At 39.0% G+C, this 72,089-nt stretch overlaps 3 protein-coding genes across 3 annotated transcripts; all 3 read right to left on the minus strand.

Annotated features, from left to right (window-relative positions):
- Positions 1–8,173: 8,173 nt before the first annotated feature.
- LOC145805487 (uncharacterized) lies at positions 8,174–19,336 on the minus strand. The gene is made up of 7 exons (XM_082900631.1): positions 19,100–19,336; positions 17,468–19,036; positions 17,234–17,359; positions 16,964–17,074; positions 16,704–16,874; positions 16,249–16,482; positions 8,174–8,716 (listed from the first exon to the last, which is right to left on the minus strand). The coding sequence occupies exons 1-7, from the start codon at positions 19,334–19,336 to the stop codon at positions 8,174–8,176; spliced, it is 2,991 nt and encodes a 996-aa protein (XP_082756757.1).
- Positions 19,337–26,441: 7,105 nt separating this feature from the next.
- On the minus strand, positions 26,442–32,561 carry LOC114281813 (uncharacterized). Its single transcript, XM_028224406.2, has 2 exons — positions 32,038–32,561; positions 26,442–28,092 (listed from the first exon to the last, which is right to left on the minus strand). The coding sequence occupies exons 1-2, from the start codon at positions 32,131–32,133 to the stop codon at positions 26,860–26,862; spliced, it is 1,329 nt and encodes a 442-aa protein (XP_028080207.1). The 5' UTR covers positions 32,134–32,561; the 3' UTR covers positions 26,442–26,859.
- A 7,476-nt stretch (positions 32,562–40,037) lies between these two features.
- LOC114281811 (puromycin-sensitive aminopeptidase) lies at positions 40,038–56,732 on the minus strand. Its single transcript, XM_082902536.1, has 33 exons — positions 56,455–56,732; positions 55,829–55,909; positions 55,650–55,694; positions 55,408–55,548; positions 55,200–55,275; positions 54,886–54,962; positions 54,379–54,492; positions 54,215–54,289; positions 54,003–54,110; positions 53,716–53,928; positions 53,519–53,580; positions 53,380–53,407; positions 53,204–53,290; positions 53,081–53,106; positions 52,891–52,954; positions 52,713–52,793; positions 52,243–52,290; positions 52,101–52,119; positions 51,912–51,916; positions 51,794–51,805; positions 51,638–51,694; positions 51,431–51,540; positions 51,257–51,337; positions 50,977–51,160; positions 50,183–50,331; positions 49,923–50,061; positions 49,668–49,814; positions 49,493–49,574; positions 49,193–49,368; positions 41,261–41,371; positions 40,601–40,717; positions 40,441–40,512; positions 40,038–40,325 (listed from the first exon to the last, which is right to left on the minus strand). Exons 1-33 carry the CDS (start codon positions 56,533–56,535, stop codon positions 40,245–40,247), a joined length of 2,949 nt encoding a protein of 982 aa, XP_082758662.1. The 5' UTR covers positions 56,536–56,732; the 3' UTR covers positions 40,038–40,244.
- Positions 56,733–72,089: the final 15,357 nt, after the last annotated feature.

Genomic DNA, 72,089 nt, shown 5'->3' on the forward strand with positions numbered 1-72,089 from the left:
TATTATTTTCCTTATATTTATATGTTTGTATCATGTCATGTGTCAATATCTATGTCATTTATCAATCCATGTTCGTGATTGTGTTTTTTAGATTGACAATTTATGAATTCCTCCTTTGATGTTGAGAATAAAACAAAAAATATACATTAAAAAGAATTGAATTATCTCCCGTTAGTTATTCCATTTGAACAATCCAAACGTTATGAAGCTAATTCATATATTATGAACAAAATATCTCATAAAAAGATCACATAGATATGTAGATGCCAAACTAATAACCTATCCACAACCAAATTTTAGTAAAATTAAACAATTTATCAAAATGAGTTGTGCTTCCAATGGAAACAATCAATAAAACACATCAATCACTTAGTGGTTTGCTTCCAAGAATCTATTTATTAAAATTAACAAATAACAAAAGATTTGTACATCTACACAGTTTTAAAATAATAATTTGACTCCAAACATTAAATTAAAATAATGAATCAGTCTGATATGAGGACATTTTCAGGTATTGGTAACACAATCTGACTCTAAACAACATCAAAAGAAAATATTAATGAATCTTACCATTTTTCTTACAAATTAATAAATCCTAAAATTTTTAGATATGCCACATTACTCCAACCTAGTAAAGGATGCAAATGAGTAGAAATATATGTAGTAATAAAGTCAATAAATATATACTTCTGAGAGGGTAATTTATAAATAAATTGGGTCGAGCTAAAGGCTTCTTTGGAAACTAGGTTGCACGTCGGACCGAGATATGAGCTGCTGTAGCTCGGTCTAAACACTGACGAGGCTTGGCCAGGAGTAGTTTGGGCCGAGGTGTTTTGGGCTTCACAAATTGGATCTCACCCTTGTTAACTCGGTCGGGGCTACTGTGGTTAGCTCGGTTTAAATAGCCAAACCGAAGTATAAGGGAGTAGGGACCGAGCTAAGCGTTGTATATGAAAGCACCAGATTGAGTATGTTAAAGGGCCTAGTGTTAGTTCAGTCATACTGTTATTCAACCGTAGTAAAACCATCTCACTTAGTTTAAGCAGTGAGAAGGGTGTTGAAGGATAAGCATTATCTTTCAGGAGTGTGATTCCTAGGAGTACTCTACATTGAGGAATAAGAGTCCTACTTGGATTGTGCCAGGCAAAAACTATAAAAGCCCATAACAGAACCTATGTACAAATATCACAACTTTGATTCTCGAACACACAGAGATTTTGTCTATTTGTCTATTTTGCTGACATAGGCATCAGAGAAGTATCCGGCACACACCCGCTGACTAGCTCACGTTTGTGTTTTCAGGAAGTAAAGCGACGACGTTTGGAGGAGCGCAAACTTGATCAACAGGATTATACGAGAAGATTATTTCGTGCTCGTACAATTGGCGCCGTCTGTGGGAAGTAGAGAAAGAACAAAACCTCTTGATCAAGTTCTCCTCTCTAGTGGAAAGCAATGACGCACGATGAAGACTTGTCGCAATCTGCTGTTGATGGGCAAACCCTGGAGGGGGGTGGGAGGCGCAAAGGTTTACCTTCCATCCCACCCATGGCGGATTTAGAACCCCAGCAACAGAACTCCCGGAGAGATGCGAGGGAAAGACGGGACACTAGCCCCCGTCGCTCTCAAAGTCCCGAAAGACAGAGGAGAATGTTGGACCCTCAAGTTCTGGAGGATCGCATTAAGGAACAAGATGAATTAATCAGGAAAATGGCGGCCGACATGGAGACAATGAAGCGCCAGATTATGGGAAAAGAGATGGCGACAGAAGAAAAACACAAAGGCAACACACCCTCTCGCCACTCAGAAGATCGTGACAGCCAGGTCGCACCATCACAAGCAGAAAGCAGGAGCCTTAAAACAGGCGACACTCAATCGAGGACTTCCAGGACTCGTTACTTCAGGTCTGAGAGAACGAGAACTGAGAGGTCGTGTACTGAGGGAAACAGCTATCGGCCCTCGCACACGCACCACATGACATCTAGGCACACGGAGTTGCCCAGATCATCTAACTTGCGAACAGTACTTGAAGAAAGGGCTCGATGGAAGAGGACACCAGGGCTTGCAACCCACGCAGAGTTTCAGCATTACAGCGATTGGCCCCTAGGACACATAGGAGTGTCGAGGTAGGAATGTCAATGCCGCACCTTGCTTACGAACCAGCGGACAAAGTATTAGCAAAGTTACAGAGCTCGCCGTTCGTTCCGGCAATAGAGAACGCACCACTACCTTCAGGCTTCCACCAGTCCAAATTCACTACTTATGAGGGGAAGACAGACCCCTACATGCACTTAAGCCACTTTCGCCAGGTTATGGCAGTATACCGGCGAAATGAGGCCCTGATGTGTATCCTGTTCCCATCTAGCCTTGGCGACCTAGGTCTAACCTGGTTCGAAAGGCTACTAGAAGGCAGCATCACCTCATGGGCACAATTGGCAGAGGCGTTCGTGAGCAGATTCAGAACAAATACCAAGACACTGGTAGAGATTGATCAGCTACTCTCCATTGACATAGGCGACAATAAGACATTAAGGTCTTACAACAGTCGATATTGGGAGACTTTTAAACAGATAGGGGATTGCCCTACAAATCTCGCCATCGCACAATACAAAAGGGGTCTACCGATCGGAAACAAATTGAAGGACTCAATTACTATGACGCCACCCCTCACGATGGAGGCCCTAATGAAGAGAGTGCACCAACATATTCGCGTGGAGGAAGATAGCGCCTGTGCTAAAGCAAAATCTGGCACAATAGCAATACCAGATAAAAAGACTACAGCAAAAGTCAACGCGGTAGAACAACCAAGCAGGAATGGGTGAGGCATGCGGCCCAACAGAGAGGACCCAGACAAAAGGCAGTTAAGAGTTCGCACTGCCATTACCATAGTGTTCAATAAACCTATCTACCGGATTCTCAGTGAGATACGCAATGGACCTTTCGTCCGGTGGCCAGCTAAGTTAGGAGAAGCACAAAAAGACTATGACGAGAGGTCCTGGTGTACCTTCCATGATGAAAAGGGGCACCGCACTGAAAATTACACGCCGTTGAGGCAACATCTGGAGGAGTTAGTGGCAGCTGGGCACCTGGACCAGTACATAGAAGGAGAGACACAGCCAGCCCCCCAGAACCACAACAGACCAAACGGGATGCCGGTCGACGCTCCACCTCAAGGCGTAATTAACGTTATACATGGGATATTCAAACCTGAGCGGGTATGTGAGCTCAGGGGGATGATCAAAAAGGCTGAGCACTTAAGGGAGGTCTTATGTGCATAACCTGCTATCAAAAAGGAGAGAATAGAGGCCACAAATGTCATATCTTTTTCAGACAAAGATTTAGCAAGGATATATTGCCCTCACAATGATGCACTGGTTGTCACTCTATGCGTCAAGAATTTTGACATCAAGCAGATTTTGATTGACCATGGAAGCTCATGTGAGATAATGTATTATCTTGCCTCCAAAGATGTCGCAGGTGCCAGGTCTTTGTCCTCCAGGTCTTTGTCCTAATCGGATTCAACTCAATGCCAGAATGGCCAGTAGGCAAGATAATCCTCCCAGTCAAGGCAGGAACCATGACAAAATAGGTGGCTTCCACTTACAACATAATCCTAGAGAGAACATGGTTGCATGCCATGCGCTCAGTGGCATTATCCTACCATCAGCCATTACGATTCCCCAACGAAACCGGCGTGATTGAAGAAATCTTAGGAGACCAAATCATGTCAAAGCAATGTTTCGTCACAGTAAATGGAAGTCGTGCTGCAAAAGGGTTTGTACAGATGGTGGAAGAACCAGAGAGCAATGAACTGTTCGCAGATGTTGGCAAGGCAGCCGAACTGAAGGCAGTGGAAGACTTGGTGGAGGTAAGGATAGATGAAAAGAACCCAGAAAAGTTCTTTTTGCTCGGCTCGTCGTTGTCCAACACTGAGAGAATAGAGGTCATGGAATTCTTAACCTCTAATATCAAAGTGTTTGCCTGGATACCAAACAACATGCCTGGCATTGACCCAAACTTCATCTGTCACCAACTCAATGTCCACCCAACTGCCAGACCAATTATATAACGCACTCACAGATCGGCACTCCACCACGCAGAGATAGTGGCGGAGGAAGTAGGAAACTTACTAGAGGCAGGAGCCATTAGGAAAGTGCACTATCGCAGGTGGATCTCCAATACTGTTGTAGTGCCAAAGAAGAACAAAAAATTGTGTAATTGTGTGGACTACAAAATAGTCAACAAGGCATGCCCAAAGGACAGTTTTTCCCTCCCACGGATAAACCAACTGGTAGACTTGACGGAAGGACACAATCGACTTAGCTTCCTTGATGCGTATAGAGGTTACCATTAGATCGCTATGTACGAACCAGACCAGGAGGTCACATCATTTACAATGCCTAGAGGATTATACTGTTACAAGGTCATGCCCTTTGGCCTAAAGAACACAGGGGCTACATTCCAACGAATGGTCACCAAAATGTTTGAACCATTGTTAGGCAGAACAATGGAGGCCTACATAAATGATATGGTGGTCAAAAGTAAGGATGAGAAGGACCATCTCAGCGACCTAGATGAAATTTTCCAAATTCTGAAAAAGAACAAGTTGCGTCTAAATGCGTCTAAGTGTGCATTCGGCGTAGGATCGGGCAAATTCCTAGGCTTTCTGGTAACCAACCGAGGTATAGAAGTAGACCCCTCTTAGATCAAAGCAATCCAGGATCTTGAGAGGCCCAACACAGTCAAAGAGGTACAGCATCTCACTGGCCTAGCAGCGGTGCTCAACCGATTCATAAGTCGATCGTCAAACAGATGTCAACCATTCTTCCAAGCATTAAAAGCCAAGTTTGAGTGGGATGAAGAATGCAACCGCGCCCTAGAAAGCTTGAAAGAGTACATGTCTTCTCCACCGTTGCTAGTAACCCCAATACTTGGAGAAGAGCTCTTTTTGTACTTAGCAGTTTCACAGCACGCACTCAACGCAGTGTTGATCAGAGCGGAAGGAATCCAATACCTGCCCATCTTTTATGTTAGCAAAACTTTGTTGGGCGCAGAAACCAGGTATCTACCATTGGAAAAACTGGCCTTAGCCTTGATGATGGCCTCAAGGAAGCTGTCGCATTACTTCCACGCTCACACCATAATCATCCTAACAGCTTTTCTCTTAAAAGCTTTGTTTGAGAAGGCGGACTTTTCTGGACGAATCTTGAAGTGGGCGATGGAATTGGGACAGTTTGATATCAAGTTTCAATCCATAACCGCAATAAAAGCCCAAGCTTTGGCAGACTTTGTGGTAGAGTTCACACTAGGAAGTCATCACATCTGCCCAGTTGACTTGACTGGTACAACCGAAATGGGGACGGAAAGTGCTGGAGGAAATGCGCAACCCCTGATACAGGATACCCAGCCACATTACAAACCACACAGGCTTGAGAATCAGAAGGAAGGAATAAACCATGCAATTCCCAGTGAGGACTCATCAAAAAGCAAAGACTTGAGGCAGTCTGACAATGAAGATACAACACTTGCAGCCAGCATGGACTTGGAGGAAAACACAAGTAACACTCATGATCCCAAAACATCGTCCGATCCATCTACTTGCTGGAAACTATTCGTTGGAGAAATGTGGAAACTCTTCGTGGATGGAGCATCCAACAGGCACGGTGCAGGACTTAGCATAGTCCTCATCTCACCAAATGGCCTAATAGTGGAACAAGCAGTCAACCTTGGCTTTCCAGCATCAAACAATGAGGCGGAGTATGAAGCGCTTTTAGCAGGCCTCAAATCAGCACTTTTCATGCATGCCACCAAGCTAATGGTTTACATTGACTCCCAGCTAGTAGTAAACCAGATTTCAAGCGACTATGAGACGAAAGATGAGAGGATGGCTAAGTACCAAGAGTTAGTCAGAAAAGAGATCATGAAATTCGAAGTAGTGCGGATAGAGCAGATCGGCCGAGAAGAAAACAGTAGTGCAGACGAACTAGTAGGCTTTGCTTCAATGGTAGATACATCCATCCTACATCCATTACTGATCGACTTCCTACAAAGACCAAACATTGAAGAGCCCGAAGTAGCTGAGGTGTGCTGTGTCGAACTAGGTCGTTCATGGATGGATCCCTTTATAGTATTCTTAAAAGACAGCATCTAACCCGAAGAGAAGAAAGAGGCAAACAAAATAAGAGCAAAGTCGCAGCGATTTTGACTCTCTCCATCAGTGGCCTTGTACAAGAAATCCTTCATAGGACCTTACCTGAAATGTGTTCATCCCAGTAAGGTCGAAGCATTCTTGTTCGAGATACACGAAGGCGTATGCGAAAGTCACCAAGGGGGAAGATCATTGGCTTACAGAGCAATTTCACAAGGATATTAGTGGCCATACATGTAAGTAGATTCAGAGAAGTATGTCAAGAGGTGCGAGAAATGTCAAAAATTTGCACACCAAATACATCTACCAGCCAAAGAGTTTCTACCATTAAATAGCCCATGGGCCTTCGCAATGTGGGGCTTGGACATAGTAGGACCACTTCCAACGGCACCCGACAATAGAAAGTTCTTTCTTGCAGCAACAGACTACTTCACAAAATGAGTAGAGGCAGAAGCACTCGCATCAATAAAGGAGAAAGATGTGAAGAAGTTCATCTGGCAGAATATCATCACTCGATTCAGCATACCTAAGGCTCTAATATCTGACAACGGCACTCAGTTCGATGGCAAAATTTTTAGAGGCTTTTGTGAGGAATACAAGATAGAATTTTATAACTCTACACCAGCATACCTCCAAGCAAATGGCCAGGCAGAAGCATCAAACAAAGTCGTCTTAGATGAATTGAAGAAAAGGTTAGAGAAAACAAAAGGCAAGTGGGCTGAGGAGCTTCCTCATGTTTTATGCGCTTATCGTACCACACCTCAGCAGTCAACTGGAAAAACGCCTTTTTCCTTAGCCTATGGTATGGAGGCAGTAATCCCACTAGAAGTCGGCCTCCCCACAATTAGAAATGAAAATTTTGACCCAGACTTAAACGGAGAAGCCATAGCCTTGGAACTCGACCTTCCAGAAGAAATAAGGGAAAAAGCTCTAGTTCACATTACCTCATACCAGCAGGAGTTATCCAGAAAATATAACAAAACGGTACATCTAAGGCAATTCAAGATTGGAGATTGGGTATTACGCAAAGTAATGGGCAACACTTTGGTACCCGGAGATGGCAAGTTGGGACCCAACTGGGAAGGACCATACAAAGTGGTTAGATTAGTAAGAAAATGGGCATATCACTTAGAAGATGGAGGCAGCAAGGCCATTCTCAGGCCATGGAACACTGTCAATCTCAAACTATTTTATTTTTAGCTTTTCTTTAAAGTACTTGTAATTTTTTTTTTATAAATAAAACAAGTAGTTTCTTTTTCAGCATAATTCTTTTCTACTGTAAAAGTTATTTTTAGTGAGCTAGGGGCAATGGAAGCAGAGTTGGCCGGAATAACCAACACTTGGCTCTAGGTTGGCAGGAATAACCAACATTGAGCTCTCTTCAACCGAGATCAAGATCAAGGCTGAAGAAGTTTGGCAAGAATAACCAAACACTTGGCTCTAGGTTGGCAGGAATAACCAACGTTGAGCTCTCTTCAGTCGAGATAAGGATCTAGGCTGAAGAGGTTGGCAGGAATAACCAACATTTATCTCTCTACAGCCAAGATAAGGATTTAGGCTGAAGAGGTTGGCAGGAATAACCAACATTTATCTTTCTTCAGCCGAGATAAGGATCTACGCTAAAGAGATTGGCAGGAATAACCAACATTTATCTCTCTTCAGCCGAGATAAGGATCTACGCTGAAGAGGTTGGCAGGAATAACCAACATTTATTTCTTTTCAGCCGAGATAAGGACCTAGGCTGAGGAGGTTGGCAAGGATAACCAACATTTATTATTCTCCAGCTGACATAAGGATCTAGGCTGAAGAGGTTGGCAGGATGATCATGTTAAACATATTACAAGGCTAATATACCAAGGTAAATATCTCGGCCATACAGGGATATAACCGAACAAACAGTTGAAGGAAAAAAAAAAAAAAAAAAGAGCAGATTTCATTCCATTTTCAAAAGTGCATTACAAATGGTGGGGCTTCAGCCCGGTTACAAATTCTTTCAAAAAGTTAGTGTCAAAAGAAGAAAATAAATGATCAAGCAAATAGATTGTCCAAATCTGCGTCCAAGTTAACCCGAGCTACACCACTCGATACCTCGGTTCCAGCAGGTAGGCCGGTCAAAGGCGCATCTTCAACCGTAATGGACACCGGTGGCTCCACCCGAGTGGACTGAGCAGTTTGGAGACCGAGATCATTGGTAGTAGCTAGGGCATTGTCTGGCTCTAGGGAGGCCTCATCCTCCCCTACTTGGAGCAATTTTTGTTGAATGGCATTGGCGTAGTCCGCCATAAAACTAGGAATGAAGTAGAGAGGAGGGTTCTGAAAGACCTCGGTCTCTTCACCATAACCGAGCTTGGACACAGCTGCCTTCCATCCACATTTGAAAAATATGTCTTTTGAAACTTCGCACTGCAGAATATAGGTGGCTTCTCCTTCCTTGTAGCCGCAGTCGTCAACATCGTCCGCACTCTTCTTTAGTTCAGCGATCTCTGCATCTTTCTCTTTATCGAGCTTGGCCAACTCACGCAGATATTTATATTTCTGCTCGGCCAGAGCTATCACGACCCAAGCCCGCCCCTATAGGTTTAGCATCGTAACCGGCCAGTAATCCTTGGACTACCGAAGGCCTCTGAACAGATTAACAAGATTAAAGGGCTAGCGGAAGCAAATACATAAATATAGTTGTCTAATGAGCTGTGCTGACTTATATGAACAGAATATTTAAAACTTTATATAAGTATGCAATAGTCATTCATACATTATACCCACACACATTAAAGTATCTTAAGTACAACCAACAAAACTACCAAGTCTTATATGTACAAAAACAACGGAACTTAAACACAGGACTCTTCGGGAACCTCCACGTGAGGCACAATGGTTGGCTGACAACAGAACACAGATTCGAACAAAAGCCTTCAGGCTCAAACTCCAGAATGCCCACCTACATATATATATATATATATATATATATATATACACACAGTGAGCTAAAGCCTAGTGAATAACATTAAGGTAAAGGGTTTAGTGAACGAAATCCGAAAATATCATAAGCAAAAAACAGAACAGAGCATAATCATTCTCATATCAGAACATAATAATGGTACATCTCATAGAACATAACACAGAACGTCTTCCGACTAGAGTAATCGGTTCCGGATATCGATTAAACACATATCACCACAATGAAGTGGCTAACGAGATCTCGTAATTACTTGTATGTCATGGACCCACATTTTCATGTCGTCCCCCATGACTTGGGACTATCTATGGATGCCATAATAGATTTCAAACTTGGAATATTCATTCACGAAAACAGATATCATTTCAGAAATCAGAACTTATCATATTTCATTTGGAACGTAATTCATATGAATGTATCTTTACAATAACGTTACTCACAATGGTTTCCTGCAATGGTCAATCAACCCTCGAGTCTTGACCTACAACCACAAAATACATAACACAAGCATATCTTATCATTACACATTCAATTGGCCAACACGGCTAGCTTTCTCACTTTAATTGCCCATTCATTCCATGCTACATGACTTGTTCATATTGCCCATATACTCGGATTTAACACATATTTTCTAATTCACTTACTTATGCTATTTCTTAGCTTATTAATCTTTAACGGCTCATAAATCATGCCTAAGAATACCCATAAAGAGATGGGAGTGAAGATATGTACTTACAACATCTTTTGAAAACATGCTGAAAATAAGTTGGTGGCTAGAGCCAGCTTTTCTTGGCTAGAGCCAGCAGAAGGCAAAAACAGAGCTCGCTCGAGCTAGGACTTCTTCGCTCAAGCCAGCTTCTGCAGAGTTCAAAATTCTGAGAGCTCGAAATGTTGGTTCGAGCCAACTGTAAATTTCTGGGCAATAAGCTTAACAAAAATGGCTTCCAAACCACCTTCAAACCTTGGGGTCTTGCATGATTTGATCAAACACACAAAAATAGCTTTAGAAAACTTCAATACAAGACCCTTGAAACATCTTCTATTCAAAAACTCAGCAATTCTTGAAAGATTTAAGTCAAAACTTCTTCATGCAACACATTTTCAACTCTTTCATGGTTTTTCATAACATGCAAATGGTGATCAATAACTTCATGAATTCTGAAACCATGGACATGATTAAAGCTCACATGCATGCAAAGACTTTAAAACTCAAACTCAACATGATAAAATCAAAGATGGTCTACCATGAATGTTTATGTAAGCCATCTACATGTTCTAAGACCCATTTCCTTACAAATATCATGAAATTAGCTCAAAGACATGCTGAAATCATGATGCAGAGAAGGTTAACTACAGAAAATAGGCTCAAGACTCTTACCTAGATTCTTGATTTCAAACAACAAGAGATGGTCTTCCTAGTTCCCTTCTTCTTCTTCTAACTTGAGCTCTCTCTCTCTCTCTCTCTCTCTCTCTCTCTACACAAGGACCACATGAGTAAAGGAACGGTACAATACTCCCTCAACTCTCATCACAATATACACAACACACACCTCACATTTGAATACACAACACGTGCACACACATGCATTAATCCAACACACTCACAAGAGTTTTAATCCTCTACATTCAATATCACCAAATGCCTTAGCACATCAACACTTAATCCCATCTTGGATCATTAATAGGATTAGATTAGGTACCAATCATGCATCATTTAAATCAAACACAAGTAGCCTTAATTAGTCAAGGTTAGCACAAAATTCAATTATTCAAAAATAGTTCCAATTAAGGCTTAATTTAATCACATGCGATTTTACTAAATTGAATCAGTTTTTAACAAAACTTTTCAGATGGTTTTAAAAATTCTAATTAGTCAACCCATGTACTCAATTTGGTTTCTAAAAGCATTTAGGCTAACAACTTCAGATTCAAAGTAGGAATCATGACAAATAATTTTCAAATTAGATAGATATGCACAAATCACTACAAAGCACATATCACAATTAACAATAACACATAATTCCATTCTAAACACTTAGTTAGCATTCTTAATTATGAATTAGTAGCTAATTACAGACCAGGGTTGTTACAAGAGCCTTCTGCTTATCTGCTTTAGCCGAGTTGACCAGCCTGGTGAGTCAGGCTATTTCAGTTTGCAGCCCGGCCGTTCTTTGTTTAGATTTTTCTAGTTCAGCCAACTTAGCGTTGGCTTCAACCACGGCCAACCATGTGGTCTTACGCAGCTCCAACACATGCTTATGAGCAACATGATTCTTCTACATGGCCTGCAAAAGGAGAAATAGCAATTATGGGTAAAACCGTGCAAACAGATGTACAAATTGGAAAGACAAGCGGAGATATTTACCAACACCATCGAGTTTGTGGCCGAGCGGATGGCCTTCAGCTCGGTCAGGTGATCATGATGCTCCATGTCGGCTGGCAAGCACATGCTCTTGGCAAGGTTGAAGACAAGCGAGTGGTTTTTTTCAGCGACCACTGAATCCGTGTTTGTTATGGCTCGGTTCTTATAGGTCACTCTTGGCGCCCAGGCTAGCCCGATCAAAACGCACTGGTTCTGGGCTCAGTCGTGTGGACTGTGGGAGCACGGTGTCATCTTCATCAACAAGATGTGGCTCGGCCGAGGAGGTGCGAGCACGCTTATTGGGCCGAGATGACGAGGCCCTAGTTGTTGGAAGCGCTACCACGGCCTCATGTGTTTGGCCAGCTTGTGGTACCTCGGTTTGGTTCTCGATAATTGGTTCAATTGTTTCGGTGGTGAGTGCTCTGACTGCTCTTTTCTTAACCATCTCTTGTTCCTCTATTAGTGAGATCAGCCTAATTTGAGGAAGAGGGAGACCAGGTTCAGGGGATGGTTCAAGAAGAAAGTCGGTTACCCTGGTCTTTCTCCTTTCGCTGTATCTGTAGGTCAGCTCAAAGTTAAGTAGCTCAGCCCAGCCTCGATCGCGGTACCAAAGCGCAGCGCGAAGTGCGTCTAAATTGGGATATTGGTACTACGACTTTAGCTGGTCCAAATCTGCATAAGGAAAAAGGCAACTGTTAGTACGGTGTAACACTTATAAACAGTAAAGAGTAAAGAACGCACAAGCTAAGTCGAGGTATTCATACTGGCTACTCCTTTATTTCAGTTAATACCGTATCCCGGTATTAGGGTTTCCTGGTCTTCGAAATTACCAGAAACCCAGAAAAAGTCATCATCATTCACGTCTTTGTCCGGTGTATTTTTAATTATTTTCTTTTGGCGCCTTCTTATTCTTAAGTAATATACCCAGTCGTCTTCATTTTGGCCAAGTGAGTATTGATGAAATAGCTCGGCTAAACCGAGGTTGAGGCCAAGCCGGCGATTTAGCTCGACAATGCCATTTATTATTCTGTAAGAATTGGTGCTAAGTTGGGTTGGGCATAGTCTAGTCTGCCTAAAGAATTCACATAATAGTGGCTGAACGGGGAATCAGAGTCCGGCCTCTATAATGGATATGACGGTGAAGGGAACGAAGCCCGGTTTTCCCCAGGGAGTTGTTTCTAGCTCGGCTAATGAAAGGTGGACGTCGTCAGGGATGTTGTAGTTCTGGCAGAATTCAGCAATGGCCCCTGGTGAGTTTACTAGGAACCGGTATTTGCCCATTTATAACTTAAAATTATGAATAACTTAGCTCGAAGTCCTAGCTCAGTATTGAGATGACGTAGAGTATCTCGGTTGAGCGTGAAAAGGTGTGTCTGGCCAACCTAGTCAGAGTCTGCAAAGTGAAGAAAAGAAGTGTTATGCCCAGATAACTGGACCGGAATAAGTGAAGAGTCAATTTGCAAGCAAAAAAGAAAATGGAAAAACCTAGCTCGGCCACATTTGGGGAACATAGTATTTTCAGTTCGGTCGAGCAAAAGGGCTCACTCAAGACCACTAGCCCGGTTAAAGGTCTGGCTCCAGTGCTAGTTCGATCATTGGGTATGGTTTTCAGTTCGGTCTAATACACACCTATGGAAAACAAGTTCCTATTCCGGTTGTGGTGTGATTCTGGATCAAAAGCGTCCAATTACAGATTGTTTACGAACCCAGTTAAGTGTGAGTATGGTCTAAAGAGGTTCTCATTCATGTGAAAACTATAGTAATGTGTTTCAAAAAACATGTGAATGTGTTTCTATACTATATATATTCACAAAGCAGGACGAAGAAAATGAAAGGATTAAGTTACTTACAACTTCGATCTGAAGGGACGAAAGTCAAAATTGAACGAGCGCCAGCAGGAACACAATCTTTGCAGGTGTTTTGAGCGTGAAAATGGAAGCTCAGAGGCACAAAGAGAAAGAGAAGATGAATAGTGGAATGTTTGATTTGGAAGAATAGGGTTTTTTGTATAAAGCGTGAATTTGGACGGGACTGTTCAAATTTTGCGAGATACGAAGGCGGCTATTGCAGCTGTATTCAACCAATGAGGGCTCGCCATGTGTCTAAAAGAATCATAAGTGATTCAGATGTGCAGCGACTGAAAAGACGTTTTTTGACCAGACAAATTGGTAGCCCGGTAACGATTTAGCTCGGTTGAATGCTAACTTTTAGCTCGGCAGGTAACAAGTAATCCCAAATCATGCTGGGCATATGGGATTAAAGGGCAATTGAGAGGGTAATTTATAAATAAATTGGGCCGAGCTAAAGGCTTCTTTGGAAACTGGGCCACACGTTGGACCGAGATATGAACAGTTGTAGCTCGGTCTAAACACTGACGAGGCTTGGCCAGGAGTAGTTTGGGCCGAGGTGTTTGAGCTTCACAAATTGGATCTCACCCTTGTTAGTTCGGTCGGGGCTGTTGCGGTTAGCTTGGTCTAAACAGCCAAACCGAAGTATAAGGGAGCAGCGACCGAGCTAAGCGTTGCATATGAAAGCACCAGATTGAGTATGTTAAAGGGCCTAGTGTTAGCTCAGTCATACTGTTATTCAACCATGGTAAAACTATCCCACTTGGTTTAAGCAGTGAGGAGGGTGTTGAAGGATAAGCATTATTTTTCAGGAGTGTGATTCCTAGGAGGACTCTACATTGAGGAATAAGAGTCTTACTAGGATTGTGCCAAGCAAAAACTATAAAAGCCCACAACAGAACCTATGTACAGGTATCACAACTTTGATTATCGAACACACAGAGGTTTTGTCTATTTGTCTATTTTGTTGACTTAGGCGGAGAGGTATCCAGTACACACCCGCCGACTAGCTCACGTTTGTGTTTTCAGGGAGTAAAGCGACGACGTTTGGAGGAGCGCAAACTTGATCAACAGGATTATACCAGAAGATTATTTCGTGCTCGTACAACTTCTATAATTAAAGTGGACAAATAAATAGAAAAGCAAAAATATATATATAAATATTTCATAAAGTCAAACTCCATACAACTAACAAATAATTTCATTAAAAATAATTCATCCACCAAGTGGTCAACCGCTAAAACGTCTCTGTGATATAACTAAGCTACCTTTTTTTGACAAAAGATAGATATGATAAAGAAATATTTCACTATATATAAGAAAATATCTAACCTTAAAAAATATTATGAGAATCGAATTATTAACCTTAAAAGATCTAAGAATTGACTTTCCAAGATTTTTTCATTTTTGGGAAAAGAAAAAAAAAAGGAAAAGATTAAAAAAAAATGTGGTTGAAGAGTAAGTACTTGTTTATGTGTATCATGTACAGACACTAAAAATTCTTAGCTCAAAAGATTGGTAGTACTTAATTTTTTTTTTCTTTTTTTTCTATAAATTGGTTTTGTTTCCTCTTTTATCCCTATATTCAAACTGTCTGCCATTCAATTTAAGAAAAGTTATGATACACTGCTTTAGACATTGATAAATTGCAAATAATGTCTTACTCATTATGATCTTATGCGAGAAACTAAACACCAACAATTTAATTCTTTTAATTGTGTTTGGATTATGAACTCGAATATGGATTTGAAAAAGAAAATGAAAATGAAAAAAAAAAGTAAAAATTTAAATTATATTTCATTTATATTTTACTCACTTTTTTTCTTTCTTCTCTCCAAATCTCTACCTAAAACCATGATTCAATACCCTTAATAGATTCATACAAAAAAACTATTGTACTGAACTTTATAGCTAATCCACATAAATTGCATTTTCTTAAACAAAACCAAGAAAATCTAAAGTAGGGATGAGGTTTCCAATTAAAATTTTATTCAAGTCTAAGCCTATGAGGAAAAAAAAAAAACCAGACAAACAAACAAAAAAGAAGCTCATCATGCTGCAAGATTTTATCATAAGTTGAATTTTTTAATTTAGAAATTGTTGATCAGTCATACATGCAGATACTTTGATTAAGGCAAGAAAGTGATGTCCTCAACTTTGATTACGTTCACAAATTAAACTTGCAACTCAGTTATTGTTCAATCACTCGTCTTGGACAATGATGGATAAACAAAAATGATGATAGGTTATCTAACAAAGATATACATAACAAAGAAAAACGCAAGAATGATAATTCTTAAATTTTCTAAATTCATTTCATTTGGTTTCTAATGGGCAATAAATATATACTTCATAAAGTTAACAAATATATACTTATGCACCTAAAGTGGACAAATAGATAGAAAAGCATACAAAAAATATATATTTCATAAAGTCAAACTCCATACAACCAACAAATAATTTCATCAAAAATAATTCATCCACTGGGTGGTCAACCGCTAAAACGTCTCCAAGATATAACTAAACTAACCTTTTTTTGACAAAAGATAGATATGATAAAGAATATTTCAATGTACATAAGAAAATATCTAACCTCAAAGAAATATTATGAGAATTGAATTATTAACCTTAAAAGATCTTAAGAATTGACTTTACAAGATTTTTTCATTTTTGGGTGGGAAAAAAAAAAGGAGGATAAGGAAAAGATTAAAAAAAAATTAAAAAAAAAATTTGTGGTTGAACAGTAAATACTTGTTTTAGGTGTATCATGTACAGATACTAAAAATTCTTAATTTTTAGTTTTCCCTGGATGCATAGCAAACATAACACATTTTCTCAAGTCATAACAATTAGGCACACAAAGACGATTATGAAATTTCAGCACATTATTCTCGAATACAAACCCCGGCCTCAGTTTTGAATCAAGCTCTTCTACAACCTTTTTCAAGTATTCATCTTCAAGTTGCTTCTCTTTGATCTCTTCAATGATTGCAAGTTGAGCGCAAATAGCGGCTAGTATTCCGCCCTGTTCACGCATCACAATCTCAATCTCATTTTTTTCCAAGTCATATAACAATTCTTTCTGGCTAGTAAGCAAACATGACAGATTTCCCATTGACTTTCGGCTCAAGGCATCTGCTACAATATTAGCTTTCCCTGGGTGATACAAAATCTGTAGATCATAATCTTTGATTAGCTCCAACCATCTCATCTATCTCGTGTTCAATTCTTTTTGGGTGAAGAAATATTTCAAGCTTTTATGATTAGTATACACTTCAAAAGTTACCCCATACAAGTAGTGACGCCAGATTTTCAAGGCAAACACCACAGCTGCCAGTTCAAGATCATGGGTCGGGTAATTCTTTTCATGAGGACGAAGTTGTCGCGAAGTACCTTTTCATTTTGCATCAATACACAGCCCAGCCCTTTATACGAAGCACCACTGTAAATTTGAAACCCATCAGTACCATTAGGTAAAGTTAGGATCGGTGCAGTCACCAGTCTGGTTTTCAATTCTTGAAAGGCTGATTCACGCTGACCATTCCAATCAAATTGTACATTCTTCTGCGTTAATTATGTCAATGGCATTACAAGTTTTGAGAAGTCTTTCACAAATCTTCTATAATAACTAGCCAGTCTAGAAAACTTCTAACTTCTGTTACATTTGTCAGTCTAGGCCAATCCATAATAGCTTCGACTTTCTGAGGGTCGACAGAGACACTATCCTCGTTGATTACATGCCCCAAAAATGCTATGTTTTCAAGCTAGAATTCACATTTGGATAATTTAGCATACAATTTCTTTTCTCTCAGGATCTGCAAGGTAGTTCTCAGATGATTCTCATGTTCGTCCCTGTCTTTAGAATAAATCAAAATGTCATCAATAAACACAACGATAAATTCATCAAGATATTGTTTGAAAACCCTGTTCATTAGATCCATAAAAGCTGCAGGTGAATTTGTTACCCCAAATGGCATTACCAAGAATTCATAGTGTCCATATCTAGTCCTAAATGCAGTTTTCTCTACGTCTTCCGCTTTAACCTTTAACTGATGATAACCGGACCTAAGATCAATTTTAGAGAACACTTTGGCTCCTTGGAGTTGATCAAACAAATCATCTATTCGGGATAATGGATATTTGTTCTTAATGGTCACCTTGTTCAATTCTCGATAGTCAATACAAAGCCTCAAAGATCCGTCTTTCCTTTTGACAAATAGGATTGGAGCACCCCAAGGTAAGGTACTCGGGCGAATGAATTTCTTGTCTGAGAGTTCTTGAAGTTGGATTTTTAATTCCTTCAATTCAGAAGTCGACATCCTATATGGAGTCTTGGAGATGGGTTGTGTTCCAGGTATTACATCAATGGTAAATTCAATTTCTCTATCAATTAAATCCTCGGGTAGATCATCGGGAAACACATCAGGAAAACCACAAACCACAAGAATAGGTTTTACACTGGCACTATCTAGAGGCACAGTCAACACACTGCACAAATAGCCCCGACACCCCTTTCTTAGCAGCTTTTTAGCCTTCATAACCGAAATCAAGTATGGCAGAGGAACTACCCTATTTTCAGTGAACGTAAACTCAGGTATACTGGGTGGACGAAATATAACAGATTTGTTCACACAATCAATGGTGGCACAGTACTTAGTCAACCAGTCCATACCTAGAATACAGTCAAAATAATCGATGTTCAAGGGTAATAAATCAACATACAACGTCATTTCACCAATTATAAGATCACATGCCGGATAAACATAAGCACACATCATAGAATCCCCAGACGGTGTAGATACAGATAGCAAACAGTCCATAGGTTCTAATGGTCTAGTTAATTTCTGGGAAAATGCATGCGATACGAATGAATGTGTGGAACCAGAATCAATCAGCACATACGCATTCTGAGCACAGATAGAAATGATACCTGACACTACTGATTCATTATTTTGTACATCTCCAGGCACCAAGGCGAATACTCTCCCTTGTCTCAATATCTCATTTCCATTGTTGCCCCTGGCATTAGTTCTGATATTTGATTTGGCCACTGAAGTCGACCCAGCTGAACTCGCTGCAAGGTGACTAGCATTCCTGGATCCCACTGGACAGTCCTTTATCATATAGCCAACCTTGCCACACCGGTAACAAGCACCTAACGCACGATGGCACACTCCTCTGTATCTCTTGCCACAATTTGTATAGTTTGGCACGGACCCACTGCTTTGGCTAGAATTACTGGAAGATCCTTTGTTCTGTTTTTTTGAAAATGATCGACCCTTTCTGAAATTAAACCCGGCCCTCTTGCCTTTCCATTTAGTTGGTGGAATTTTAGGTTGTTTCCTTGCTGCCAGAATGGCCTTTGCCATTAGTGCTCTATCTAGAACATTCACATACGTGGGGAGGTTAAGAACTCCCATCCAATCCAGTATATCTAAATCCAGCCCACTCTCAAACTTACGAGCCTTCTTGTAGTCCATGTCCACCATATGAGGAGCAAACCTAGCTAACTCAGTAAACTTAGCCTCATACTCCGCTATAGACATTCTGCCTTGTTTGAGTTCCTGGAATTCTGAAACCCTCCGATCTCGGAAGCACGGGGGAAAGTACTTGTCATAGAAAATTGTATTAAATTGAGCCCATGTCATATTTTCATTGCCATTGCGAACTAGTAACCACCATCTCTGAGCTTCATCCTTCAGAGTATAAGTGGCCAATAAGGCTTTCTGAACCTCGGAACAGGGAAACACTTCAAATAATTTTTACATTTCCAGTAGCCAAGTTTCTGCCTTTAGTGGTTCAATGCCACCCAAGAAAGTTTGTGGCTTCATCTTCATAAATTTCTGAGCCATGTTAATTATGTCATTGTTGCCCGCTTCAACTTGAGCCGGCGAGGGTGGAGGTGGTAAAGGTCGTTGCCTTTGTTGTTGCATTACTACTTCAGTTAAAGCTGTAAGCATTTGTTCCATTCTATTCATTCGGGCATCTGAGGACCCAGCGGTATCATCACTTCTTGCATTGTCCATTTACTATAAGTAAACAGAATTTTGTAAACATAGGCAAATAGTCCTTGATACTTTATTTAAATTCACATGATCATAATTGAATTTATGTTTTCACCTTCAAACAAATACACTTAGGCATGTAGATGGAATGCCCCTACTTCTTACTAGGACATCCTAAGCTCAGATGGACTTGTGTGTGCGGTATAACTCGTGCTCTGATACCACTCTGTCACGACCCAAACCCGCCCCCATAGGTTTAGCATCACAAACGGCTAGTAATCCTTGGATTACCAAAGGCCTCTTGGTATAATAACATATAGCAGGGGCTGCGGAAGTAATTAATCAAGACATACATAGTCCAAAGAGCTGTGCAGACATACATGGAACCGATAACTTAAAACTTTATATAACAGTGATACAAACTTTACACATCACCTCCAGATACACATTACCAGACGTCTTGTGCAAACACAACATGGTATAAACATAGCTTAACATGATTACAAAAACATCCATGAAACTTGACTTCAATCGGAACTTCCTCGGGAGGCACAAAGGTTGGCTGACCAAAACTGAGACTTAGGCCATCAACTCTGGGCCTAGTCACGTGCCTGCTCACCTACATACATAATATAAATAGTGAGCTAAAGCCCAGTGAATAATAACAGAGTAAAGACTTTAATGAATGATGTCCATAACATATCTTAAACCTTATAGCAAAGAGAATCATAATCAGATAACGGAACAGAATCATAATCTTGTCCATAATCAATTCATGTGTGGTACATCCATTAGCACAAACATGTTTCTTGGGTCAAGCTTATTAAGTCCCATAAAGGAACCTCCGGTACCGGGTATCATATCTCATACATTGGCCGCGGTATTATTTCCCCCGGGCGAGGGCCTGGGCCACGGTACTAACCCCTAGGGCCTCATGACCATAAGCCACAGTATTATGTCCCCCGGGCGAGGGCCTCTGCTAAGGATACCACAATTACGTCTCAAAAAAAATTGGATAATCATTCATTCATACAAAACATAGCATTTCAGAAACTTATCATCTCATATCATCAGAAAATAATTAAAGTTAAACATAACTTTACGGAGTTATTACTCACAAATACTTGGTCGCCCCAATTAGATGGCAAAAATAGCTCTTCACTTATTCCGAGGCGCGTGACCTACACGAATACACATACAAATGTACACTTGAAACACACGCTCGAATTACACATAAGTTACTACGTTTGTTCTTAGTGTGTTTTTAGCCTTTAACTTCATTATGGAGTCTTAATCATGGCCTAGGAATGCCTAGGATGGAATGAGGATGCAAAGATGTACTTGAGTCACTTAGTCAAAATTTTGCTGAAATAGGGGTCTCGCTCGAGCGTGGCTTTCTTCGCTCGAGCGGACATGCCAAATGTGAGTGGTCGCTCGAGTGTAGACTTCTTCGCTCAAGTGGTTTGTAAAAATGTGAAAAGTTCTGGTTGCAAGAAATCTCCACTCGACACTCGCTCGATGCTCGTTCGAGCATAAGACACAGGTCTTCGCTCAAGCGCAAGTCTTGTCGCTCAAGCGTGCTTCTATACACTCAAATTTCTGAGAGCTTGCAATTTCCGCACGAGCCAGCCTTCTGTTGCTCGAGCGGAAGAATGAAAGAAAACATGGTCGCTCGAGCGTAGGATCCGTCGCTCGAGCGTGGAAGCAAAATTCTGGGTTTTCCAAATTTGCTCCCAAGCTTCAAAACATGAACTTAACACCTCAAAACTCATCCTCTTGGGCCAAAATTCTGGAAAATATTTTGAAACTCACGAAACATCATGGTTTAAGGATCATTTCATGAAATCAAGGCCCAAAAGTATGCCAATTGAACAAAATTCTAACATAAACTTTATGAATGTTTCAAGAACACAACATGCAAGAATTTTCTTGAACTCAACCTCTTCAAAACATGATCAAACTTGACAATTGGGTAGAAAACATGATGAATAACCAAAATGTAAATGAGATTAACACATGCATGAAAGAAGTCTTTGAAATCATGTTCAATTTGTAAGAAAATGCACATACATGCATGGATTGATCTACCTCTCTACTCCTTAAGCTTGATTCTTACATCTTATAGCTCAATTTACTGGAATTCATGTATGAATTAACTCAACTTCAAGGCTAAAGGCTTGGTTTCATACCTTAGATGTTCAATTGGGCTTTAGGTGCTAGAATCTTGAACTAGATGAACAAATCTTCAAGTTTTCTTCTTTTCTCCTAGCAATCCCCTCCTTGTGAATTCAATTCTTGAACTTAGGACCCAAATCCCTCAATTCTCTCTCATTCTCACGTTGAGCATCAAGTTGAGGAAGAATGAAATGAAAAGGTAAACTTAGTGAGGTCAAAATGGCCCTATAGATAGTAATTAATCAAAATTAATCAAATGACATTAATTTAATCGTTCCGAACCGAATTTTAATTAAACCTACCATAAAATTCTATAAATCCTAATCAGCATATAAATCAAGTCAATTTCTGAATCGGATGCCGATAGGGTCTTCAATTCGCAAACCGAAAGAAAACACAAACAGATTTTCCTACGTTGAACAGATATAGACATAATTCATGCAACACACACATGCAATTCAATCTAGAATTTCACCCTAATTACCAATTAAGCATAATTAACCACGGATTAACGTTAATCAGGGATCGGGGTTGTTACACATATGAAACAAAACAAAACAAAACAAAACAAAAAACAGAACCAAAAAAAAAAAAAAAAAGTAGCTCATCATACTGTAAGGTTTTATCATGAGTTGAATGTTTTAATTTAAAAATTGTTGATCAGTCACGCACGCAAATACTTTGATTAAAGCAAGAAAGTGATATCCTCAACTTTGATTATATTCACAAATTAAACTTGCAACTCAGTTATTGTTCAATCACTCGTCTTGGACAATGATGGATAAACAAAAATGATGACAAGTTATCTAACAAAAATATACATAACAAAGAAAAACGCAAGAACGATGATTCTTAAATTTTCTAAACTCATTTAGTTTGGTTTCTAATGGGCAATAAATTATAAATACCACCTCATTACACAGGTTATTTACTCAATGCTCTATCTAATCATCCCTTCAAGAAGATGGCAAACAGCCATATTTGCTCTTGTTTCCATTGGCCTTCTGGCCAAAGCAAAGGAGAAGAATAGTGTTATCTATCCAACAAACTTGTTTTTCCATGTTCATACAATTTTATATAATGCTCCAGCTAATAGATTGTAGGTTAAATTCGTAAAGTTTTATTTACTTCTTTTCACTACTCTATAAGTTCACCAACTAAGCAAACTCACGCGTAATTTACAAGGTGAGACATGATTTTTAGGGAAGCAGAGAAGAGAAGAGAAGAGAGAGAGAGAGAGAGAGAGAGAGAGAGAGATCTAAGAAATATATAACTGAAACTAAAGGAAGACAAAGATGAGGCAATTGAAACCATATAAATCCCCAAATATATTTTATATTTACCATAGGAAATGTCTTAACCATGAACAATAATAAATAAAGTCAATCCCCAAATATATCTTATATTTACCATAGGTCTTAATTGCACTGCCAAACATAATCAGACTCAAATCAAAATTAAGTGAATTCCTATAACAAAGCTAATTAATTATAAAACTTTACACATTTCAATCAAGCATCTTCTGAAAGGTAAATGAGATCCAACTCACGTTATGTAAGACTTGGAACACATCTTATTACTATTTTTTGTAATTATTCATGAAATAAACAATAGAAACCAATACGGTAGATACAAACCAAACTATATAAAAAAAATGTAGTGAAACTGTCCGATTTCCTAAGCTGATAAATAAAATAAAATAAAAGATTTCCTAGATTTCCTAAGATAGAAAAATTTTCAAACCCTTAGAAACACAAACACATATGAAGCCCATTATTGGCCAAAAATTGTCTGATTTCTTGATTAATCTCCAAAAACTGTTTGACCCAAAAATGTCTGATTTCTTGATTAATCCATTTGATGATATAAGAGAAAACAACAAAGAAAATCAATCAATTTATGAATGATTAAACAACAAAAAAAAATTCATAAATGATTTAAAAAACATGAAGAGAGTGAGAGTGGGGAGTTTCAGGTGGGGTTGGGAAGGGGTTTCGGGTGGGGTTAGGAAGATTGAGGGACTGAGACCTTGAGGGGAAGAGAGAGGTGTTGCCTAAAGGTGAACAATCTTGCTGCTACCCATGACAACCACCGAAGCAACAAAGAGCTGGTGAAATAACGAAGAACCACCGAAGCAGTGATGATGAATGGGTTTGAATACAACCACTGTAGCAATGAAATAGAGAGAAACAATGATGATGAAATGGGTTTGAAATTTTGGGCGATGAAGGGAGAGTAACACTGAAATGGGTTTGAAATGTTCTCAACTTTTAGGCTTATATCCAATGGTAAAAATAAAAAGACACAAAATCTCAAATTAATCTCAGCCTTTAAATCTATTGTCACCTAAGACACATGACTCATCAAGATTCAAAAGTAGAGATGTTTTGTTATATAGATATATGTGGAATTAGGTTTGCGAATTAATGGAATTGGGTTATGGCCTGGATATGATGTAATCTGGTTTGGGATATCTTTCGTCTTTTGTATTCGAAAACTTAGAACAATACTCCTAGCATCTCCTTCTATGTGGAACAAAATGTTCTATTTATATTTATATATATATATATATAGATTATGCTTCTCCTACGTTTGTGAGCTTTTGTTGGTTGGATCACTTTGTTGTCATCGATAATACCAGTGGATTTTGCTGACAGTGGCCTGTTTTTTTGCGGCATCGTTGCTGCCAACTTGGGTTTTTTGTTTTTGCTTTTAGTTTGCCATTGATTCCAATGTCCACCACTGATTCTGGTTGTGTTTTTCTTTTTGTGGTCAGCCCCAGGGCCGGCCCTGGGGTGAGGCGACTGAGGCAGTCGCCTCGAGCCCTTAATTTTAAACAAAATTTAGGGCCCCCAATTAGGAGAGTGTATCATGTCATGTTATTTCATAATTATTTTAATATTAGCTCAATTTAATTTATTTTTATGTTGTCGTGTGGTGTTATTTTGATTCATATTCGATTGATATTTAATGTGAAAACTTTCATTTTAAGTTAAAAATAACTTAGCAAGTGTATTAAGAGATTAAAATTTTTCTCATAAGTTGAATTTTATAAAATTTATTTCAACTAAATGAAATTATTCATACAATGTTTGATTTTAATTCAATTGCATTTTTCTAATTAAAAAAATCGTACCTTAGTACTATATATTTTTTATTAGATTGACTCTAAAATAGGTAACAAAAAAATATATATCTTAAATGAAAAAAAGATATTAGCCTTAATTATTATTTTACATACTTTTTTATTCAGTTAGATAGAGTTAAATAAAAGATTAAAAAAATGTCATGACATCCCTTAGTGAACATTCAAATATATAACTAATAACTCATGTTATTGAGTTGTGGCATACTTGGATTCATGTTGAAAATAGTCAACCTTAACTTGCTAATTCTATATATTGCTTGAGTTGTGTCGAAAATTCTCATCCTTACCTCCAATTAATTTTTGTTCTTATAGCATTGGTAAGCTAAAAAATAAAGATTCGATTCAACTAATTGAAGTTCAACTATTATATATATATATATATATATATATATTTGTTATCCAAATTTTGTTAAATTTGTTGGGGCAATCCCACATCGCCTGGAAAGGACACTTGCAACCAACTTATAAGCGTACTGGCCCCCTCCACCTTGTAAGAGGCCTTTTAAAGCCGTGAGGCCGACGGGTGTCGTTTTGCCACCTCGCCAGAGCGGACAATATCTTACTGGGGCACGAGAAGCTAGTCACGTCAATTTGGTGGCCCATGCAGGTCGTTCGGCAAACTCTTCCACTGTTCGCGGTCCAGTCCGCTAGGGGGTTATGTTGGGGCAATCCCACATCGCCTGGGTGGGACACTTGCAACCAACTTATAAGCGTACTGGCCCCCTCCACCTTGTAAGAGGCCTTTTAAAGCCGTGAGGCCGACAGGCGTCGTTTCACTACCTTGCCAGAGCGGACAATATCTTACTGGGGCGCGAGAAGCCAATCACGTCAAAATTGTAATGCAATAGAAATAAATTTTTATCTTTTTTGTTTTATCCAAATAATTTTTTTTTTTTTTTGGATAATTATATATGAAGGCCCAATTTAAAAAATTAGCCTTAGGCCCCTAATAAGTCAGGGCCGGCCCTGGTCACCCCCTTTTTCAGCGGTGTACCTTATCTTTCTAGCCCGATGCTGGTAAGCTTTCGATTTGCCCTTGATAATGGTTTGTTGGTGGTGGTGGTTGTTGATTTCTGGTGGCGTTTCTTTTATTTCGGCAGATCTGTGAACCTATAATCTGCCACTTTTTCAGAAGAAGAATATATATATACCTTCTACCTTTTGGGTTTGTGAAAAGGAAAGAAGAAGAAGAAGAAGAAGAAGATGAAGATGGGAGTATAACTGTCAATTGACATATTCAATTAACAGAAGTTAGTGTGTACTTCAATTCAGTAATCACATAGAGGTTATGTGGTGATTTCCAAATGTCAATGAAGTAATCCGCACCTGGCTCAAACCACAGGGGATAAAGTAAAGTTTGTCCAAGAAAAAATGGTCTAAAGATGGGTGAGATTTGTCTGATCTGGAGTTGCCGATTAGTGCCCAAAGTCATCCACCATAGCCGGAGACAGCCATGAGATTTAGTCACAAATTTATCAACAACAGGTGGCGTGTTTGCCCTAGAAATGAATCATCGTGAGGTTGAAGCAACCATTTAGTACAAGGACTAATAGGACAATGGATGACACAATTTCCTTTGGTCACAAGTGAAGCATCAATCTATTCTCATTGTCCTTCAAAATTTGACTTGTTTGCTGTAAATTCCAAAATAGATGCCAACATGTGTAGTAATCTGTATGGTGCATGCAGTTAATGATGGATTTAGAGGGGAAGCGGGTGATCGTCCCCCCTAAACTAAAACTAATCAAGTCTTATTTGTCTACTTCAAACAAACAAAACAAACAAACAAAAAAAAATCAATGATTGGTGAATTTTAACAATGGTATTATTCAATTTCATAAAGATCATCTAAAAACTAAAATCATCATCATCAATGTTATCATCAGCGGTATCATTGTCGCCTCTGTTCAAAATCTATAGTCTATATTACATACAAAAAACAAAAAAGAAGGGGACAAAGAAAGACAAATATTCAAGACCGTTGTTAGTTTATAAATCTACTATGGCATACTAATCCTAACAAAAACATTCCCGATCACTTTTTCCAGGTGACAAAGTGATCAGAAACAGCTTGCTTGTATTAGTCATTCCTGCAAAACATCTCCACAATTTTGCCTTAAAGCTTGTCAAGAAACATCATACCAGCTGGGGTTAAAACCATCAAAACCAATTCACTGGTTCATTTGGGCTGGCCCAGGAGGCAAGCACCAAAGGGTACCAGTTAGCTCACACCCGGCTGCATTACAGGAAAGAAGGACCAGTTATTAGAAGGCCCACCCTCCTCAAGTACCTTCTCGTTGGCCCACCAGTCGGGGCCAATAGGCTTATCGGAGTGTCCTCCATCTGTGTTGTCAAAATTGAATTCCTTAACAGAACCAAGAGTAATGGACCGATGTTTCTGAGGCTGCTGCCCATCCTCTCCATCTGCAGAAGCTTTCTCTGACGGGTCATCAGATATTGCATCAACGTGGCCCTCCTGACTATTGGCCACCTCAGTTGAATTTTCATTCTTTTCAGCAGCAATTTCTGCGTTCTCTAGAGATGGAGATACAAGCTTGGTCAAGGATGGCTCCTTTGATATGCATCTGCCAACACCTTCAGCTGTGATCTCAAAAGATACTCTATGATCAACTACAGCTTCACCATTTCGGCATCCATTGAATGAATTTGTGAGTGGTGCAATGTCAGAATTTTGACGATTCAGAAGAAACCTGTCACGAAATCTAGGTGCCACAGCATCAGGGGTCAACGAACCAGATCTTTGCCGTGATCCCCATTCATGAGCAGACAGCTTGTCAAGGTTCAAAAGATTGGGAGGATTCCCAATTCTGAACTGATGACCACCAGGAGTAAACTCGCAATCTGGAAAAGGAGATGAGGTGCCTGAACTGGAGATACCTGAATTGGGGGAGATCAAGTGGCCGACAGGGCTTCCGGGATAAAGTTGATAAGAATGAAATTCATATTGGGACAGAGGGAATCTCTGACCAGCTTCACCGTTTTGGTAATTGGGGTCAAGAAGCCGAGCAAATGGCACTTCAGGTGAGGAAGGTGTAGTCAATTGGACAGACTCAGGAGGAGGAGTAAAAGGAGCAGTGGATGGTTCAGTGGGAAAGGTGGAGAAGACTGGGGGTGAGACTAACTGAGTCTCGTGGGCATAAGGTCCAATAGCGAAGATAAAGGAAGGCCCAGGAGAGTACATGCTGGCAGATATAGAGGTGCCAGCTGGTGACTGTGTACAAGAAGGAGGCTCTGACTGAAGGAAAGATGCAGGGGAGGAGGGAGGTGCAACAAAAGGAGGTATTGTAGGTGCTTGGGTTGAATTTTCAGTTGTGGGAACGTCTGTTCCAGGAGCAGTTGTTTCAGGAACAAGAACAGCATGTCCAATCCGCTTGCTCTGTCTGTGAGATCCAAAACACCAGTATATGTTCCAGAAGCTTCCCCATCTTCTTTTCTGCATTGAAACAAAGATTCTCAGTCATGCCACTTTTATAATAGGAAGCACTGTTAGATATCTTCTGTATATAGTCAGAAATTAAAGACAGCTATTGCATTTCAAAAGTAATCCTAGTCGTCAGAGTGTATATGAAAGTATTTTTTTTATTTAAATTTTTTTTTTTTTGGCAAACTTAATTGATTACAAAAAACCAATTGGATTTTTTTTGAAGTTATATTCTTCTCTATATTTTAGAGTACTTAACATAGCAAAGTATTTGGAAGTTCTCTATATTTTAGAGTACTTCATCAACAGACTTGACTGATTAACCAACCATTAGTTCACCAAATGGCACGCTTACAAAAAAAAAACAAAAAAACTAGATATAGTTCAGCAAATGATAAGCAACCACGCCAGTAGATGGGTTGTCCCTTTATTTTTTGTTTCCTTCTTTCTTATAGTTATACCCTCACCAATTTTGAGAATTTACACAGATCATGATTTAGCTCCATCTTAGGACTAAGTTACATATATATGAAATTTCTATAAGACTAGATCAACATCTCTGAAACAATAGCAAACTGATGAGATGAGATGAGAGTGACAAATAGAATTTGGCCTGATTATTCAATCAAAATTGAGCTAGTGTAGTTCCCAACATCAAACCAAAATAAGACATGACGTGCATGGTCAAACATTACTGGAACAACACTAGTGTCAACCTGAAGTCATCAAGGAAAAAGAAAAGAAAAAAAGGACATATTTCCATAACTTTAAATAATCCCCCCTTACTTGAAAAATACATCTATGATTTATTGATCATTGTACATATCAACAAACATTTCAAAAACATTAAAATTGCCCCATCTACATCCAGTTCAGATGCAATTAAGGTTTCAGACAAATGGTATCACATTACTATTGATCAACATACCAAAAACCCTAAACAGACTGGCTTCACATTCTATAAGTCACTTTGTGAAATTTATGCATCTTGCTCCCTACCCATCCATGTGGAATTTGTACACGAGGAGGAACCCACTGTCCCAAAAATCCTCCCACCCACAAGGAAAAGGAAAAAATTTAAATTTAAAGAAAAAAAAGAACCACGGCAAGAAACTGATAACAAAATAGTGACTTAACCAAGGAAATAATACCATTATTAAGAAACCTGAAGAACATCTGCAACATATATGAAACTCTCAACTACGGGGACAATTAGTTCAGATTCTTTCATAAGCAAATGCAATGAAATATCATATGCACATAGTTTGTACATCTGCAGTGTCATGAACAATTCTATTAATTGGCACACACTGCTGACAAAATAGCATATCCACAATATAGGGATGCAATTGTCATTGTAACTCCTAATGGTAAGTTGAATGAAATGTTCATTATTGAAATAATACAAGTGGAGATTAGATTCATATCTAAAAGAAGTTAGAAAACTTGGGAAATTTGGGGGCAGCTTCTGCAGAGAATGCATGTTAATATCAGAGACAAGCTAGTTTGTGTATATACAAAGAAATGCAAGAGCCATAAAAAGTTACTGAAAATGGAAGAAATATAGTGCACTGCCATAAATAACAACATGCACCAGCCGGCCTATAACCAATATCACATTCTTTTGATTTAGGAAAATATGTGAGAACCAATGAACATCACATTGCAAGAAAGCAGCCCACTTTTAGATTAAAGGTGGACAAAAAAATGCCTGCAAAAGAAGGATGTTGACTCAGCATACACCATTGTAGTACATAGCATAGCACTTTATCCAGAATGCCTACAGGTTTATGTTCACCATGGGTTCCACAATATATTCCAGTCTATCTGTTGTTGCAGGCTACATATAAATCTACATATAAATCTACGTACACATATATTTATCAATTTTTTAAGTTCTTCAAAAAAGCAGTTTCCTTCGAAATGAAATATCCACGATGTACCTGTGCAAGGACGGATCCAAGATTGAGACTTTGGGGGGCTACTCTATAGTTTGAAAAATTGAGGGGCTACTCTATGTAATTTTGAAATTATCTAAAAAAATTTGGGGATGCAAACTCCTATAATTTTAAATTATTTTAAAATTTCTAGTATAATATATGATATTTTTCAAATTTTTGTGGGTACGGCCGCCCCCCAGCCCCCCCAAGTCCATCATTGTACCTGTGAATCTGTTACACCTTATTATAACTTCAAACCGTAACTCCATAAAATTTTTCAGATTTTATTCAAATTGAAATAATCAATATTCAAAACTAAGTCAGCCTTGATCATTAAAGGAAATGACTGAAATTTTCCACACTTCCCCAGAAAAATGATAACATGGATAAGGATGAGCTCACTTGAGAATCTCAAGTCAGCACGCCTAATTAGCTCACATCACATGTAATCCACCAAGCTGCACCAACTCAGCATATTCCAGATCTAGAGCCTTAGAACTAATGTCAGAAAGTTCTATATTAGTTTCTGTACTCTTCCTCTAGACTCTATGATCTCTATATAAGCACCATTAATTCAACTAGTTGCAACGAAGTGAATAATGAGAAAAAGTAAATTTCCTCTCTACACTTTCCTGTGTTATCACATTTCTGTTCACCAAAAACAAAAACAAAAACAAAACAAAACAAAAAAAAAAAAAAAGAAGAAGAAGAAGAAAAGAGGAAAAAACAACCAACCAAATAACTATAATCTATTAGTATACAAATTGATTAAAGAAAATAGCTAAATTCCTAATACCAATTTTAAAAAACAAAAAGAAAGAGTTAAGTTTGCCCAAATCACATCCGATAAATGATATGAAAAAAACATAGAAGGCCAAAAGTTAAACAACATAAATATATGACAAAATTGAATTCAACAGTGACGATTAATTCATAAATTGATCTTCATTTCAATTCTCCTCACAATACTACTCGATTTCTTGAAATATGCAATAAATGCTCCAAGTGCCTTTTCCTAATCCAAAGCATGTGACGGGGCCAAGCGATAGAAAAATTAACACAATAGCAAGTTAGCTCCAAAGTCTAGGCAATTCTTGACAAAGAAACCGTTATGTTCATCTTTGTCACTCTGACTGAAATCCATTCCTCTCCCTACTCATTCAGAACATATTAAATAGGGAAATTACCACCCAGTTGTATTTCCACAACATTATTACAAATTGATGGAAAAGTTTAAGAATTTAATTATTAATATTTGTAAGTTTCCCCATGATTTGTAATTATTTTTTAAAATATACACTGAATTGAAATTTCCCCTATTAAATAGGCAAAGACAGCAGAATTTCAAACTTAGCAACAGAATAAATGTTCAAACACTAACAAACTACCCAAAGAGACAACACCAAAAGGATAAGCTAGAAACAATCTGGCATTGGAGCTTGTCAGACACTTATGTCATGAGCAGCAATGTTTGTCATGGGAATATATTACAAATTTGTACCACAAAAATTAACAATTTTTTCATATAGAAATTTGGAATTTCAGCAAATTGTTACATCATCATGAAAAACTACAACAAAAAATCACTAAAAAGCTTCAATCTTCCATGTAATAACACAATGCAAAGAAACCACATGCAAAGAACTGCAACTTCAGATCCAAAACAAGCTAAATCCATATATACTTCCTAGAATCACAAGTCATCTTTCGAAGTCAAAAAAAACAACAAAAACAACAACAACAACAACAAAAACAAAAACAAAAAACAAAATCGCATCGAAAAAAACAATTAAAACTCATTAAAATGATATAATTTCCAAAAACTACATCAAACAAAGTGAAATGATCAGCGTAATATAGATAATCAACAGATCTCGAACCTAAAGGATCAGATTATACAGAGGTTGGAATTCGAAACTCGAGAGATTCATATCCAGTAGGGATAATCAAATCAAATCAAATCATCCAGCACAACAAGCAACGTAATTATAGTCAATATTCGAATCAAACTGTTTACCTGAACCGAAGCTTGAGGCACACGATTCTCAGCTGACGCGATCGCAGTCGCAGCGGCGGTTATCGTATCCAGAGCGTTGTTGTTCGCGCTTCTCATCTCTGTTTTTTTCTCTTTGCTCGATCAAACAATTAACCTTATTTCACTCAACAATTTTCTGTTTCATCGCCAATCAAATCTGTCCGAGAAAAGACTGCAACTTCCTCGCCAAAATTCAACTTAGAAAATCAAAATTTCGAGTCGGAAAATGAGATTGAAGATCGGAGAAAACAGAGCATGAATGAAGATGAAGAAAGTGAGAAACTGAAAAAATCAACCTCCGTGTTCCTCTCTGTCTCTCTCTCTCTCTCTCCGAGTATGTATGCTGTAATGTAACTATCGCTTTTGAGGTCAAACACGGCAAGGACTTGGTGGTATATAATTTTATGATCAGGAGTGCTACGGTGAAATTACTTGAATGCCCCTGTGATGAAATCAATGACTCTAGACTACAACACATTGACACAATCTCACGTGAAACACTTCACGATTGAGAATGATGATACATTCATAATCGTTTTAGGGCATGTTTGATTGGAGGGATTAAAGCATGGGATTGGGATTATTAATTCGTGGGCCCAATTATTCTATGTTTGTTTTGACACTTTGGTTTAGGATTATTAATCCAATGGATAATTAATCTAACAAATTTGTAAGATTATTAGTAATGGGGTAGGGGTGGGATAGTTAACACTACACTAATTTGATAGGATTATTAATACTTCACTAATAGTGAAGTGAATCAAACATGACCTTAGAGCATATTTAAGGGGATAGTTAAACAAAATTTGTTATGCATTTTAGCTAATATAAGTCTAATTTTGAGTTTTAATAGACTAGCTATTGAGTTAGCTACTTTAACATCCTATTTTTTTGGTGGCTACAATTGAAGAACCCTAGAGGCTCTCTAAACAATTATGTATGTATTTATTTTAGATTTTTATATATTTATGTATTGGATTTGGGATTTTATATTATATATATGTGTGTGTATAGTAATTTTATATGTTCTTTCAATTCTGTTTGATAAATTGCGGAATAACTTATTTTGTATTTTTTTTTCTTCCCATTCTTCAGGTTTTGTATGTTTGTATGGGCAAATTTATTATTATTGCAAATTTATATTAATAAAATATCAACAATTAATATTTTTTTATTTTAAAAATTAATTAAGTTAGTTTAAATGATTAGCTAAAATAAAAAGTGTGGTTGGAGAACACAATAGCTAAAGTAGTTAGGTAAAATAAATAGTGTATTTTTTTTTTTACTTTAACTAGTGAAAAGTAGTGAGTGTGGTTGGAGTTGCTCTTAAAGGCGCACACCAAATGGGTATAACCTTTGGCGCTTGGGTTTTCACTAGTTGGAGGGTGTTATTGAGATGTTGTGGGTTCATTACAAAAGTTTGATAATTTAAACAGTTTAATATATAGAGTTTATTGATCACTTTATTTTTTTAAATAATTATGTTGATCAAATATTAATAATCGCTTTATTATATCACATTTGTATCAACAATTTATTTTTAAAATTATATTTACAATTGACAAAAATGTGATCTGATCAAATAGGTATTAATATTTTATAAATGTGATTTTTTGCAAAGATAAAATTTTTTAAAGAATTCTATACATTAAACGGTTTAAATCATCAATTCGGCCTTTGTGGTAAGTCCACGAAGGCCTAACAGCTCTCTCTAATCTGATTATTGGACTGGAGAGAAACTGTAACGCCCCGACCCTTTACACGTCATCGATATTGTCCGCTTTGGGCCACGCCCGCACGGATTTGTTCTTCCCAGTGGGTCACCCATCTTAGAACTACTCCAGCCTAAGCACGCTTAACTGAGGAGTTCTAATAGGGATTTCACTACTTGGGAAAAGGCCTCGATGCTATATAAGGGTCCAAGTTTTTACTTTTATAGCCCAGGACCTCCCCCTCCATTCCCGATGTGGGACATCGGGGCCTTACAATCCACCCCCCATAAGGCTGCACGTCCCCGTGCAATAGCCTGCCAGCTCGCAAGCCCGCCCACATACACCGAGAGACGCCAGGGGCCCACACTCGGTACTCCGGAAAGTCGGCTCTGATACCATTTGTAACGCCCCGACCCTTTACACGTCGTCTATATTGTCTGCTTTGGGCCACGCCCGCACGGATTTGTTTTTCCCAGTGGGTCACCCATCTTAGAACTACTCTAGCCTAAGCACGCTTAACTGAGGAGTTCTAATAGGGATTTCACCACTTGGGAAAAGCCCTCGATGCTATATAAGGGTCCAAGTTTTTACTTTTATAGCCCAGGACCTCCCCCTCCATTCCCGATGTGAGACACCGGGGCCTTACAGAAACCTTTCCTAAACTTTAAGGGACACTTATCACTCAGCCATATTTACTAAACTTGTATACCTACAGGTCTTGACTAATAAATTTATTATTGTAAATTTATTTATAAAAATAAGAGAGACTGATAAATTTATCAATAAAACTTAATGAGTAATAAGTCCCAAAAATAAGACCTATTAGTAATTTGCCCTTACTTTAATTGGGGTGCAATATGGAATAATATTATATTTGTTATTTTATTAGTCAATATAAAATTGATATAATAGATCTTACCACTTATCTATGTTTGCAATATTGTGTTGACAATTAAATTGGCATATCAAATGATAGCTTTACTCCGTATGTATGTCATGAAATTCTTAGTTCAAAAAATATATATATATATATGAGATTCTTTGTTTTCAAATTTATCTATCACTCTTTCAAAATACTCATAATCTACAATAATTTCAAAACATAATTTAATAAATATGAACATTTAAGAAAAAAAAATAGAGAGATTTTGAAAATAAAGAATCACTGGCCTATATGTATTGATGTAGGACTTCATATTAATGTTTGATAGTTATAGATCATTGTGGAAGGTAAAATTCTTCTCTACTGGAAAAGCGAGATCATGTGTTCCTTTCTTTACTATGTTAAGAGAAACCAAAACATCAGTGATCACTCCCAACCAGGATTAGTGGAGAGGACCCTCCGACGATCAAGTCAAAATATTGTTTAGCCATAAGTATTTATATTTAAAGAGGATTCTTGGATTACCTCTGGTCTATCATCTTTGCTTCATCTGCTTCGCCTTTTACAATTTTCCTGACTTGAATCCCATCCGTTGGATCAATGTTCGATTCGAGGATTCTGTCCATTCCTTGCTTTGGTCAGGCAAATGGTGAAATTACCTTTGCCTTTGATCGTTGGATCATCTTCTTATGGACAATTTAGATTATGTCAAATGCTAGTGGCCAACTTGGCAAGAATTGTGTTCATTGGATTAGGTTGATCAAATGTACTAACCATCTAGTAAGCCCAACCTATACTCATGTATTTGTTGTCTTGATGTTTCCATCATTAGATAAAGATGAATCTGATGTCCCCTCTTACATTCTGCGAATCTCCTTCTAGAAAGAGATATGTACTCATCATTGCTTCTCATGCTCCTAGCTACGCATCATTGTACTACCAGCTGTCTCTAATGGGCTCCTTAAAAAATCATCTGGGTCTTCCCTTCTTTTGAATTGCTTTGCCTAATTTCTTCGGACTTGGGCCAATATTTTATTCCGCCACAACCATAATCACATAATAAAATTCAATTAATGGTTCATGTTAACGTAAATTGTCATTATGATGTGAAAATTCTCAACAAAAAGAAAATTTCAGACATTTTTTTAAATAATTGAGTAAATTACATTCACCTTTCTTGAAATTTGGAGAAAATACAATAAATACCATAATTTTGATATAATTACAATGATCTCTATCTTAGTAAGGTTAAAGAAATCAAAACTAATATAAATTGCATGAAAACGCAAGGTAAAATATATATTTCAATGTAAAAGAGATTATAATATCATTTTTTCATTTATGAAATTAATGAATTTTTTATAAAAATAGGCCAAGTTATATGAATTAAAATCTTTAAAAAAATTCACTATAATTATATTAAACTTATAAAGCTTATTATATATATTTTTTTTAATTTCAAAAAAAGTATATAATTTATCTTAAAGAATTTTACATACTTTTAAATGTTGTCACATATTTAATGACTCCTCATAACTCCCATTCATTACCTAGGGGACATATTTCAAATATAATATTTTCATTGACAACCATAAAAATGGAATTTCCAACCCCTCTCATTCCTTACAATTATCATAAACTTTGATTGCAGCTGAGAAGTAGGTTAATATTTGGACAAGATTATATTATTTTATTGAAGAGGGGGACATTGTATTTATTTTGTGGTTTTTTCATAGGGGTAGTTTTGTCATATCAATGGGACCAAAACTAATTTGTCCACGCACAAAAGTTTTAATTATTGTTTTAATAAAGAAAGCTTTTCGTATTGTCAATCGTGTGCACGTGTGGCCAGCCACTTCTCGATGGCTTTCGTGCGCACCCCTGCGTAAGGTTGGCCCCACCCTGAAAATTCTCCCCCTTTACCCGCCACTTAGAACTAACTTGCACGGTTGGTTCATCTCTCCTAATCACTCCTTACCCCTCTTTTCTTCTCTCTCAAAATAAAAATATAAATAAGATTTTTTTTTTTTTAACAAGTATGCTAAACACTGGTTAATAAATTCAAAATAATTTTATTTTTTATTTAAAATATGTATCATAAAAAAATGTAAAATAATTTAAAATTGTTGTCCTTAACCACTTGATAAAAATAGAAAAACTATGTTTGGCTTAGATTATTACTAATTTCAATCTTAAAAACACATTCATTTTACATTATTGATTTAAATTACAAAATATATTACATATCACCCAAACTTTACCATTAACAAAAAAATTAATATTTTTAACATTTATCAAACATGTTATGTCGGCAACTATTTTTAAAAAAAAATAAAACAAAAAAATAGTAAGAAAACATTTGTCAAAAGCAATAGCAACTCTCAATTACCTTCACTTAAATTCTAACAAAATCATAATAATCATTTTATCTTTATTATATTTTATTTATTGTCATCATCATTAGTAGTTAACTTGTGCTATATTTGTGAAAAAATAATATTTGTTCATTAAAAAAAAAATTGATATTCACACTCCCATATTTTGACTATTTTGCATCTCATAACTAGAAAATTATAAGTTTAGTTGTATAAAATTTTTATAAAATATAAAAAATAAAAATTTTAATGCACACAAAAAATTAATATCATATTTTTTTATTATTTTATAAAATTTATAAAATTAGATGATTTAATTATTAGCTAATAGATGTTTTAAAATTTATTTATTCTAAAAACTAACAAATTTAGTTGTTGGCCAACATAAAACAAACAATATAGTATGCATTTCACTTCCATGTTTGGCATGACTCCTCTCTCTTTAAAAGAGTCTTTTTTAAACTAACTTTTCTATCTCTACCTCTTTTAAACTAACCTTGTTTTGGCATATCTTTCACTAGGATTCACATTCACATTGGGGCTAATGAAGATTTACTTTATACTTCAATTCCATGTACCAAAAGGCTAAAGTCATTACTTTCTTTTTATCTGTCCCTCACTCTTAAGGATAAAAGCCTTTTAAACTAACCTTTTTTTTTTTACTTGCCACTTTTTCAATGCATAAAAGGACCAGCATTTGGGCTTAAAGAATATTTACTTTATACCTCAATTCTATGCATGAAAAGGCTGTAATTCTTTACAACTTTAGTTTGTCCGGGTCCACCACAACTTGCCACAAGTGGATTTTTCATACATTCACCCCCCTAGGCTGATGGGGCAGCCCTACTTTGGCCATGGTCTCTTGCACAACACATCATATGTCCTTGTGGGATTGGGAGTCCTTGTGGGATTGGGGATCCTGTTGTGCTCCGTTGTGAAGTGTCGTCTCGAGTCTCTTTCGGTAATTCAAATCATTAATATTGTAGATTTCATCGAATAGATCAACCATGCAAATAATCTAACTTGAGTGGATATCTACAGTCCTATAATACAAATACATTTATTTTTATAAGAATTAACAGTTAACATAACTTTTATAAATTTTTAAAAACAATTAAGATCAAATCATGAGATTCGTATATCCGATTAAGTTGATTTTTTACATACATAATATTCTTGACAAATCTTATAATATAACGTTTCAAATCATCAAAAGACAGTTGGGATGATCTTCCATAAAAGGGTAAAGTGGCTATTATGCCTTGAAGGCATAGCAACACTTCAAGTCCGTCCTTGTAGGGGTGGTTATTGTTTTTAGAGTGATCCTTGTGAGGGTGGTTGATTGGATAATTGATAGCAAAAGGTAATATATTACCTAAAAAAATAATAATAGGAATTAAAGAAACATAACTTAATGCACACACTTATATAGAAACATGGGATTAAGATTGAAAGAACTTCAAAACTTAGCTTAAAATTTAGAGCTAGAGTTGACTTATGCTTCATTTATTAATTATATATTTTAGTCAAAAAATTCCTATAAATTGTCACGTAACTCTCTTTACTTTTCTACACATTTTTTCTTACAAAGTCAAAAAAATATTAAAATAACATGTTTCCAAACGAGGCCTTAGTGTTCAATGAAATATTCCTTCACTAAAATCATCAAACCACAACCATAACTTTTAGTATTTTGACATAAGAATTGACATAATTCTCTATGATAACAAGAAATTATCTAGTAATCGAGCTTATCACGGAGTTATGTACTCACTTAATAATATGAAGTCACATGACTATTTTACCTCAAAATTAAGAGACAAAAGAGCGCAATATATCCGTTATATATCGAAACCACTAAATAATTTCTCTCATCTAGATAAGAAAATTAAAAAAAAAAAATCGTTGTATTTTTCATTATCATGTTTGAATGATTAAAAAACAAAGCATGCAATATAAGAATATAAGTAATTCCTTTGTATTTCAATGGACAATCTCGGTATTATGAAAATTATACAATCAATCTATTTGTCTTCCACAGAATCTCACTTCTGATCTAATTTATAAACTAAACATGAAGTGAAAAAAAAACACTCACTCTCTTCATTTGTTATTTTTTTTCACCAAATCACTCTATTCAAACTGAATGTTAGTGTTGACCTAGTGTTCAATGAAATATTCCTTCACCAAATCATCAACAGCATAAACCATAGACTTTTGGATTCAAATGGTTAACACTTTTATTTATTTATTTAAAAACACTCATAATGATAAGATTTTTGGCATAATTCTCCCACAATAAGTTTACAGTCCTATTTGCATCTATTGGTATATGTAAGGACGTGAAAATTTATTTGATAAATTCACCTTACCACGCAGTTACATGCCTACTCAATAATAAGGTCAAGTTTGGAATGTCCCAAATAATTCATCTTTTTATCTTTTTTCATCACATCATCTCTCTATTTTTCTGCACATCTTTTCGTAAAAAGATAAAAAATACACTTATTCAGATCATTCCAAACAACCCCTAAGTCACATGATCATCTTACATAGAAAAAAAAATAGAGATAAAATGATCATTTGTCTTTCTATTATTAAAATCTATGGAGTGCCTCCAAATAAGTGAGAAATACAAAACCCTTTTAGAGAATGGCTCCCCTCTATTTTGTGGACCTCATCCCGGGTCCACAATAATAATTCGAAAGGCTTCCTTGTATTTCATGGGCCTCATCTTAGGCCCACAATGATAATCCGACCTATTTAAATAAGCTAAACCAAACATCCTCAAAGTAGTTCATCCATACATCAACCGAAACGCATAGAATAGAGGATTGTGCGGAATGAAATATTGTGTAAAATGTCAATTCTCTATTGGGTTATGTTAAAGGTTGTGTAAAATAGTTACATAATATTATATTATATGCATCCAAACATGAAAATTATATAAAAATATTTTGGAAAACCTTTTATGTCTAAACAAACAGAGCCTAAAAAGGAAAAACAAGCAACTGCGTGAAGTGCACTGAAATTTTGAATGGTCATCATCTTACAAAAGAAGCACTCCAATTTGTTGATTCCAAAACATATATTTATTAAATCTCACAAGAAATGTTATAATATGGTTTAGTATCTCTCTGTGACTACTAGTTGAAGCGAAAACACACAAGCTTCGATTCTTGCCCTCTTGTATAATAAACAGGTAAAAACCACCCTTTTCTAAGCAGCCAAGCTTTTCGAGGCAATTTCAAACACATTTTCTGAAAGTCCATTGGCCGACATGATCATCTCCAACTGCGCCTGTAAAAAAAAGTCATGAAACGTTTTTCAATTTTTTACAATGCCAAAAATTAAGAATATGTACCGTGTTAAAACCCTTTTTACCAATATAAGCCAAAAACATCTATGGCTTTACCTTAGCAAGGCTTTGTCGGGTTTCATCATATCGCTTCCATCTAGAGAAGGCTGACACCATCCGGGAGGCCACCTGTAATCCAGGAAGACATTTAGTTTGTTGCCACGACACAAGTAATAATCATACAAGCCAATGATTCAAGAGACTTCTCTAATCAGACCTGAGGATTCAGTTTGTCCAACTGGACCACGATTTCACCCAAGAATTTGTACCCTGAGCCATCCTTAGCATGGAAATTTACAGGGGACCCACAAAACCCACCAATAAGCGAATATACCTGAAACACAAAAAGAAATGAAAAACAAATATATCACTTAAATGAATTTGGATGAAACATCTGTGTTGAAACCTGCATCCACCGGATATGATAACAAGCATAAGTGTGACGTGTCTAACACACCTACCTAATTTAAACTCTTGGATCTTGTAATTTTTTACGATGTTTGAAGAAAAAGAAACTCGCATTTGCTAGTAAATAAACAAATTTAGCCTCTCACATGAATGAAAGACATAAATTTTCCATATTTTTTAAAATTCTATTTAATTTTAAATACATTTCTACATAATTTACAACATTTATCCAAGGATATTATACAAAATGAAGTATATATGTGGTCATGATGTGTCCCCGTACCAATATCCAACTTTTGAATACATATCCCAATATTTTAGAATTTAGGTTTTTCAAGGTCCGATGCCCGGACATGCACCCAGACCCGATAGTCATATCCGAGTCCATGTAACATAACTTAAAACAACTGGTGTGAGCAAAAATGCGTGTGTTTGTGTCTGTCTACATGTGTGTGTAGAGGTCACCTACCTTGTTTGGATTACGCAGGTCAAATGCGGGATGGTTTAGGAGGTTCCTGACATTCTCAACATTCCCAGGAATGTCTGACATGGCTTGAAGAGCAAACCATTTATTCACAACCTGGTGAAAAGGAAAACAATATTATGTCAAAAGAATTGCAAAATCTTTCCTTGTTGCCACCCATTCTATCTCTGCATACGAGTATCCCAAAGAAACCACAAAAATTGGGAAAACACTTTTTACCATAATGCAAACCTCAATAAGGACAGTTATTAAGTCATATTAAAAAGTTGCATACGTATTCATTGGGGGTGTTTGGCAAGAAAAAAAATAGTCTAGTTTAGGCTAAAATTCACAAAAAGACAAAATAGGCTAAAATAGCTAATAAGACAAAATATCACATCAAACCCACAAATCATTTCACTTTTTCTCTCACAAACATCACATCCAATCACAAAAAAATCCAATCATCTTCCCAAACACAAAAATTTTAGCCTGCTAAAATAGCCAAAAACTAAAATAGCCTACTAAAATAGCAACTTCCCAAACGAAGCCAATATATGCGCTCAGAGAGATTTAATAGTTTAAATGGTTAATACATGTTAAAGACAGTTGTTGGTTAACAAAAGTTGCTAAAAGCAATATTAGACTGTTGATAAGCTCGAAATGTTAATTCACACTACAATACAAAAGCTAGTAGACATTATTTATCTTCTATGCCAAAATGGCTTTTAGGAGCACAACATTTAGTGCAAACTATACATTCAAATATAAAAATTAGATCAGATAAGCATTGCTTTTCAAACTTCAACTTGAGGTTAAACAATTTCAAACTATATGACCTCCAAGGGATTTGTAAGGAAAGAAGCATACAAAATAGTGTAAATTCAACTAGGTACGTATCATACCACAAATGGTTCTTCGAATCAACCAATATTTTTTTTTTGTTGATAAATAAGCAAACTTTATTAAGAAAGCATCAAGACAATGCAAAGAATACAAGAAATCCCAAGCCGCTAGAAGCAACAAACCAAACTGCTGGAAACATCAAGGCAAAGAAACAAAACAAAACAATTATGGAAACAAGTCCTCTGCAAAATCAACAAAAGACAAAGCATCCGAATCCACTGCCAATGAAATCCAACTTTGTAACACTATGAACAGACGCCTCTCCAACCAGGCCACCGGTCGCATCTCCTCCAAAAAAACCCTCCTATTACGCTCCAACCAAACTAGCCACATAAGACAGTGAACAGTCATAATCCATGTCTTAAGCCTGCTCTTCCCAACCCTCCCCCCACACCAGCATTGCAACACCGCCCTGACTGTTCCTGGTTGAACCCAAGCCAAACCGAAAATAGCAACTATAAACATCCAAAGGCATGAAGCAAACGGACAACAAATTAGCAAATGGTCCATCGTCTTCGCAGCTCCACAACACATACAACACCAATTCACCAAAATATGCCCACGACGAATCAAGTTATCAATCGTCAAAATACGGCCTAACACTATTGTCCACACAAAGAAAGCGACTTTGGACGGACAACCCACCACCCAAACAATTCGTCCATGGAAATGGCACCCCAGCCCCACCCGTAAGCGCATGATAAAAAAAAGATACAGAAAATACCCCTTTGGACTACGAGCACTCCCACCTAAGAGTATCCTCGCCCCACCCTTCCAAACCTAAGCCCATACAAAAAGCCCAGCAAATCCAACAGTTGAACCACCTCCCAATCTTGCACTTCCCGACGTAACCCAACTTGCCACACTACCATATGGCCTTGCACTTGAGCATATGAAGCCATTGTCGCCTCCCGATCTATCACAACACGAAAAATCAACGGGAACATCACCTCCAATGGAAGCTCACCACACCATCTGTCCCTCCAAAACCTAACCCAGGCCTGCACCCGCACCCGCACCCGCACCCACACCTGAAAACTTACTCTCGACCAAAACTCCCCCCGTCCCAAGCAAATACCTTTCCACAAACCATGACCATACGACTGGCTAACCTCCTCCGTACTCCAATCCCCCCAACCCAACCCATATTTAGCCCCTACCACTTTCCTCCACAACCTCTCCCTCTCTACCCCAAACCACCATAACCACTTCCCCAAAAGAGCCAAATTAAAAGAAACCATCGCCTTAGGCAAGCAAATCTGCTCCCAGGCTACAAGATGATAATGGAAAGACGCAGACCCTCCACCTTATAAGAAATCCCTCTATAACTACTCTAGCCTCTTTGCAACCAACACAGGAATGATGTGAACTAACATGAAATAAGTCAGGATACTGGAGAGGATACTCTTTATCAGAGTGAGTCGCCCCCCTTTTGACAAATATTGCCGCTTCCAACCTGCTAGCCGACGTTGCACCCTATCCACCACCCCGTCCCACACACATTTGGCCTTAAAAGAAGCACCCAAAGGTAACCCCAAATACGTTGTGAGCAGAGCCACCATCTTGCACCCCAAAATAGCAGCCAATGTAGAAAGATGACCCACTTCACCAACCAGAATCATCTCAGACTTTCCCAGATTCACCCGGAGCCCCGAAACCGCCTCAAAACAAAGAAGAACACACCTCAAATAACCAACCTGACCACCCTCCGTTCCGCAAAAAAATAAGAGCATCACCCGCATAAAACAAATGAGCCACCACTAAATTGGTCTGCAGATCCATGCCCACCTCGAAACCGGTCAACAGACCCCTCTAAACGGCATTAGATAACAATCTCCCTAAGGCCTCCATAATCAAAATAAACAACAATGAAGACAAAGGATCCCCCTGCCGCAAACCCCTATGAATCTAGAAAAATCCTGCTGGCGTCCCGTTAACTAGAATAGACATCCTAACTGTCGAAATACAAAACTGAATCCACTGCCTCCACAACATCCCAAACCCCATCCGCTCCAACATATACAACAAAAATCGTCAATTCACATTATCATACGCCTTTTCAATGTCTAACTTGCAAATAATGCCAGGTTGCACTTGCCGAATCTGCAAGTCAACACACTCATTAGTTACCAACACAGCATCCAAAATCTGACGCCCACCCACAACGGCATTCTGGGATTCTGACACCAACCCCTCCAAGACACCTCACAATATGTTAGCCAGAACTTTCACCAGAAGCTTGTACACACTCCTCAACAGGCTAATAGGATGAAAATCCCAAATATCCTCTGCCCCGCCTTTCTTCAGAATCAAAGCTATAAAAATGGCATTAAGACTCCGTTCGAATTGCCCTCTCTGATAAAACTAAGCAAACAAAGCTAATACATCTGCCTTCACCACATCCCAACACTGCTAGAAGAAAAGCATAGTAAAACCATCCGGTCCTGACGCCTTGTCCCCAGGCATTTTTTGCAAAGCCCTTGAAACCTCCTCCTCTAAAAATGGCCTCTCCAACATGTGCCCATCCGCCTCCGAAATAGCAGCAAACTAAACACCATCCAACCCAGCCCTCCAACAGTCATCTTTCCCTCGAAACAGGTGCTGATAGAAGCTTACAACGCCTTCCCTTACCTCCTTTTCTGAGGATAACAACACACCGTTAACCCGAATCTTCCCAATCTGATTCACCCGACGATGAGCATTCGCCATACGGTGAAAAAAATTAGTATTCCGATCCCCATCTTTCAACCACAAACATCTCGACCTCTGACGATAACTAACCTCCTGTATATGAGCCACCTGGCCAAATTGTTTTCACACCCCCTCACGGGCCGCCAAGTCCTCAGCAAACAAGTTCCCTTCAACCTCCTCATCATCCCATCCCTACAATGCCGTCAAAAGATTAGACTTCTGAGTTTCCAACTGACCAAACACCTCTTTATTCCACCGACGCAAGTCTGCCTTTAGAAGCTTTAATTTTTGAGCCAGCCTATTACTTAGATCTCTCACCACATCATAACCTACCCACCACAACTGAACTATATCCACAAACCCTACTGACTGCAACAACATATTTTCAAACCGAAATGGCACTGGACCACTCCGAATCCCACCACTATCCAACAGCACCGGCCTGTGATCTGAAACAAGACGCTCCAATCTTCGCTGAATCACACGAGGAAAATGCTCCTCCCAATTGCTAGAAATTAGAAAGCAATCCAGACGTGAAAACACCCGACCTCCAGACCAAGTAAAGCTACCCCCCTACATTGGCAAATCAATCAACTCCAAGTCATCAATTAATAAGGAGAAATCCCGCATAGGACCCGCTACTGGACCCAAACCCAACTTCTCCTCCGCACAACGCACCACATTGAAATCCCCCCTTACACACCACAGCACCACCCATCAAAAAGCAATACTCAGTAATTCTTCCCAAAAGAAAGCCCAATCTGACCCTCTCACCAGCCAATACACGCCTGTAAACACCCATCGGAAGTTATCCCCAATACAGCAAAAAAGACAAGACAACGAGAAACCACCCATCTCCTCCTCTTTGTCAACCACCCGCCGATCCCAGCATACTAGAATTCCCCCGGCCACCCCAACAGCTGGTAAGAATGTCCAATCCACAAACCCCCCCCCCCCCAACCTCCCTAGCCACCTCTCCATCAATATGCTCCATTTTAGTCTCCTGAAAACATACAACATCCACTTTCACCTTCCGCAACACTGCCCTGACCATCACCCTTTTTCCCCTATCATTTAGTCCACGCCAGTGTTTTAAAAAGCGCGCTTAGGTGCGCGCCTAAGCTCAAGGCGAGGCAAGGCGCAGCTTTGCCCCTCGGTCATGGTGAGGCGAGGCGACACAGGTGAAGCGCTGCCTAGGCGATGAGGCGAGTGCCTTATTACGAAGCGCAAGGCGAGCGCCTTGTGCGCCTCGGCTTTCTTCCACTCCCAGGTTCTGCTCTCTTCTCCTCTTCTCTGATTCTTCTCCTCTCTCTGCTTCTTCTCCTCTGCTTCATTTCTGCTTCGTCTTCTCTTCCCTTCTTTCTGTCTTCTTCTTGCTCCTGCTTCACGATCGCTCTCTCTCTCTTCTGCTTCGTTTCTGTTTCACGATTGCAAGCTCTCTCTCTCTCGCCTTCTCTGTCACGATCGCGATCGCGATTTCTCTCTTCTGTTTCGTTTCTCGTTCATGATCACTCTCTCTCTCTCTCGCGATCTATCTCTCCCTATATCTTCTGTATTCATATATATATATATATATATATATAATATTATATAATACCGATTATATAATACATAATATATAATATACAATATACTTATAATATATAAAATATAATTGATTATAATATATAAAATATGATTGATTTATATATATAATATTATACCATACCTATTATATAATATATAATATACTTATAGATAATATGTAAAATAATAATTAAATAAATTAATTATATATATATTAAAAATTAATATTTTGCTTAATAGATAATAATAGATAATAAATAAATAATAGATAATAATATACATATTAAATAAATAAATTTAAAAAATTAATAGATAATAAATAGATAATAATATACATATTAATAGATAATAAATAAATTAAATAATATATATATATTAAAAAATTAATTATTATTTTTTTCTTATTAAAAAAATTAATAATATACATATTAAATATTTGTTTATATTGGAAATTATGCTTTATTAATATTTTGCTTAACTTCTATAACTTGCGCCTCGCTTTGGTGAGGCGCGCGCCTCGGGGCTTAGGCTCTAGGTGACCTTGGCGCCTCAATGCACCTAGGGCTTTTTAAAACACTGGTCCACGCACATTCCAAGATAAGATTTTTAACCGCATGGCAACAATGAATGAGTAACACGATCCTTCCTGACGACCCGACCACCTTCTTGTGCCCGCCGATCATAATTGACAGTACACTGTAAGTTTTGTAGCTCTCTAGCACCCTTGGCCTTTTGCCCAACAACCTATAACTGCTTCCCCACAGGAGCAATCCCCCTCCACGAAGCTTCAATGGCCAAAAACAGCCTCATAGCTTCATCTTCATGGCCAACAAAGGAGACCCCAAGTAGAGAACTTACCTTCTTAATTTGCGATAACACCCAATCCGACACCTCTCCCGGACCAGGAAGTTCATCGCCAGCAAACCCAGCTGCCATGGGCTCCGTATCAATAGCAGTCGCACCAACCTCAAATTCCCCAATCTCCATCGCCAATGGGTGCAGAACCAGAGGTAAATTTTCATCCTCCTCAGCCCAACGATCTGTTGAACCAACAGAGTCCATCCTAATTTCATAATCGACCGCGCACCCCAACCACTGTCCCTCCTGATCACAAATATCAGGCCAAAAAACCATCAACTGAGAAAGAATCGGAGGAGACCTAGCCTAGTCCTTACCCGCTGTCAGACTGGCCACGGATTGACCAGCGCACTCGCCGTCCATGATTCACACCTACCTTATCCGACCAAATCTCACCCGAAGAATCTCCCGCCGTCGAAGCATCTACCACCACCACCACTGGTCCAGTTTCCGACCAAATTGGAAGCTTGTAATGCCATGAACCCCATCGGATTAAAATCTGCGACGGAATCCCTCCGACCAGGCCACGGACCTTCATCCAAACACACCCCAACAGGTCCAACGACTCATCCATCGTCAGAAAACCACCACATCTATCCCCGATCTGTCGATACACCCTAGTGCTACGAAGATGAATCGGAAATCCCAAAATCTGTATCCAGTTGCTGCAAACCAAAGCAAGTTTCCTACCATCAATACAAAGCGAATCCGGCAACCACCGAGAGTCAGATCTTGACCATCAATCGTCCACCGCTGACGCATCACACTATTCGCCTCAGGCCACGAACGAAAGACAAATAGGTAAAATTGACCTCCGATTCCATGGACCTCCACTTCCCCCGGCGACTTCCACCATCGATGTGCGCAAGCGACAACCACCAGAGTGTCTAACCCTTTAGCCCCCCATACCCTCACCCTCCCCACCACTGCTCGATCCAACTTCTGAAACCACTCCCCTTCAGTTCTTGCCCGAACCACAACATCCCCCTCATCCCCATCCCAAAGTACTGCCTCACTCATCAGCGGTAACCCACGTGATACAACCACCCGCTGTGGACACTTGTTTCTGCGGACCCAGCCATCCCCAAAGGCAAAACCCTCCATAACCAAAGCAAACCCCTCCCAGCCACCACCAAAATCAAATTCCAGCACAAAAATCTATTCTCATCTACCACTCGTCGTGGCCACGATTTACACTAAACAGGGGCCATCCTCCTCTCCTCGAATCCACACAGCCACGCTCCGACGCCCCCCAATCAAACGCCCCAAGTACGCTAGTCACCCTGGTTCCTGTGAGGCCCTCCAAAATTTTTGACGACACCAGCGTACCTCATAACCGCAGAGAACAAGAGCTCTGGGAAGGCCCTACCCGCGCTCCACAATCACCAATCGCCGCCGCCCAATCTGATCTTCCCCTTCTTCTTCAAGATCAAAAGTACAACCTCCGAGGAAGAGAATCCTCCGACGAGGTGCATCCCTACCCCCAGTTACCATTTCATCTCAGATACACACTCGAGAGAAAATCTAATTTGGGAAGATCCACCTCAAAATACACATTATTTTGAACTACTTTTTAAAACCCTCTACCAATAGTTAGTTCCCTTAATATCTTTTGGCTTTTCAAAGAATCAACCAATATGAACAAGACTATATGAAATGAAGCATAAACACACCTTGGACACTTTCATTGCATACAAAATTCATAGATCTTCCTAGAAAGGACATATGTTCAATCATTTTTCTAGCAACCTTAATAACTTTGGGAAACACTGTTTTAGACAACCACTAATATAATGTAACCAACGGAGAAGTTCAACTAGGCACTACAGGTACTAAAATATACCCAGAATAATTCCCAACTCTAAAGCAAAAAACTTGTGCAAAATCTCATTCAAACAAATTAAGAAAGAGGCTTACCAAGAAGTCATGCTGCCACTTGCTATAGAAGTCGGCCAAAACATCATCACGTGTTTGTCCGGGGTTTTGGGCTATGGCCGCAAGAGCTGCAAATTGTTCGGTCATATTTGTGGCAGTTCTATATTCGTGCAATGCAAGCTCAGTAAGTTCTGGATCGTTAAGTGACACGAGATATCCTACGCACAAAACAAAAGATAAATGTCATTACTGAACAAAAACCCATGGCAAAACAAAAGTAATGTTTGTTATCAAATTTCTACTAGAGCCATCTTGCAAAGAATGATTCTATATAACACAGACCAAGTGCAATGTTCTTAAGAGCTCGTCTCGCCAAATTCCAATGGTTAAACTCATACTGCTCTGAACTCCTGTTGTTTTTTACCTGTGAAAGCATGCAAAGCCAAGTTAAATTCAAAACCATGATATAGTAAGAAGTTAGAGAAATATTAAACACAAGTCCATAAAAGATGTATACCGTGTTGAGAAACTCTTCTTTCAGTTCAGAAGCAAGCTGCTTTTTGATGAAAGATCGGACTGCATGAACAGCGTCAGGATCAGCAACTTCCATCATGTCCATGATCTCTCCTTCACCAGGCAGAGTAATTGCCTTCGAAATGAACTCCTGGATAATACCAAGCATTTAAGGTTGGTTGGTGCGATTGTTTTGTTTCCTTGGAAAGAAAGCAACCCAAAAAGGAAGGAAAAAAAAGAAGAAAAAAAAATTTAATACCTTGTCTAAGCTAGAGTCACAAAGTATGCTTTTGATCCCATGCACAAACTGTGGATTTAGAGCCAATGGTTTGTTTTGTTGAAAATCAGCAACCAGGCTGAGCATCAGCTTTCTTGCCAGTATCTGCCCAGCCTCCCAACTAAAGCATGAACAAACATTCATTAATTCTTTCAATTATTTGCTCAAATATATGGTAAAAAGAGCTTCTTCTTCTTTTTTTTAAGTAAGATAAAAGAGATGATGTTACAAGACAGACTTACCGGTTGAACTCATCTGAATCATGAGCAAGAAGGAATGACAGATCACTGTCAGCAAGATCAGAGTCAAGTCGGATAGGAGCACTGTATCCCCGTAATATAGATGGAATTGGCCGCTCAGATATATCAGAGAATACAAATTCTTCTTCTTTCTGCTTATCATCAATATGGCAATCAATAATTATGCAAGTAGAAGTAGAGAGACATATACTCTTCATTATTTATTACTTAGGAAGGATGCATCTAGGTCACTTAATTCCAGTAGCGTCTTTCATTAACCCGTGGTCCTAATTCTTAGACTCCAAAGAAATACCATGCTACAAATATGACACAATGTGATTCTACAGAACATGTAGATTAAGTCTCCCTAAAATGACCTTCTCTGCCACTGCCACCATCCAGAAATAGACCTATTTAAGAATGATGAGACACATTGGAGAGCCTTGAATAGATAAGACTCTGTCTAGTTGCACATAAAAAGCCTACATGCCCTTTATTGAGTACTCGGCTTGTATGTGGGGAAGCTTGAATGGGTTACTTGCTGGCCCTTTATACGTCATTTCATGTAAAGCTTGAGTTCACTCAGCAACCAGAACACGAACTGACTAGCCTAAGTTTCCCAGTTTTAGTTTGAGTTTGTTTTACTCAAAAAACTAGTTCTTTGTGGGGATATCATATGCTGAACCAACTTATATTAGTTCCACATCATTACCCACACCTAGCCAAGATTCCACATCACAAATGTCAATGGTTAAAAGTGGGGACAATGGATCCCATAGGGGTTCTTCTGAACTGACCTTTGTAATTCTAAGAACTGTACTGTAGATGGGCTGATCATTACATGCAACAGACTCCAACTTTCCACCATGATAGACAGAGGAAAGAGGCATGTCCTTCCCACGTGAGTCCAACAGACCTACTACCACAGGAATGAACATAGGTTCTTTCATTGGCTGCCCTGGGGTCGGTGGCACTTCTTGACTGTGAAAATGCAATCGAAAAAACACTTCATTTATGATATCATGAGCCAATATGCGGGGAACCATAACTGTCAATCAAATTTCTCAGAGTTTATACCTAAACTTTAAAGAATAAGTATGAGCCTCCTTATTGTAGGATGAAGTAACCTTTACACGAGGTGTTCCAGCTTGTGAATACCTAAAATTTTTCATTCAATCAAAAGATACAAGCATCAGATCAAACTGATGAAACTTAAAACAAGAGAAAGCTAGTTGACAAGTGACAACATACCACAATAGGAAATTAGCAAAATCTGCATCATTTGCATCTCGCATTGCAGCAAAGAAATCTTCACAGGTTACAGCTTGCCCATCGTGTCTCTTGAAATATAGATCCATGCCCTGAAATAGGAAAAAGAAGTGTTTGCAAGTAAGGAAAAACAGCTCCCTCACATGTAAAATAAAGAATTAAATACGCTCTAGTTTAAACGCATTTTACTTTTCTGAATCCTTGGCTTCCCAATAAGGTCTTGTACATCCTGACAACTTCAGCTCCCTGATAGTAAGATACAAAAAATACACCAGCGATGACCAAACAATCATTGTTGTCCAGAGAGAGAGAGAGAGAGAGAGAGAGAGAGAGATTGATTCAAACCTTTTCATACACCTGTAAAAAAAATAGAAAAAATCAAGAACAAAAGAAACAACAGTTAGGTGCCTTCCAAAGAAACAGAAAAAAAGAGTGACAGAAAGAAAACTTGGTAAAACCCTACCGTCACTGCAAGTTGAAGCCAGTGAATGTCCCGGATTAGCCACCGCAACCAATAATACAACACAAAAGAGGGTCAAAATGTTCAAATATGCCAAGTCAATTGCAAATACAATTTCCATGTCCACAAAATAATTTATTTATAAATTAAATAACAACCACCCCTCCCTCGAGGACAAATACAGAAACTTGCCTGTGTAGAAGTTGTCCATCTGTCACAAGAGAGAAAAAAAAACATAGCAACATGAACACAATTTCTGAGCAAATAGTCAATAACTCTCCAGAGTAAGCTAAAATCTATCAAAGATGAGCAACTTAAGTAAAAAATTTCAGACCTTAATGTAAGAATGTGGCCGTACAGGATGAGCCATGGGACCAGCATCCTAGCAAACCAAGACAAATCTTAACACTTAATTGCAGCACAATAAGTCAAATCAATAATAAAAAAACAGCAACTTCAATTAGATGAATTGAGTATGATTCTTGACAAATTAACTCACTAGATTTTCCATATACATTATTAGAAGCCAAATGAACTAAGAAGCACAAACACAGTCACGATCAAAAACACGAACATGAACATAGACACGGACATTGCGGTTTCCAAACAATTAGGATACGGATACGGTGGAGATGAGGAAAAAAATTATATTTTTTCTATATTTATATCCGCAATGTAAATGAATATTACATCCACAAACAATTAAAAATATTTTTATGTGCTATGTATAGCATATCAGCTACTAATGTTACATAACAAAGACTAAAAGCATCACTAGAAGTTGTAGAAGGGGAGTGGAAATGCCTGTGGAAACTGATAATTTCGAAGCCTTGAAACATCAGCAATCCGCTTTACTGTACGACTCCCCAGGTCAGATGAAAATTCCTGCCCAAGGAATGCATTAGAGACTTGCAAGCTCAATCAAACAATAAATATTTTCAGCATTTCAATGGTCAATTGGTAATTAATAATGTGCCCAGACCTGGTCACGGAATACAGTAAGACCTTCTTTAAGACTAAGCTGAAACCAGTCTCGACATGTCACTCTGCGGAAAAGAAAGAAAAAAAGAATAGAGTATCAACCAAAAGAGAAAGATCGGAAGAAAAAAAAAGGTTATACAAAAGAGTAACAAGATTTTAATAATTGCGATAGAGTAGCAATGTAAGCTAACCTGTTACCAGTCCAGTTGTGAAAATACTACAATATACACAAGAAATAAGACCCAAATTAATACAAAAAATAAAATAAATAAATAAATCTAAGTTTCTTGCTTCTTATGAGACAAATGACAAACCTCATGGCCAATAACTCCTAAAATTGCAGCATAATCTGCATCTGTAGCAGTTTCTGGAGATGCCAAAACAAGCTTGGAATTGAATATCTGTCAACAACCAAGTCAGACAAACTTCAATCAAATGAAATGCATGGTAGATGGAAATCAAGAGTCAAAAAAAATTTCACAAAGCATACATTCAAGCTCTTGTTTTCCATGGCTCCCCTGAAACCAATACATTAAATAATTAGTAATTTAAAAGGGGAAAATCACAAAGCACATCAAATATTAAGGAAAACGACATACGTGAGAAGCATTGAATATGTTGAGACTTACATGTTAAAATCTGGAACAGCAACAATATTAAAGAGATCCAGGTCATACTCAAGACCAAAAACCTGAATGCATACACAACATATATATATATACATATATATGAGAAAGCATGCTTTAGAAACCACATCAAGGAGATAGATCAAAGTATGCATCCAAAGGATAGCTTCAGAGAGAGAGAGAGAGAGAGAGAGACTCACATCTTCATCCCATTTCATAGCCGCCTTAAGAGAATACATGGCATGTTCAGTCTTGGGTAGATCGTGTGCCGGGGTCCAAATCCTAAGAGACACCTTACGACCTGAACGAGTGGTAAAAGTATCATCTCTGCTCTCCAACTGTCCAGCAACTAAAGCAAAGAGATAGCAAGGTTTCTTGAAGGGATCCTCCCAAAGTGCATAATGTTTGCCACCCTGCAGTGAAACAAAAATTAAAAATGGATCTAAGAATATAACACTTAAACAACTGTTTTAATAAATAAATTCACCTCAAGGTCTCCTTGCTCTATGAGATTTCCATTAGACAACAACACAGGGTACAATGACTTATCAGCTTCAATGCGACAAGTGTATTTTGCCATAATATCAGGACGGTCCTGATAGTGCAAAAACAGAAGTCATTAGTGTATTACAAAACAAATTAACATCTCAGTTCTCACTTTATAATTATCTAGAATCTATCACTGGTCAAGTTATGAACCTGGTAGAATGTAATTCTCCTGAAACCCTCTGCCTCACATTGGGTACAGAAATTCCCAGATGACTTGTAAAGCCCCTACAGCAAGGAGTATGATTAGTTGGAAGGAGAGAGAAGCACCAGATGCAGAAGAGAAAAATTGTAAAAATAAGAAATGTTTGTTTCACCTCTAACGATGTGTTCTTTTGTGGGTGTATCTCAGAAATAATTTCCAATGTAAATTTGCCACTTGGCAGTGATGAGAGAGTCAGATGGCGTGAATCCAAGTGGAAATCTTCCTCCTGAAACATATCAAAGATTTGCAGTTAGACGATGCAAGGTTGTTTAAAAATGCAACCTTGTGAAATGTGAACCCAAAAAAGTTGCAAATACTTTGGTTAGTAGCTATGATATCCATGCACACACTCACATGTGCATGCCTTATTACAATGCATTAAGATCTAAGTAAAAATAAATAATAAAATGACAAGGCAATAAAAATAGAGTAAAAAAATCACCTATAAAAATTACCTCTGGTGATGATTCAAACAAACATTAACTTATAAAAAAAAAAAACAATTCAGAACAAACAGTGGAGAGCAATGAGAAAACACCAATGTTGATGAATTAATGTGCCAGAGCAGTTGAAATGATAAAGCATAAACTTTAGCAAGAATCTTGTACATATTTCATACCTTCAGTTCTTTGCTATTGACCTTAACTGAAACCAGCTTCATATCATGCCCATCCAAGACTAGTGGAGAAGTACAACCTGTTCCTCAAGATAAGATCACAAGAAGAATCAATTCTGAAAGCTTATATCAAAGAAACATACAAGAATGGAACTTGACAAATAAATAAATGAATGGAGACATTTAGTCTTTCTACACAAAAAGGTGAAAACCAGTTGAAGTAAATCCAATAGTTTTGTGCTGTTAACAATAATAATACCCAGAAATTTAAAGAAACATACACTCCTTCACCAATTCGATTCCAGTTGCAATATTACCTTTGACTCTGGGGTAGACGGTTATTTTGGAACAGACAATTGTTTTCTCCTCGCCCAGTGAAAATTTCAAATCAACCTGAATATTCATAATTACAGAAGAAACCAAAATGTCACTATCAAAAGAATAACTATTAATAATACATATTTGTATGTATTCAGATATGAACTTATTTTTTGATAAATAATTCATTAGTAAGTACATAGATACCGTATCAAAGTAGTAATCAGGCAACTTGTAATCTTTCAGAAAAATTTCTTTGGGCATGTCCATTTTGGATTCTTCAACTTGCTTTGGTAAGGGTTCTGTTGCAACTGAACAAATAAGCCTCCTGCTGAATTGCCTGGCCTTCTATAAAAGGTTGAAATTCACATAATGAATAAAAGTGAGCATGAAAATTGACATAATGTGAATTTATGAGGGGAGTGATAAATTCAACAATAACAACTCACGGGTAATGAAGGGCAAGGAAACCGATAATTTTTCCGATGTGCAACCTAGTAACACAGACAAATTATTAAAATCTCTAATTGAAATTCCAAAGCTTGAAGTGACCAAAAGAAATGAACCAAGTACAGAAGCACCTGGAAATCCTGGATGTAAGAAGTTATTGTATGAAATGTGTACCAACCTCTAAGCTAAGGTAATGCCTATATCTGGAGAATTTTTTAGCAGGATTCCCAACAGAACTACCACAACAAGAGGCTTGAAACTGCAATAACACATCAGAAATGTGAGTTTTAACATGCAATGTTAGGATAGAAGACAATTTTCTATGAGCAAAGTCAAGGCAGATACGTAGTATACATCTAAATTTTCAGAAGATATATAAGATTCCCATGAAAGCTAAATTTGCATTACAAAGCAAAAAAAGAGCCAAAAAAGAGCCAAAAAAAATCAACAAAAACCAATATATGCAGAAAAACAATAAGAAACCCAACTATCAACAGTCAAACTGAATGTATGCAGTACTTTCTCATTTACAAATAATGACTCACAAAAGATACAACCGGGGGGGGGGGGGGGGGGAATTAGAGCAGCAACAATAACAACAGAAGCAACAATGATTTGTGAACCTTTATGGAATCAAAGGAAAACTCAGAATATGACAAAAACATTTCAACCCTAGTAGGCAGGCAGCTATAATATTTCCAACATTTCATTTTCTTTCCTCTGCTTTCTCGAGAATCAATCAGAAAAAGAAAAAATGGAACTACACAAACAGTTACCAATAAGTAAGTGGGATTGGGTAATCACATGGCCAGAGGAGATCAAACCCAAGAGACATGTCTTCGGCAGACCCGAACCTTTGCACGGAAGAATAAACCGAGCCATCATCCAATACTACAAATCCTAAATAACCCTTTACAGTTTCATTAGTTCAGATATCAAAATTAGTACACACACTCAGAAGGGTCTAAATTTTGACCAAAACGAAAGCGACCCAGATGCTCAAAAATCCAAATATATGCACAAGAAGTACCAAAAAGCCCTAGATCAGAGAACCCACAAGAGCAAACAAGTAAAACCAGAGTAACGTTTGTGTTTTTATAAGGTTTATATAGATATGGATAATTCAAAGCATGGACAAGAAAATTCAAATAATAAAAAAATTAAAAAAATCTATTTTTGAACTTTATTTATATGCAAAAAAAGAGGGATTGGTTATCGGGCATTACCTTTGTTTGAAGATCAGAAGATGAAAAAACAGAATGGAAACAGAGGATCTCTCCAAAACGTGAGACGAAGCGAAGAAAAGATACCCTACAAGAACTGAACAGAGAATTTGTGTAGTGATGGATTGGAGAAATAAAAATAAATAAATAAAAAGGTAAAATTTAAATTAGGTAAAAGTTTTCAAGGATAAAAAGTTGCAATTTGGCTCAGGTATGTAACTCTATGGATAAAGATTGGTAACTCGAGTATTTCGCCCCGAATCCCCTAAAGCCCAACACGATGTCGTTTTGGGCTTTAGGTTTTTTTTTTTTTGTCTTTTTTTCCCGTCATTTTTGAACGCAGAGCAGAGGAAGAGGGAGAGAAAGAGAGGGAGAGAAAGAGCTCGTCGCCCAGCCGAGCTCGTCCGCCCGCCGATCGTCGGCCCAGCCGAGCTCGTCGCTCGTCGCCCAGCCGAGCTCGTCTGCCCGCCGGTCGTCGGCCCAGCCGAGCTCGTCGCGTCGCCTCCGCCCACCTCCGCCTCTAGTCCATTTTTTAGGCCCCCTCCAGTCCTTCCTCCCCCTCCCCCTCTTCGTCTTCTTCTTGCTTCTTCCGCTGTAAAAATATATATATATATATATATATTAGGGGGATTCGGGGGAGCTCGTTTTCGAGCTCCCTAGCACGGTCCGTAACTCTAAAATTAAAATCTCTTTTGGAAATTAAGATATTTAGTTAAAAAATTATTAGAAATTTTCACATTATTTTCTTATTTTTTATATATTTTTATAAAAAAATTAAAAAATTATTAAAATAATTTATCCTCAAACGAAGCCTAAGGTTTAATTATAACCATTCAAAATATATTATTAGTCCAAAATGTATTATTGTGTGTTTTAAAAAATTCTTACCAACATATACTTTTAAAATTTGGAAAAAATTATTAGAAAGTCTCATTTCACAAACTGTTGCACCATATGGTCTTACATTTTTTCTATTAGATTGGCAAGTCTCGTTGCTGTGTTCTTTTAGTCAGCCAAGTCCCTTTTTTGAATTTTTTGGATTGGTTGGTGGACAAATTTGTCGTGAATGTCATGTTTGATAGTTCGAATCCCGTAATTACAGGGAGTGGGAAATCAGTGGGTGTTCTTCTGGGATATAAAGTTAGGTTTTGGCTATTGTTGAATGATACCAAGGGTTATCACAGATGTCACAACAGCCCACGGTGATCTGGTATGTCATACGTTTACATCCGATTTTAAGAAAATGATAGTCCAGTTGATATCCATCAGCATTTCAATTGTTTGTTCGTATGATTCATTTTCAAACAATGTTGTATTACTGTAGACACCCCATTTTTTACCACCCTTAAAGAGTTGGGTGCCTCAGTTTGATCACTGTAGACATGCCCCGAGGGCTTCATGCTATAGTTCGGACTCAAATTGTCACGATTCTGAATCTAGTCTCGCAAAGTGCAATGCAAGACCGATAAATCACCAAAAAGTCCAAATCCGACAAATCGTTTTGGAAAACTGATTTTTTAGAAAGAAGTGCCAAACATGGACTGTTTTGCCAGATACAGAGTCGCCACCTAAATATTTTATTTTGGGGGGATTTAGGAAACCATGACTCGTGCCTAAGGCCACGTGTCCGTCATCACCAAAATTGTCTCGGCTCGGGAACTTGGGTACGATTGGAGAAGGTCAGCTATGAGCACCCTCGCTCGCCCAATCAAAGATCGGCCACTACTAAACATGATATCTTGTTTTTGAAAACACATGTGCTCTTATTCCAGTTAATTAGCTAGAATTACTATGTGATGCGCACAGTAAAACAAGTATAGACTAAATCACCTAATTTGGAACAAAGTATCGTATATCCGTTTGTTTGGAAAATGGTTTAGAGTTTGCTGCTCGTAAGTAGGCTAAAATGCTGATTTCAATGAATTGTTCCAATTCAAGTAATCCAATCTTCACCCATAGGCATTCAGGCAGTTTATATCACATAAGCAATTAGTCTCATGGCAAGCATGCTAACATGGCAGCACTCACACACATGCAAGATGTTAAGGCATAAACACTTATAGTGTACTCCGAGCCAAAACAAGAAACTAGTTAGAAATCATGCATGATCCTAGTTCATGTTAAGATGGCTAATGCATCGCATGCAAAGTGCAACTAGAATAGGCTCGCTAATCTAAAATGGCATATGAGATGCAACAATTCGATACATGTATTCATGTAGGAATTGAAATACAATGCAGTTAGTATGATGTGCCGAGCCCGGTGCATGCAATACTGATGAATGAATGTAAACATGCATAGCATAAGGATGCTAAATGAAACGTGCCCAAAAACTAACCACTGAAAGCAGGTAAGTAAAAGGGAGAAAGAAGTGGGGTTGGAAGACATGCATTACACACACGCACGCTTATTACAACAATTGCGCCCTCTCGACGGAGGGATCGAAAGAATAATACAAATTAACTAATTAACTAACTAACAAGCTAATTAATTAATTACACAACCAAATGAATAATTAACTACAACTAATTATTACAACACTTAAATAATTAACAAATTAATTAAGCTACGAAAGAAGGTAAAGCAGCCTCGGAAAGAGGGATAAACGCATGCTCGATCGGCTTTGCTCAGAAATCCATCGCTATGCTTCATGTTGCCTCTGTTTGCACTACTCTATACCTCTGAAAACTGTGCCAACTTCTGTGACACTTCTGAACGACCTTGGGGACATGCTGAGAGTCCACCGGCCAAGAGATAGGGCCATCGGCCAAGGGATAGTGGTCATCGACCATATGTAAGGCTCTCGGCCAACAATGCATAGCCGGGCGGCACTGAAGATAGCCGACCGACCATTTCTTCCTGCAGAATCCTGTTTTTGCTACAACAGAGGACAGACAGAGCATGGCAATGCATTTTCAAGGCAATGTTTGCACCACCATCCTTCCTATCATGTCATGAACTCAAGGGAGTATGGTTCTCAACCCTCGGGCCACCAATCACGCATTTCAATGCATGATAGCCAATGAGCCAAGTGTGCATTTTAATGTCAAATGAAATGCACACAAAACATATGAAGGACCCCATCATCTATCGTGGTTTATCAAGAGGCAATGGATGTGAACATGCAAGCAAAACCAGTGCAACATGAGCATGTTAATGACAATGCCATACAAGGCTAAGCATGCCAAATTCAATGCAACTTAGACAAGCATGCAAAATGCAACATGGACATTCAAGCATGCGAGGCAAACATGTGACAACATGTAACGGGACAAGATATGCAAACATGCAAAGTTACTTAACAAAAGCATGCCAAATGTAATACCACTTAAACATGCAACAACATGTTATGGAATAAGTATGCAACAAGGCACAATTGAACTAGCATGTTACAACATGCAATTTACCAAAATATGCAACAAGCATGTGACAACATACAAGGCAAGCATGCAACATCATGCGGGGAGGGTCTTAAACCGAAATGGACAGCTCTCAAATGAGTCCAAATCCGTGGCCAACATGCTAGGAAATGAGGACAAAAATACATACAAGCATGCATGCCAATTAGCCTAACACTTAAGCATAGTGGAGCATCTCCTAAGCACACTTAAAAGAGGTGAAAAGCATGCTAATGTGACAACATTACATGCTCTGAAATGATGCTAGGGGTGATGCTAAATCACATAAACAAATCAAGCATAGTATGCATAAGGCTCAAAGCCTAAGGCTTGTGAAGGGACTTGAACCAAAGCTACACAAGACAAGGAACATATGGCAAACATGACCCAAAACAGTCCCAAATCATGTCAAAATGAGCCCAAAAACCCACTTAGATAGCATCCCAAATGCCTAAGCATAATGGCATACACAATGACACATTTATGAGGCATAAAACACAAACCCTTTAAAGCGTTAAAGGAGCGATAAGTGCAAGTATTCAAGCATACTATATGGACTGAAATAACATTACAAGTGATGCCAAACTACTGAAATGATCCAAGTAGAGCATGCTAGAGGATTCAACACTCAAAGCCTACAAGCTAGATTGTATGGTAGCTATACAAAGCAAGTCATGGATGACCAAGACAACCAAAATCAGACCTCAAGCATACCAAAACATGGATAAAAGCTTCTTGAAGTCGAGCCAAAATCATGCTAGAAAGACATGTTACAACATGATGCATGTTAGGCTATTTCATGGGATTGTGTGGCAAGTGTATAAAGCATGCAAAGGCTAATCAAACCAAACCTAAACAAAGGTATGACATGATAAATCAACACCAAATACACACTGAAATAGAGAGAAAACAAGCTAGAATGACATTTCAAAGCATGAAGCATACAAAGCTAGTTTAAGGGATTTACACTACAAGTGTATAAGGCCTACAAGAGCCAACCAAACCAAGCCAAAACAGATCTAAGGCATGTTAAAACATCACCAAAAACCGACTGAGATGGCTCGAAAACAAGCTAAAAACACATGCTCAAACATGAGACATATGAAGCATGTATTGAAGACACAAAGGAGAGGGGATGACCCTCTCCTTCTTAGGACCTTAAAACATCATCCCCACCACTGAAGGCCAATACAAGGTGGTCCCGAAACTCACAAAAAGGCACAAAAAAGAGGCCAAACAAGGCCTAAGAGGAGGTAAACAACCCCAAACACCAAAGTGATCTTAAATAACTATTTTAAGCACTCAAAAACAGAACTTTTATCAGTTATAAGTTAAGCTTAAAAACAGATGCAAGATAAGCTAAAAGCTTAAGCAAGAAAGGCGTATCTAAAGGTAAGAAGCTCACCCTTGTAGAACCTCTTCAAAAAGGAAGCTCTAGCAGGTTTTCTGAGTTTAAACCAACCCAAGAACACTGAAATCAACCTCCTAGCACCTCAACAATCAAGGATGGTGTGCTAGTGTGTGTTTGTGTACAATAGTAAGACAATACTACATTTTTGTGTACAAAACAAGGCCAAACCAAGAAATATAGATACAAGGGTATATCTATTCTCTCAAGAATAGATTTTCTGAACCCTTGAGGAGGGAGGAGGAGCTCCCTCTTTATAGAAGTCCAATAACAAAGCTTCCAAAGCAAGCTAAAACCAAGAGGCAAATCCCTCTATACACGTGTATGGAGGGGAGCAAATGTGTATGCCAGCTAATCCAGCTGGCATAAAATATTTGCATAAAGCAGATGAATAGGGTTCAGCCAACAAAAATGGCCGATCGACCAACACAATGGCCGACCGACCAAACACAGTGCCGATCGGCCAACACACTGGGCCGATGGCAAGAAAACAGGGCCGGTGGCCTCGGGCCATGGTCGGTGGGTTGAGGAGATGGCTAACAGGCCACTTCCTACCCTTATAAGCAAAAGCATAAGTGTTTGGTTCATAACCAAGCACAAAACAAACAAGTTGAAAGATCTTGAGGCAAAGCGCGTAGCCGAGACCCCCGAGAACTCAAAACGAACGGGAACAAGGATGATCATCGAGTGTTCAAACGATGACGTCCAAGTCTTGAGGACGGTCAAAAATAGGGTGTCTACAGTTGTCCCTCTTTGACAGAACTCGAAAGTCATAACAATGACGGGAGTGAATGTCAAAGCCCAGAGACGACCCATTTTTGACAAGGCCGAAGACTTAGACAAAACATACAAGATAGCAAGATATGTGCCCGAAGGCAGGGGCAAGATACAAGTGACATGCACGATGCCGTTCATAACTTATGGTCATGCAAAGAGAGCTGTGATGAAGCAATTATGCAAAATAAATGCAACATTTTAAGGAATGCTATACAAACAAATAAACACGAACCAAACTATATCTCATGCAGAAAGGATGTAAGAAAATTATATAATTCTCACTACGTCTCACGCGGAGAAGACTAAGAGCGACCGTTGGGGACACCCGAGGTCTCAAACAAGATCCTGACGCATTGCACGCGAAAGGAAAGAGAGTGGTACAAACATTGAAACATGTTCCAAATGCTTTAAAAAAATGGAAAAACATAGGGACATATCCCGGTGTTTCGGAATGGTATAAGCATTGGAACGTGTTCCAAATACTCTAAAAGAAAGAAGGAAAAACATAGGGACATATCCCTGTGTTTCAAAAAGGTATAAGCATTGGAACGTGTTCCAAACACTCTTAATCAAAGAGGGAGAAACATAGGAACATATCCCAGTGTTTTGAAAATGTATAAGCATTGGAACGTATTCCAAATGCTCTTAACCAAAGAGGGAGAAACATAGGGACATATCTCGGTGTTTCGGAATGAGAAGGAGAAACATAGGGACGTATCCCGGTGTTTCGGAAAATGAGAAGAAACATAGGGACGTATCCCGGTGTTTCGGAAGAAAAAGAAACATAGGGACATATCCCGGTGTTTTGAAAAAAGAAGGAGAAACATAGGGATGTATCCCGGTGTTTCGGAATGAAGGAGAAACAAAGGGACGTATCCCAGCGTTTTGGAAAGGTATAAGCATTGGAACGTATTCCAAATGCTCTTAACCAAAGAGGGAGAAACATAGGGACATATCCCAATGTTTCGAAAAGGTATAAGCATTGGAACGTATTCCAAATACTCTAAATGAAAGAAGGAGAAACATAAGGATATATCCCAGTGTTTCGGAAAGGTATAAGTATTGGAACGTGTTCCTAATACTCTTAACCAAAGAGGGAGAAACATAGGGACATATCCCAGTGTTTCGAAAAGGTATAAGCATTGGAACGTATTCCAAATGCTCTTAACCGAAGAGGGAGAAACATAGGGACATATCCCGATGTTTCGAAAAGAGAGAGAAACATAGGGACATATCCCAGTGTTTCGGAATAAGAAGGAGAAACATAGGGACGTATCCCAGTGTTTCGGAAAAGAAGAAGAAACATAAGGACGTATCCCGGTGTTTCGGAAGAAGAAGAAACATAGGGACATATCCCGATGTTTTGGAAAAAGAAGGAGAAACATAGGGAAGTATCCCGGTGTTTCGGAATGAAGGAGAAACATAGGGACGTATCCCGGCGTTTCGGAAAGATATAAGTATTGGAACGTATTCCAAATGCTTTTAACCAAAGAGGGAGAAACATAGGGACATATCCCGGTGTTCCGAAAAGGTATAAGCATTGGAACGTATTCCAAATACTCTAAACAAAAGAAGGAGAAACATAGGGACATATCCCAGTGTTTCGGAAAGGTATAAACATTGGAACGTGTTCCAAATACTCTTAACCAAAGAGGGAGAAACATAGGGACATATCTCGGTGTTTCAAAAAGGTATAAGCCTTGGAACGTATTCCAAATGCTCTTAACCGAAGAGGGAGAAACATAGGGACATATCCCGGTGTTTCGAAAAGAGAAAGAAACATAGGGACATATCCCGGTGTTTCGAAAAGAGAGAGAAACATATTGGTGTTTCGAAATAAAAAGGAGAAACATAGGGACGTATCCTGGTGTTTCGGAAAAGGAGAAGAAACATAGGGACGTATCCCGGTGTTTCGGAAAAAGAAAAAGAAATATAGGGACGTATCCCGGCGTTTCGGAAAGGTATAAGTATTGGAACGCATTCCAAATGCTCTTAACCAAAGAGGGAGAAACATAGGGACATATCCCGGTGTTTCAAAAAGGTACAAGCATTAGAAGGTATTCCAAATACTCTAAACGAAAGAAGGAGAAACATAGGGACATATCCCAGTGTTTCAGAAAGGTATAAGCATTGGAACGTATTCCAAATGCTCTTAACCAAAAAGGGAGAAAAATAGGGACATATCCCTGTGTTTTGAAAAGGTATAAGCATTGGAACGTATTCCAAATGCTCTTAACCGAAAAGGGAGAAACATAGGGACATATCTCGGTGTTTCGAAAAGGTATAAGCATTGGAACGTATTCCAAATACTCTAAACAAAAGAAGGAGAAACATAGAGACATATTCCAGTGTTTCGGAAAGGTATAAGCATTGGAACGTATTCCAAATGCTCTTAACCAAAGAGGGAGAAACATAGGGACATATCTCGGTGTTTCGAAAAGGTATAAGCATTGGAACGTATTCCAAATGCTCTTAACCGAAGAGGGAGAAACATAGGGACATATCCCGGTGTTTTGGAAAGGTATAAGCATTGGAACGTGTTCCAAATACTCTTAATCAAAGAGGGAGAAACATAGGGACATATCCCGGTGTTTCGAAAAGGTATAAGCATTGGAACGTATTCCAAATGCTCATAACCGAAGAGGGAGAAACATAGGAACATATCCCGGTGTTTCGGAATGAGAAGGAGAAACATAGGGACGTATCCCGGTTATGTTTCAGAATAAGAAGGAGAAACATAGGAACGTATTCCGGTGTTTCGGAATGAGAAAGAGAAACATAGGGATGCATCCCGGTGTTTCGAAAAAAGAGCGTGCAAAACAATGCAAGTGGAAAGTGTATAACAACGCAAGTGAAGAGGTATGCATAACAATGCAGGTGACGTGCGTGACAACGCAAGTGGAACGTGCGTGACAATGCATGTGAAGAGAAGTGCATGACAATGCAGGTATAGTACGTGATAGCACAAGTTAAAGAGGTGCATGACAATGCAAGTAACGTGCGTGACAACGCAAGTTAAAGAAGTGCTTAACAATGCAAATAACAATGCATGACAATGCAGGCGGGACGATACATAACAATACAAGGGAAAAGTGCATAACAATACAAGGGAAAAGTGCATAACAATGCAAGTGAAAAAGTGCATAACAATATAACTGGAACCTGCATAACAATGCAGGTGAAGTATGCATAACAATGCAACTGAAAGGGTGCATAGCAATGCAGACAGAGTGTGCATAACAATGCATTTTCAGTGCAACGTCAACAACATGTTTAAAGTAAACTACTGAATAGGGAAATACACGCCTTAATGAGACCAATTCAAATGCAACCTCCGATTTACCTCTCGGAGGACTTGGCAACACACTCAGCTCAAAAGGGTATACCCTGTTCATATTGGCGAGAGGTAACATCTGCACGTGAAACCCTCAGGTGCTGCCTAAACTGCCATTCTGGCTTAAAGCAAGCTTACACTTGGGGTCGAGATACACTCATACTCCAGAGAAACGGCGAGACCTAAGAAAGTGCACCTGGAATGCAGTCTCAGAATTCGCTGGAGTTAAAAACAGTGAGATGCTCCACATTTTCCCTCTTTTCTTTTGCTTTGCAGTCTGGAACCCACATAGCTTCAGGTAGGTCCTTATCTTACTGTTCACACTTATCGGGGATGGACCCTGCAGTTTTATGAAAGAACAAATATTGTTTTGCACAAATGTGGAGAATGGCACAGCACTTTGAGCACAAAATGATTCATTTTCATTTTTTTTTTGAATTTGAGAAATGAGAAAACGTTTTTGACTGGGTATTTGAGCGTACGACTGAACACAGCGCACTACGGCTCAACAAAGGAAAACAAAAGGTGAACAACCTAAACACATCGAGAAACACTCGAAACGACTCACAACAAGAATCGAGACAAACAAAACAACGGACACGACACTCAGATGTGTTCCAAAGACAAGGGACCTCTCAGATCACGAGGAGCCAGTTTCTCCAAGTATTGTTTCCCACACTTTCTCATTTGTGATTCTCACATCACTCTGGCACTCAATCTCTATTTTTCTGAAAAAGCCCTTTTCTCACTTTTTCTCTCATCGCACGTCTCTCTATTCTTCAATCTCTCATTTTTCATCCCTCCCCTGGGTGGTTGATGGATGAACAAGAAGTTGCAGGCTCATGCCCCTAGCATTGCGCTACAACTGAGTGTGTAGCAAATCTGCAGCTGACATCGGTTGATGATGCTCTACTGGGGAGTTTGGACGTGATCAGATGTGTCCAGATGAGGGCGTGAAATATCCTGATCAATTTCCGGTTCGTGCTTCGCACTTGGCTTGATACCTCGCTGCTTGGAGGATGAGAGAGCTTTCAACCATTTGTTGTTTGCTTCGGTTGTGCCCTTTTCTGGCAGGTAGAGTGCCCTTTTCTGCCAAGTATGTTGACAATGGGGGAACAGACAGAAAACTTGACTCAACTATGCCCCTAGTTCATCATTTTGATCATTTTTTGTTTTTGACTTTCTACTAAAACAATTTTGACCAACATAAGAGTTAGATTAACATACTTGTTCAACTTTTCATTTGAAATCATGCAAGTTAGTTTGTGAGCACTGAAAATTTTCCTTTTTGGGTCCAAGATATGGTCCAGTGTTGGAAAAATGAAATAATTTTTGAAAAAATTAGTCAACCTCCATAAAAATTCTCAAAAAATTGTTTTTGCAAACGGCCACTACTCAACGAGCACGGAACTTACTCTTGAGATGCACAACCTCAAATCCAAACACTGTATGGCAATGAAAAATTGCCCCTTGTTTAACCGCAGCACATCGCATGGCAACGGAAAGTTGCCCCTTGTTTGGATAGCGCTGCAGCGTACGGTAATCAGTCCTCAAAGTGACGATCACAACCGAATTCTCGGATACAGCGAAGACAAAGATTATCAAAACCATTACATGGACACAATCGATTTGGAAGTGTTTGTGGCTGGACTTCAGAATGAAGTTGCCTATGTATCCCAAACATGGGAATCAAGCCCTACGTAGTTCCGGTTAAGGTACACTCGGGTATTAACCTTTCCTTTTGCACTCTAACTTTTGCCAAGGCCGCCCTTCTGGGTTTTCAACCTTGCGAGCTTTGTTCTTCTTTTCTTTTCTTTTCTTTTTATTTTATTTTCTTTAATCTTTTCAAGATTTTTTATTTCTTTTTCTTCATTTTTTTTTGCATTTTTCTTTTCTTTTTTTTTTTGCTCTAACTTTTGCCTGGGTCGCCCTTTCGGGTTTTCGGCCCAGCGAGCATCTCAAGGGTAAAAATGTAACTTTGTCCATGTCAAATGGTTTTAAGATCTTGAAGCCATCTCAATCTAGGAGAATGGTTGTTATTCCCTGATAATGTAGGAGCCCATCCAATGGGGGCTGAATTTGCCTCTAGTGTTGCGGATAGGAACTTGGTTGTTCTTCAGCAATACTTTCTTCTTTCCTCCCTTCTGGGATTTGGCATTCTTGCCGATCTTCGTTAGCTTGAGAAATGTCCCAATTCTTGACTCTTCGAGCACATCTGGCATTTTTTTGTGCCTCTAGTTCGAGGGGTGCTTCTGATCTAGCTTTGCAAACTTCCTTTTGATCATATCTGACCTTCTTGCCCATAGTCCAAGGGTTGCTTTTGATCTGGCCATACAAGCCTCACATCATGATTGACCTTTGAACATTCTGAGTTAAGGTTCAAGGTTTGGAAGCAAAGGAGTTGAGTCTCGAGGCTGAGAGCGATCCTAAGCTGCACAATCTCAAGAGCAATTCCACACAGGTCTTTGCAAGATCATGCAAAACATTTTTTTGAAATCTTTTAAAAAAGCGACAAATCGCTCGCGCTGAAGACAGTGTAGAACCAATCTGGATCAAGCCAGGATCATTCTCAGTACTCACATTAACAAACATGATTTCATTCACTATGGGCTTAGCATGCCTCTCTTTCTCTCAATTGATCAATTTTTTGCAAATCCCGTGGAATTCCTTCCCCTTCGTTTTCATCACAATGTTCAAAAAGTTTTGGAAAACTTAGATCAATGCAATGATTTCAAGGCACAGAAGAGCAGGTGAAAAGCACTGTCGTTTCATTCAAGTTTGTTGGCACAACAGGTTCAAGATTGAAACAAACACAAAAGCGTGAAAACCACCGCTGTTTCGTTCAGATCTTCTGGCGTAACTAGCCCCATGGCAGAAACAGATACAAAAGAAATAGTGCAAAAGACAAACACAAAACGAGAAAGGAATGTCCGAGGTAACACCCCCGAAATCACTTAACTCTTAACAAAACAGGACTGACTCGATACAACAAGACAGACCTGAGAGGGTGATTTATGCTCCGGTGTTGGGCCGAGGTATAGACCGAGCAAGTTGAGGGCCCAGCAGAGCATTGGGCCGAGATTATCGACTGTTCACCCGGAGATGGGCTACCAGAACTTGGGCCGGGCAGAGTTTGGACTGTGTGCTGCCCCGGACCGTGCAGAAGCTGCTCGGCCAGGAAGTGACCGGTCAGACCAGGATGCTCGGTCCGAGGATTGTCGAGACCAGACAGACCGAGAGACCGGCGCTCGGAAAGGCGCGGTCAGCCGAGGTAGTTGACTGACCGGCGAGAAGGCCGACCAAAGGAGGAGCCCGGGCTAAGCTTTGCCGAGATGCCGCCTAGCCCGGTCCTTCATTTGGTTATCCGGTTAGGCGCTTAAGGTATGAAGCATGGTATGACCGAGGTAGGGCAGCTCGGCTGCCGAGCTCCAGCTATGCTGACAGGCAGTTGAGAGCAGGTGATGAACGGCATGGTTTATGCTGACAGATGGGATAGCAGAGCCACGTGTCAGGAGATGACAGGGAGTGGATATGGGGCTCAGAAGGTATATAAGCATGTCTGCGCCCCCCATACGCGACACACGAACACATCTGTAAGGATTTCTTACACTCAAACACTCTCTCCCTTCTCTATTCCCTCTAAGGTGTGTGCTAACTTGACCGTCGGAGGGTTTTTCCGGCCACACACCGCCGGGTAGCTCACCATTACTTGCTCGCAGGTGATCGGACATCGACGGAGCTCGGAAGAAAGGAATACGGGCACGCCGGAATATTTGCTCCCCGTACAAGACCCAACTGACTCAATATGAAAAGACTGACTCAAAATAACGAGACAGACTCTAAACAACATAATAAAACTAACTCAATACCTAAGTCAGAAAGCACAAAAACTAGCATTCGCAAAATGCTCAAAACAGTGCGTGCCATACGCTACATCTGGAGTAAACTGAGCGCCGCCCACAGGTCGTTCATCCCCCAATCACATCACATTATCCCCCCAAGTGCACTGATCCAGTGCTGATAGACTTTGCAAAGCCTGGTGCGACGATGACTTTGTTATCAATCAGATCTTGTATTTCATGGCGAAGATGGTAACAACTATCAGTGCCATGAACGGTTTGTTGATAGAAGGCGCAGTACTTGGCCGGATCATGGGAGGGAGGAAGTTTATCTGGCAGTGGCTGCGGCTCCAGGGGTTTCAGATCCCCCTTTCTAATCAAGACCCTTAAGGCCGCTGATAGAGACATGTATAGTGAGGTGAACACCCTCTGGCCCCGAGGTAAGTGTTTTGAGGTTTGTGGAGTTTTGCTGGATGCACCAACAAAGGGATTGACAGGCGCTGACTGGGTTTGCTGATCTCTTCTGAGCACAATATTAGAGCTGAAAGGAACATTCCTGGTACAAGGGCCCTTCTCTCGGCTTGCCCCTTGATTCAAACTGCCCCCAACTTGAGTGGCGAAAGTGTCATCCACAGTTTTTGCAACAACTGCGAGCACTTGCTCTTTGTTCAGTCCCTCGGCTTTCAAAGCCTCAACAGCCCACAGAAGGTGTTCATGAGGATCAATGTCTACCCCTACCTTGTTATTTCCACTCGCCTCCACTTTGCCAAGGGATTGGCCTTCTTCAAATGCAGCCCGTCCCAAGATTGAGGAATCTTTTGACATGAAATTCCCGGTATGTGGTGTGGTCGATGACGAAGCCAATATCCCAAAGGCTAAATCTGTCACAGTTCTCTGAAGATCTTCGATCATTCTCATCATCCCAGAAGTAGTGGGATCACGGGTTTGAGATGATTAAGGTCCAGGTGCATCCATCATACATAAGTCCATACTTTCTAGGATAAACACCTCAGGCTTGGATAGATGGACCCGGGTGATGTATGCGCTGGGGTCGTAAGGGACGGCCAGTGTGTGGATTAGATTGAGATGTGGATGAGGTACTTGGTCATTGGGGTCTGAAGGTGGAGCTATCGTCCGGTTGTCGATGAGATTTTGGACATCATGACGAAGGCAGTAGCAACGGTCGGTGCCATGACCGCGCTGCTGATGGTACACATAGCACTTGGAGGGGTTATGTCTGGCTGGAAGTAGGTCAGACAGAGGTTGAGGATTGAGGGGTTTGAAATACCCTCTTTCCATCAAGACTTTTAGTGTGCTAGTCAGGCTTATATAGAGGGGGGTGAAAGTTCTGCCCTGAGCTCAGGCTGGGCCGGCAGTTTGTAGGCTTGGATTGGCAAAAGGGTCGGCTGTGGCAACTGTATTGATTTTGGCGGGTTTGGGAATAACGCTACTAGCAGCATTGGTACTCCCTGAAATTGCCCTCCTTGTCGGTTCACTTGTTCTGGGAATGATCCCACTGTTGAACGCATTCTCGACCTGAACCCCCAGTTCATGCAAACTTTTGAAAGTGAATAGTGGAGCGACTATCAACTTTTGGAACATATCATGCTCGAGGTTTCGCACCACTATTCGCACTTGATCCCTTTCAGAAGGGCGATCTATCATCTGTGCTGCCTTTGCTGTCCACCTTGCAACAAATTCTGCAAACGGCTCTGTAGGATTCTGGTGCGTAGCTTCTAGCTCTTGAATGGTCATTTCAACTTGGGTATTGTAAGAATACTGATCAACAAAGGCCACAGCCAATTCTTCCCAGTTTTGTTTCACCGTATTCTCCAATTTGGCATACCAAGCGGCTGCTACACCCGACAGGGTTCTTCTATACAGAGAGAGTTTCTGTGGCTTAGTCAGACCCATTGGCTTCAGGACATCCAAGAAAAGCCGGATATGTACCATAGGATCTCCAGACCCATCGAAATAATCAATATATGGAATTTTGAATCTGTCTGGGAGTCGTACGGCAGCCTCGATGTACCCATCCTCAATGTCAGGAATGGAGTTAAGGCCCTGTGCTTTTTTGAATTGCTTCTCAAGGTTCGTAATTTTCACCACGGTCGGATTGAGGTCATTAGCATCAAGGGGATAAAGCCTCTCATTAGGCTGCACCAGGGGTCTGAAAACTCGGGCATGAGCTAACCCTTCTCGAGGATCTGGACCCTGTAAATCTTTAGCTGGCGGAAGTGGGTCAAAGTTCGGTTGGGGTCTCGAAGCTGGATGTGAGGCAGATGCCCCATATGGGCGTTGCGTTTCAGCCATGGTCTCATCCTGCATGGTAGTTCCAATTACTTTTAACCAAAGAGGGAGAAACATAGGGACATATCCCGGTGTTTCGAAAAGGTATAAGCATTGGAACGTATTCCAAATGCTCTTAACCGAAGAGGGAGAAACATAGGGACATATCCT

Source organism: Camellia sinensis, chromosome 13 (genome assembly GCF_055761805.1).
Source record: "Camellia sinensis isolate YWXY chromosome 13, ASM5576180v1, whole genome shotgun sequence".
Taxonomy (NCBI): Eukaryota; Viridiplantae; Streptophyta; class Magnoliopsida; order Ericales; family Theaceae; genus Camellia; species Camellia sinensis.

What these genes read in the sequence shown, in the direction of transcription:
- LOC114281813 (XM_028224406.2), bottom strand. Translation starts at nt 32,133, where the DNA reads ATGAGAAGCGCGAACAACAACGCTCTGGATACGATAACCGCCGCTGCG. An exon ending in TGCCTCAAGCTTCGGTTCAG is followed by an intron (nt 28,093 to 32,037) that starts GTAAACAGTTTG and finishes GTTTCAATGCAG; the next exon opens with AAAAGAAGATGGGGAAGCTT.
- LOC145805487 (XM_082900631.1), bottom strand. Translation starts at nt 19,336, where the DNA reads ATGGACAATGCAAGAAGTGATGATACCGCTGGGTCCTCAGATGCCCGA. An exon ending in GACTGACAAATGTAACAGAA is followed by an intron (nt 16,875 to 16,963) that starts GTTAGAAGTTTT and finishes TAATTAACGCAG; the next exon opens with AAGAATGTACAATTTGATTG. An exon ending in TATTGATGCAAAATGAAAAG is followed by an intron (nt 16,483 to 16,703) that starts GTACTTCGCGAC and finishes TATGATCTACAG; the next exon opens with ATTTTGTATCACCCAGGGAA.
- LOC114281811 (XM_082902536.1), bottom strand. Translation starts at nt 56,535, where the DNA reads ATGATGGCTCGGTTTATTCTTCCGTGCAAAGGTTCGGGTCTGCCGAAG. An exon ending in GATTCAGATGAGTTCAACCG is followed by an intron (nt 50,062 to 50,182) that starts GTAAGTCTGTCT and finishes TTCATGCTTTAG; the next exon opens with TTGGGAGGCTGGGCAGATAC. An exon ending in AAGAAGAGTTTCTCAACACG is followed by an intron (nt 49,575 to 49,667) that starts GTATACATCTTT and finishes ATGCTTTCACAG; the next exon opens with GTAAAAAACAACAGGAGTTC.